We start from the raw sequence: 65,987 nt of genomic DNA, 5'->3' as shown, positions 1-65,987 counted from the left end.
ATTGTAAAAAACACGTAATACATTAGCCAATAAGAGTTTAAAGATCCATATGTAGCACTTATACGTCCATTTCAAAATAGAAATAGTGGTTATGACATGATTAATTTACCAGCAGAAATACAGAGCTCGCAAAAACTGTATGAATCTATTAGAGACGTGCAATATCATGTACCAACTAAATGCGGTAAACCGCAAATCTTTTTATTAGTGTATCATAAAAGACGCAGGCGTTTGAGGATATTAATACACCTATCTTATAAAGCATTTACGTTACGGAATAGTTAAGATCCTGTATTGTGGCTAATCAGATTGCTTTTATCTTCTAAAAATATGTTATTTGATTCATAACGATATATTATCGACACCATTTTAAGTATCTTGGAATTACATATTGACACATATGAAATGTTGTGGTCGTAATGCAAGTGGTTTGCACATCAAGTCTGTCGACGCCTTTAACAGAGTTCAATTGCATGGCAATGCTTCCGTTAAGCGTGCCTTATTTTTGTACATGGTTACTTTTTTCTGGATTTTTCTGCACAAAACTTATATGAAGTAAGTTATGCACAATAGCAAATATCTTACAAGTGTTGTTCATATAAGCACGTTGTTGTATTTCCCAGTTATTAATCTATTGACCAATTGGGTCTCAATAAGTTTTCAATTAAACCATTGTTTGTTACTTTTAATAGTTTTTGTTAGAGTATAAAATCAATCTAATGCAGAGTCAAACACATCGCTTAGCCCCCAAAGATGTTTAAATTGCCGGTAGAATATGTCTCTTCTAATAAGAAATGCATACACTTAAATTGTACTTGAAGACATTAAAATCTTATTAACAACACAAACGGCATACGGAAAACAATGCGTTTATTTGGCCAATGCTATTTTAAACAATTATTGTCTGCATTCTTATACTGCATTCGTGATCAATTTTAAAAATAATAATCCACGGCATTCATTTGTGTAGAATATTCATTTAATTTGAAAATAGTCATAAACAAGATATGTAATAGTGAATTTTACACGTTACACTACTACTTCTTCAAGATAAATTGGGCTTTGTAATGTGTACACTAGGCAGAAAGGTTATACAATATGTTAACAATAAGTTATTTAAATGATAATCGTATACATTTCATCGTGTTTCAAAAATTTGTAAACTTGTTTCTTCGATGAATATTTAAAAAAAACTACATAATTGACTCGAATTAATGCTATATCATATTGCTTTTTAATTGAATTTCACGTCTATTAGGTCAATTTAATCACACGTGTAGTATTGAATGTGATTGTTTCCGGGTTTGGTTTCTTGTTCGGAATGCTTTTCAACCGCTTCACGTCCCCCTCCATTTGTCATTATTGACCTATTCAATGTCATGGTGTGAGCGTTGACCATCTTGCATGATGTATTTTTGTGTGTTTTGTTTAAGTCATTAGTTACTTGTCTTTAAACTTTCTATTCATTCCTATACTAATATTTGCATCGCGATTTATAAAATTAAGACGGAATGAATACTCTAAACATTCAAATAGTGACGATTTCTTTGACACTGGACGTATTCAATTAATATGCTATGTTTTAACAATTACAATGGTTTAGCAAACAGTTATCAAAAATAAATATTGTATTGTTTTTGTAATGCGATAGGAATCCAGTTCTCATAATCCACGTGTCGAAAAGGAACCCAGAAATATATACGAGCGTCAAGACCACACGTTTGGCGCCAAATTGTGGCTGATTATCGTCTGCTGTTAACAGGCCATAAAACCTGCGGGCCATTTCATCCAGGCGTACAGCCATGAGTTACTGATGCGAAAGTACATGTTAAGGGTGGCGATAACGACGTTATAGAAGGAACAATGTCGTTAGAACCTAATGTGCCTGCAGCCCGACATGTGTAATTCATTCGCACAAATACATGTGTGTCTAATATTTTGCGTCAAAATGATGCGAGATGTAGGTTCTACTTTCATGTATATGCCGATGTATATTTTTAAAGTCATGTCGTCTTTATTGTGTTCAATATGTTTATTGTGCAAGGTTGCTAGCGAACAAATCCATCTCAAATTATTTACGGTATTTGTTGAAATAAAATCCCAGACGTGACATAAGTTGAGTACGGTATGAAGAGACAAAGATCCCGACTCTGATACTTTCGAATAATTGTCCCTTAAGATCCAAGCGCTGGTTTAGTTTTACAAAGGAAACGTTTCTTAAACAACCTTGAAAAAATAATGACCCTCGAAAATAACTTAACGAAGCATGCGTTTTTATTACGAAAACAACTGTTTTTGTGCTCACGAGGTATGCCCCTGTACCATATTGATACACACACTAGTACTTAAAACAACTTGCACACATGATTTTCTGTATATAAAGCTGCACTGATAAAAAAAAATGCCGAAATTCAAAGCACAAATCGTGCGTGCTAATGTTCGTTCATTCTGCTAAAGATTGAAAAGGACAATATATAACCATGTTGCGCTTAATATAACCTAATGCTAGTGTTAAACCCTGGATGACAAGTTTTATAATATTGAGTTTACACACTGGTCTTGTATTTTCATCCAGTTCATTGTATGCAGCCGCATGAACTTTATTTTCACAAATCTGTCCATATGTTCGGCATGTGATTTGAATTGAACATACAGGTACTTAAACGTTCTAGCACGTTCTTGTGTAAAAGAAAATCCAAAATGTGAAGGTCCTTTTTGTAAATGTATTCCTTAACACACTCACAGCGGTTGATAAACAAACTATTTTTAACTATGTATAGAACAATTAAGCACCAGTAGTGATTGTAAAATTTCTATCCTTTCGTTTTCAAGCATGTCAAAATATGATAAAGTCTTTTGCAAAACTTGAATAGCAATGGCACGTCATAAATTCATTGGACGGTGTGATACACTAACAGCGAATGTCTATTTCAAAATAGACCCATAAACTTTCAAAATAGACCCATAACTCTGGTTTGTATTTGTACAGAAGTATCAATTTGCTTTTGGTTAAAAACAAGTAAACCAACTAATGTACCTTAAACGTGTTTACTTCACTGTAAGGTGAATTGAAAAAGCACTTATTCATTCGTGCTTTTTTCCTTTTAAGAGTGTCTTTTATTTCTATAAGATTAAAACAAAACAAAAAAACACGTGTTTGTAATAATATTTTCGTCTAATTAGACAATACATAAAACCACAAAACTAATGCACTCTTTTACTTCAAAATTAATACGTGTATTAATTTTAATAATTGTCGTTCACTACTCGCTTGATTTCCACGAAATAGCATGGCTTATTAACACACTGAAGAGTGCGTTTCTTGTTTAAAACTTGATGTGTTTGAAGACGATATTGAGAACTTTCCCAAAGTGGGGATCGAACACCATGGCAACTACGGCACAGAGACCGAAGAATTTCGATGCAGAATTATAGATTAGAGGAAATATTGAGTTCAGTGTACAACAAATACGAAATTCGCCGATAAACATTTGTGGTTGACTGATGTCTCCACTTTGTACTTTGTTTCTTTTATCGAGTCGAGCGAGAAAAATTGCATGTTTTATGGAAATACATATCACAAACCAATACCTCAAATAAATAATTTTTATTACAGCGGATTTCACTTACGTTATATTTAGCAATTTTTTTCGATACATTATCACATATTATATGAAATTATCAAAGTTTATTCGGGGAATGGGAAGGGGCGGATAAACACATGTTCTTTTGCGATATCGTGTACCGCCTAGCCATAAACAATCCTGCTCGAATGTATACGTTTTTTACTTAAATATTGTTCTGTTGCTACGGCTATCCACAAGCTGCTGCAACTAAGCTTCTAAAATCTTGCTGAATTAATGCGTGTCTCGAGTTTTTAGAGAGTTTGTCTTCCTAAAACTAAAAGAGAGGCCATTATTTAGTTGCATATCTAGATAAGGTAGTAAAATATTAATATGTCTATAGCAAAACACACATTGAAGTCAAAGTCTTATATACAGTTTATCTAAGCTAATAACGCAATTGATAATCTTTCGCCAATAAATACATGCTAACCTTATGTAGATTATGCCCTTTTTTAAATCTAGTGAAAGCAATTCAGTGGGTATACATGTTTTAAAATATATTCAAAGAAACTACAAATTGTGTGTAAATAAATAAATAAAAATATTGATTGAAAATATTGAAAATAAGTGCAAGAATCAGCTTAGTGAAACGGTGCCATAGGCCTTATATGACCTTGAAAATTGTAACGAAGGGCGAGCCAACCTAACATAATGATACTCTTTCTACTTGGAATTCACAAGTCAGTGCGTAAACACTGTGGACGTATCCCTACGCCCCGACATTATACGCGCGTTAGAGTCTCTTTGACAGATGTTAGCATGCCCGTAATTATATCTCAAGGGCATTTAGACAGACTGGTTATCATACAAGACGTAAATATATTGAAAAGCCCGCGCTGTTAAAGAGCGCGGCACAAAGACGTGTCCCCGTTGCCAGTCACGATGCGATTCAGTGCAATCTATGGTTAAACAACGATACTAAGTTTAGGCTATATGTAAACGAAGCGGTATACAATTATTTATAGAAAGTTATGACTTGTAAAATAGATCCATTCCCAGTTTGTGTATTAGAATAGCGGTATTTATGTTTAAGGCATGCATAAGCCAGATAATATAGCTGAGGTTTAACATTCTATTGAACGGGATTTGGTTTGATAGTTTTGGAAGAAAACAGGAGGACAATCAATTCATCTGCCGAGCTTTCAAAATCTACCTTACAGTTGAACAAACAAAAACCGAAACAAGAAGTTTTCTTTAAAGAAAATGCATACTAGAACTCCTTAATCAAAATTTATTTTAATAGATTTACCAGTTAACTCAAATTCATAGCTTGTTGGGTGATACGCCTGTCGTCATATGTACAAAAATATTATTACAATTCCGCCAGAATCCACTGTGTTTCACATGAAGATGACCTCAAAACGGCCTTGCAATACGTGCGACACAAAATATTTCTAACGGATCTTGATTCCGTGCTGTAAGCCTATTTAAGTTTTCTTCGTTATCGGTGTTACACGTCGAAGTGCGTAACGATTCTTATCCATTGACATTAAACAGACACGCGAAGGACATTAGCATAAAAGTAGGAAGATTCAACAATAACGTCGCTGGTTATTCCAGGCGTCTGCTTTAGTTACGTACAAACAGGCCAATACCTTTCTTAGCTAATAGTTGTTTGCAAAGATAGATTTCCAATACAATATATAGAGTAAGTGTTCAAATGAACCAATGTGAAGAAATGTATGAATGCAGTTGCATAGCATGTTTTCAAAATGTTAACAAACTATTTGAAACAATATCCTAAACAAAACAATCAGACGACGAGTTATATTGACATCAGCAGGAAATCCGTCCATTGTAAACAAACGTTTCTGAATGCATACCTTCGGCGAGGGGATTACAAAGAGTATGCGCGCACACCTTATTACCTTAAATTCATGCACATGAGTCCATTTAACAAATTAACAAATTAATAAGTGTTTGATTAAACTATGAACCTCAAGCGTCCACTTTGCAAACATCGCGACCTTTTAAAATCAAGAATTCCTTCTATAGCTTGGAGCGTGAAAAGGGTCATGTTTATGAACACTTTTATGTAAACGGTAGTTATATTGTTAAAGTCGGATTTGAAAGCAATAGCTTACATTTAAATACGAATGCATGTAGTTATTGCAGTATTAGAAGAACTTAGTGGAACGTAATGAAATATAGCAATTGTGTGACTGTTATCATTAAAATTGATCATTCGCAATATTCATTACGCTAAGTAGAACACTTTGTGTTCACTCAGATTTTGTTAAAACATTCTATTGTAAAATTCAAACTAAAGAGACAGCCTTTAAACTATGCAGCATATATACACCGAAGCTGCACCACTTGTTAAACATTGCAATATAAACTTGCTTGATATTTGTATTCACTATATCCATATACCCCGTTTTGACGTTTAAACAAGCTGTATTTTATGTCCTATGTAAATAAGCGATCATTGCATGCAGTTAATCTCACAAAGTGCACACTGTGTGCAGATTGTATTTGCGCAGCAAAATCATGCATTGCGTAAGCATGAGAAGGCCAGCCCGGTTGCACTATGTATAGAATGAAGTTATTCAAATCGTTGCCTTTCAATTGATACATTTCGCTCGTGATGACAATATCTATGATTGGATTATAATACACGTTAATGTTTCGTACACTCGGAATATACAAATGTGTGGAATACATTCAATACCAGGATGGTAATATGTCTTACATGTGTTTTGTTTGCATCCATGCATTGGAAAACAAGTAGATCTAGTAATTTGAGGTCATTATGTTGAGTTCCGAGTTATATCATAAACCACAAGTACTGTAACATGTGCAGCTCCCTGTAGGTAATGAAAAGGCTAACGACATACATATTTGCCACAATTGAATATTGAAAATAAATACTGATGAGGTTGACTGTATATGGGTCAAACAAACCGAGACGTACATGGAAGTTTAAACGACACTTTTCATTTAGTACGACCGTCTTGGATACCAGTATGAAAAGCAGGCCAATATGCAGTATTTACTGAAAGTCAATAAAGTTGCGATTGGTTCACCAGTATATACTCCACAATATTGTTGGATCTTTTTTTTTCGGAATTAACCTACGGTTTCTTTCAAAACATATATCTGCCAAAAACGTGTGATGTAACTATTTGTTCTAAGATAACCATAAACGTCAGACTGATCTCAAATTTTTATTTGGTCGTAGACATAAACTATCTAAAGTGCCAGAATATGTTTTGAAGAAAAAAACTCACGTTATCAGAGCCTGTCTCAGTTCAGTATACTGTTACGTCATTCGAACTCAATAATTCTGTCTAGACAGACGAGGCCCTCGAAGGGGTAAAATATAAAGATATTCAAAAAGTAGTTCTTCTGTAGCAATAATCTACTTTTAATCAATTTGTATGGCACATTAGTAATTACTCGTTAATTTGTGTAATCGTTAAAATAATTGCCTCAATAATATAGTCGGCAGAGAAAATAACAGAGTCCATATGGCTGCAATTATAACTATTTTCATTAATATATATTCTCTATAGATTTTTCTAAAACTTCAGGAAACTTAAATGATAATTTTTACTAAGAATAGCAAATCTATTTAATATGATATAACACTTAAAGAAATGACTATTATTAAATGTTTTAACACATGATAATGAAACAGCAAAAGTCCTTGGAAGCAATATACAACATTTAAATTAAAAGTCTCAATTAAATATCAATATAAGCATTATTTGAACAATTATAAAAATAAAAAAGATGATACACGATTTAAATAGGTACACAATATACAATCATGTTATGTTTGACATAATTCATAATAAACAACACAGGTTATCAAATTTATATTTAAAAAATGAAACAACTTAAATTGGGGATTAAAAAAACTTAAATCTGTAAATATATTTTACAGCTATTTGGTAGTTGAAATATAAGGATGCGTGTATATCCAAAACCTTTCTGTATATTACTGTAATATCAAACTTTATATGTAAATGCTTTTAAATTATTTTCTTGAATGCTACAAATAATTAAAGATTTTCAAAAGCTTTTTGTGACAGAAATGTTTAAAAAATTATTTTGTCAATATGGATTTAGTAATTTTAATTACTTTTTTGTACAAATACTAAGTATTTTTCAGCTTTATATGTTTAATATTTATAAGTACAGATAATATAAACTTAATAATTTCATAATTGATCGCTAAGTTTCAAGTAAAAAATGTTTTACCGTTATTTTTTAAGCTTGGTGCTATGGTCTAACACACAGTTTTACTTTAGGTGACGTTTATTAATTACATTTGTATATTTTTACTTATAGGTGCTGCCATTAGTTTTCATTCTTATCACATAAAACTTGAAAGGGATTACAAGAGCAACTATATTACTGTTACTCTCAAGATTAATTTACTTTTGTAAACTACATATGCATATAAGCTTTAGCAAGCAGTGCTTAGGTCTATATAAAATCATTTAAAAAGACGCGCATTCATTAACAAGTCCACATAGGTTGAACATCGCTGTAGTTTCGTAAGTAAAGGGACACAACCAAGCAATATAACATTGCACAGTGTATTTCAGTCAAACACATACGATTTAATATATTATTAAGATCAAGTTTTTAAGATATTGTATGCTCTGTATGAATGAGTCAATCTGAATAGTAAGAAAACCTATAGAAATCTACTGTGTACGTTCGCTAGATCGCTATTTCGAATTTGCATCTTAGTATTAACGCGTAAACTATTTAAATACGTTGTATATGAATTTGTTTAAGTGATAGAATATCATAGATGACATTAACATAATATATTAAAATATATAAATGTAAGTATAGATGTTTACTTGTTTTTTGTTGGTGTTTTTTTTTCAAATAAATATCATGGTTAAAAAAATAAAATTAAGAAATTGATACAAAAATCGAAAGTAGAAATTAACATTTTAGAACATGATTATACAATGCTGTTATAATAATACTAATAATAATACTAATAATAATACTAATACTACTTATAATGATAATAATGATAATAATTATAATGATAACAAGAGCGACAATAATAATCATAATTAAAACAATAAAAATAATAATAATAATAATAATAATAATAATAATAATAATAATTATTATTATTATTATTATTATTTTAATAATAATAATAATTATGATAATAATAATAATTATAACAAGAGCAACAATAATAATAATAATTATAACAGTAAAAAATTGTTATTAATAATAATACTAATAATAATAATGATTATAACAAGAGCAAAAATTATAATTATACTTATACTAATACTAATACTAATACTATTACTACTACTACTAATAATAATAATAATAACAAGGCTCGTTACATTTGCTATTCTCATTTAACAAATTATGCATTACTTGCCCGGACGATCGAGAATCTGCAAACTTGGGACTATTATATTTGTATAAAAACAATTATTTTTTTTATCATAAGATATGAAGAATATTAAATCACTATTAGAGAATGAGAGTTCAAAACAAATACAATTAGCATTTTACGTAGTTAACATATCGACAAGGAAAAATACCTATATTTCTTTCGGTGTGGATTAAGTCATCAATATTTGTGTTTCAAATACTAAGGTGCATAAATATGCTTTAACTTATTAAATGATGATCCGTAACACTAGGATTATTAGATATATTTGTCAACTGGAAGTATAAAACATCTGTATTTGGACAGTATCTTTTAAGTTTGAAAAAAAAGAAATATTTTTATTTTGTTAATAACTGTCTCTTTCATACTTTTCGCAGTTCTATAAGTACTCTTTGTTGTTCTATTGGTGTGTGCTTTACTTAAAAAACACTTTTTTACATTGAATTACCATAGATAAACAAATCACGTGTAATTGTTTTGTTCAAGTTCTTCATTTTAAAGTTAGTGATTAATTATTTAAACTCTATCGATTTTAGCTGGATTGCATCGAAATTATACGGCTTAATGAAATGCTTACTCTCATTTTTAACGTGATGATGTATTCTGTTACAATACTGTAATTGTGCTATAATGTAATATTTCCTGGATAACTAAATTTATTAAACGCATGTATTTTAAAATTACATCGCATGCTTGTTATGCGACGAACAACAACAAACAAAAAACGCTATCTAATTAGAACACATTTATGCAATGAAAACTACAATGAAAACGAAACAATAAAACATAAGAACAACTTTTATATACTATTTTTTCTATTTTACTTACATATAAGTCTTGTAACATACAAACACATCTCGGTAATTGGATTATAAAACGCATACAATTCCAAACATTTTAACGTTCTTACTTTTTAGAACAGTCACCACTAACCTTGAAAAACCAAATTCCTACTAATTGTACCCAGATTGAAAAAAAATCGACTGCCATTGAGTTCAATGCGACAATTCTAGTGTATGAATATATGTGCAGCTTCTCTATTCACACGTTTAAAATTTCGTTTTAATAAATTACATAATAATTATATTGTTCTATGAACACTATTGGAGCATTCATTGGCACAATATCTCATCTCATTCCCTAATTTTTGTGTAGGTTTTATAACATGAAACCGTTGCCAATAAGGATTAACATCTAAGTATGCATTTTTATATATCTATGTTTGAAGACCTTTGTATCTCATTAAAGTTTGCTTTCGTGTAACCATTGACGTTATTCAAGAAATGTGCGATACAATCTGTTCTGGATTTTTAGGAAAGCAGAAAAAATAAGTCCCGTACCATGGGCGATTTGTTATCAAAATGTAGAACCAAAGCAAAGCTTTAATCAGTATGTAAAATGCAACGCCAAATTGATGATTATTACTTTAATATTGCACATAACAAACTTTCTTGACCCTAATAAAAACAATCACGTCTAAAATCACATATTGATTTGATTTTATTTGGTAAAAATATGAACATAACATAGTTACTACATAATGCAGACAACATGAAATATATTATCACAGCAATATACATAGTAAACCATGGAATGCACACACAATACCAAGGATAACACAAAAAAGAGAAAAATGATTTTCACATATTTCCATTGTGGTCCTTGAAAAAACATAATTTATCGGAATAAATGCATATATCCGCTCTTATTTCTTATCGACAACAAAGTCCTACGAACACACGCAAACTGCATACAAAAACATTCTAGTTTTCCGTCGCCGTATAGACAATACGTTGATATAAATTTGTTTAAGTAAATATCATCTGAAATCGATATATTCTTACTTACGTGTTTTCCGACATTATATTCAAATAAATAATATATTTTGCGTTGACACTTTGAAATTAATTGCAAGTGTAACGTTTCGCATTCCAAGACATTTAGGATTTCCAAGCATATATCTTATTATATTGTGTTTAATTATGTTCTGACAATTATTTCTAATATGAAAACGCTTCATTCATCTTAAATATTATTATGTATTACACAAAATTAATATCGAATAAACCTAAAACGAAAAATTAATAAAATCATTATATTAATAATATATATTTAACGATCATTTATTTCCGTATCTCTCATCAAATCATCAAGCAGTATTTAAATGTTTTAATTTCATTAGATGTATTTCTGTGTAAACTGCATAACCTTGTAAAATATATCAACTTACTTTCATTCCGAATTGTACCTTTCAAAACAGCACTGTTTTATAATTTTAACTGAATGTATGAAACAAACAATGAATTAATGTACGTATTCATATTGAAATATTTATTAAAATAATATAACAGTTTATTTAACACAGTTAGTGGAAACGGACTGTTTACTAACGTTCTGATATATTTATTAAATCAGTACTTGATTTATCTACAAGATGTATTATTGGTCATATAAAGATTGGTTGAGATTCGTAACGTACTTTAAATGTTTTCTCCCGTGATGTCGTTACTCTAAAATTTATTTAAGTAAAAATACATATTTACATACATATAAACCTATTTTTGTTTTGATAAGTAAGTATTCAATTAAAAAAATCAGCTAATACTACCTCTTTAAACCAAATGTATAAACGTGCAAAATTCTTTTTTGTTTACTTATAACTACATACCTTTCAGTTATGTTTGTCAAGCATAACATATTTAAACTAAATATTTATTTTTATTTTAAGATTGAATCCAAAATAATGATTATATGTGTGGTATATTTTGAACAATAATATATTACTCGCAAAAGATAGAGTAAAATAAATACGATTGACTAGTAATATAACAATCGATCTTAACTTTTAATAAAAGATAATTTATTTCATAGACTGATGAATACAATCATTTTAAACGCTTTAAAAAGTACTTTCATGCCTATTTTTAAACTGAATATATATCTAAAGACTTTCGTTACTGAAGTTCCGAATCTCTCTTGATAATGGCAATAAGGAATGCGTAAAATAGCTCCGCACTTACAAACTCTAATTAAAAATAATTATCTATCGACAATATATATTATGTCATAACATAACGTTCTAATTCTAACAATATTGGTTACAGCGTGTTTTTCAAAACAAAAGAAAAGGAGACATACCTTTCCAACCGCGAATTAAGGCATCACCAAAATTGCGTCGAATATAAAATGGCGGCGAACAAAATTCAACGTTTGAATACTACATATAAAGGGAAAGAACTCTAAGGATGCGACTGGTTTCTCGCGCCATAAATAACGATGAAATGTTATAATAATACATTCCGTTCAGAAAGTAAATTAAATATTATGTTAAAGAAGTCCTCTTTTAGTTTCATTAACAACCCTGATGTATGTATCTATACAACAACAACCACCACAACAACAACAACGGCGACGACATTTATTTCAGCAATAAATTTTACAATAAAGCTTCTAGCCTAAAATAGTGGATATATAAATACTTCTGGTTCAGATGGTTTAACTTATATTATTATACATAGTAAGATTTAGTGAAGTATGTTCTTTTAAAGCGATAGGAGATAGAAATATATTTTTATCAGTAGCTGAACAACGAATATCTGATATGTTTTTGCCAACCTGGTTAAGTCAAATGCAAAACACAATCAGAGGTAGAAGTTATAGCCATTACCGTAGCTTTAATTTCCAACCATATGTGAATGAAGTAAATGTTTCAAATTTAGAATTGCGTTAACTCGTTTAGAGTATATGCCCACAGTGGAAGAAGGGAGATGGCACAAGCCTGAAAAGATACCGTTTCAAAAAAGAAAATGCAAACACTGTAACGTTTTTGATGACGAATTTCATTTACTTGAATGCGCAATGTTTAGTTATTTTCGTAAGAAGAATATAAATAAATATTACTGGAAGAAATCATACATGATCAAGTGTATTGACCTCTTACAGACTGACAATGAAAAGATGCCCGAAATCTATCTAATTTTTTCAGCTTTAAAATTGAGACCTATTATCAATACTTTCTCTCCAAGTACTAACATTTATTTATCTATTTAATTTAAAAAATACAAAAACGATAACGTGTAAACAATTGTTTGTATTAAGACGTTCATCTAAGTTCAGGTTGTATACACATTTTTGTATTAAGACTTTTATCTAGGCTCTTTTAAAAATTATGTTAAAAATTATGTCCGTCATTGACCAACTGTGTATATACTTTGTTGTATTATGTTTGTACTCAAGGGTATGTTGAAATGATCTCTTTAATTCTTTAATTTGATAAAGGAGGAAGCAAAATATTAATCGTGTTGAAATGAAATCATAGTGTGAAATCTGAAGAATGAACGTGTTTATCTATTAGTTGTTTGAAGGTAAAACTTAAGAATTGATATATTTTCTAAAAGGAAAATCTGAAAAATGTAGATGTCAATTTATAAATTATAGAATGTAAAATGTTTACTATGGATATGTTTTTACATAAGGAAAACAAGCATATATTTTAAGCAATTATTTACACAATGTAATTAAACGTGTGATCAAGTTCCCATAGTACCGTTCAATACATGCGTTTAACAAATAATATACGTGTTCTTTTGAGTACACAATATATGTATAACATATACTTGTATAAAATACAAAAACTAGAAAATATCGAAAATTTAAATGTCATTTAAATTTCATGTTTATTGTTTATGATAGACAATTTGGGTACTATAGAAAGTATAATGTTCCATATGTTTGTTTTGAGTACAGTCTTTGATCTTTTTATGCAAAATTCCGAGTCAAATGGTATATAGTTGACCGTTGCACATGTGCTAAGTTCTGTCAGTGATGAAACTGTTGCACTCTTTAAACTTTACCACGACTGTACCATAATAACTCTGCGACTACGGACATTTTGGGTGCCACATGTTAAAGGATGCAGCATATTTCACATGCATTTGTTAACAATCATTCAACACATATATTAAATGGTTTATAAACATACTTGCTTGATAAACATTTTAAGATAAAGAAACATTAAATAATTATGCATGAACAGTGTTGTGACAGCTTTGCAAAGGTGTTTCCTCTGTTATAATGTCAGCTATGTTTATGTGTTTATTCAAGATAATATCAAAACTTCGTTTTAAAAAGAGTGCACTAATTTTTATTCTTGATACATTTAAAAGATATACTATGTTATTTGCGTATGTTAATATATTAATTGAATATTTCAGGGTGATAACGAATTATAAAAACGAACATCGCAAACATTCATTAAATTTTTAAATTTTTACAAAGACACGGTAACGGTAATAAAATCGACTATTCCATTAATTTCCTTTGCATGTGTAAGAACATTCAATAATCACCTTATTACCGAAGTGTTGGGCATTATAAAATATGTGTGCCTTAGAAAGACATAATTTCTAAATAAATTTATATTACATGATAATTTGTATGTAAAAAAACATTTACATCGGAAACAAAATAACTAAGCCCCTCATTAAATATATCGATTTGATCTAATAACTGATCTTACAGCATAATAGTGCTATCAATATTTAAAGAAATACATTCTCATAGTCAAACACACGTGTGCATTTGAAAATTGTTATTACTTGGTCATATTCGTACATCGGCCATAAGTCTATACATGAGCATGGTCTTTTCTGTTTAAAACGTACAATGTAAGAATATATACTACGTTACGAAAAAAAAACATTATTGTTTGGTGTTTAACCAGAAGTAAAATTTATTGTAAGCTTTATTGCTGAATAAATGTTGTTGTTGTTGTTGTTGTTGTTTTGTGTTTATATAAAATATCAATGAAATCATATGTAAGTATAATAACGTATTCAGAAAATACTTTTTAGATTCAACACATATATGTTGCTGTATACATTATTGTCATTTGATAAATAAAATATATACACGACTGAGTTTTTAGGATTGTGTTCCATTTAACAACTTGACTGAAATATTATATATGATATTTTGTACTGTAGATTTATTATATATCTTAAGTTCCCGGGGTACATGCAAATACATTGTTCAACATAAATTAGCGATTTAATGTATTCACAAAAATTCATTTTCTAAATCACACAAATTAATTGTCCAAAAAAATCAAGTTGAACAGGACTGTGTCTTTAGACTTCAAAAAAAAAGATATATAATGCTTATTTGCAGGAGTAAGAAATATAGTTTTGTCTTTGACATTTTTTGAAATACTAACGCTTTATGATTTATATATTATACCATTTACAGTACATTAGAAGTATACTCGGCAAATTTGTATTAAATAGCGATACTATACGAAAATGTAATATAAAATCTAGCAAAAATTTCTAAAAGCAACTTCGGTTTAAAATCGGACTGCTACTTTCATTATACTACAGGTTAATCGTATGGGCGAATAATACTAATAATTTTATGTATTTCCTGCGCTGTACAATCTACTCATACGATGATAAAATGACCATGCCGAAAATCCTAAATTAAACCTATGTTTTTATAATAACTCTTAGTGTACCAATATTAAACAATAAAATTAAAATCATAAGCAAATGTTTACTCTTCAATCAACTTTTTAATTTACGTGTTCAACGTTCTTAAATTCAAATCGATTACATCTAAAACCAATTCGGAATTATACAAATTGTTTAATGCTCAGAATTCAATTTTAATTCCTTTATTCAATACATATATAAAACGTCCTAAGACTTGTAATAACATGAAATTGCATATTTTGTGTACACGTTATCGATCATATGTTCAATCATATAAAAAAGATAAAACAAAATCATATTTAATATAAAACTGAATTTAACATTTCAAACAATATTGTATTTATATTTACCATTGTAGGCTGGAAGCTTTATTGCAAGCTTTATTGCTAAATAAATGTTGTTGTTGTTGCTGTTGTTGTTTATATAACAATTAATACGAGAACAAATCTGATAAAAAACGTGATAGTATGTGCAATTTAAATTATTCATTTTTAAGTGTACACATTTGGATATTCAAACATTTTATTCACATCGTAAATATCACAATAAAAGACGAATTTAAAATAATAATAGTTATATTATGTATTTATATCTCAGGCAAAGAATGACATTTGGATTTCAAGCCACTTTGTCCATAACTCAATTTTAAATGGTCATTGATGCCTGATTAGAATAATAACCGAAGTATATTGCAAGACATAAACGATTAAAATGATTAAACGAACAGCAAACTGTAACAAAACCTGGTTTAACGAAAGGAGAAAATGTATTTTCTCTTTAAAAAATACCAATAATGATAACGAAAGGGCCGTTGCAGTTTTAAATGTTTTAGATTTATTTTAAGTAATCACTTAAAATAATTATTATTTAATTCATTAATGGGAAGACACGATGGAACAAAACGCGCCGTTTTCTGGTATGATGTCATTTCAATTACCTAATGTCAAGTCTAATTTTCCGCCAATCGTCACAACGAGAGATGAAATGTGCCGTGCTTTATGAAAAGGGGGTTTAATGCATGTTTAATGCATGTGCTTAAAGTGTCCTCCCAGATTAGCCTGCGCAGGCTAATCAGGGACGCCACTTTCCGCTTTTATGATATTTTTCGAAGAGAGTCTCTTCTTAGCAAAAATCCAGTTTAGGCGGAAAGTGTCATCCCTGATTAGCCTGTGCTAATCTAGGACGACACTTTACGTACATGCATTAAAACACCTTTTCACAGAGCGAGGCTCAAATGTTTTCAGAGGCAAAACGTCTAGATAACAATAATCTGGCTATAACTGATCGCACTAAAATTAAGTTTGTAGCAATTTCGTATATATTTCTTATTTCACTATTAAACAATTTCGTGTACATTATCATGTCCAAGGTTTTGTATATTTTTTTCTTATAAATATTTGCAATCGAGTGACCTATATTCGTTTGTTGCTATCGTGTTTCTTTTATCCGTAGTCTCTACTTTTGCTGTGTTTTATGTCCCCGAGTCTATAGTGGGGGACATATTGTTTTTGCCCTGTCTGTTTGTCTGTTTGTTGGTTTGTCTGTTTGTTGGTTTGTTGGTTTGTTTGTTTGCGTCAAACTTTAACATTTGCTATACCTTTTGCAATATTGAAGATAGCAACTTGATATTTGGCATGCATGTGTATCTCATGGAGCTGCACATTTTGAGTGGTGAAATGTCAAGGTCAAGGTCATCCTTCAAGGTCAAAGGTCAAATATATGGGGGGACATAGTGTTTCACAAACACATCTTGTTTATAAATAGTTTCCAAACATAAAATACATATATCATATCACGTATACACAACGCACCATGACGGCATTTATTGAACGGTGATTCAGCATGATATAACAAACTTAAGTGTAGAATTGTGAAATAAAATGTATCGGCGGTCAAAGTCTACTGTCTCGCTAAAAATATACTGACTAAGGGACTTTTGTTACTTTAAAGCGACCTTTTCACAGATTTATTGAAGTTTGTCATAACATAATTTATATTGATAAATGTAATATTTGGATATAAAAGGCTCCGGTAAAAAAAAAAGAATAAAATTAAACAAAGAAAAACAGTAATCCTCAACTGGGATCGAACCACTTTATATAAGCAATCCTCGAAGTGTCACAAAATAAAACGAAAACAACAGAACCCTCCAAATTATTCAATCGTTTCGCATTACAATTCTTTATGTTTGCAGATTTTTAAATCGTCAAAAGATGCATATAATAGATATTTTAGAGCATGGAAAATGTTCAGTATAATTACTGTTTCCTCTCAAATATCATCTACAACGAACATTAACTTAGGTGAAACAATGTTTTTTTTTAATTCTGTCAATTTACCAAAACGTGAAAAGGTCCCTTTAAATATACGCACATAAAGCACATTTTTATAAGGAAAATCTATTAATAATTTCTAAATGGTCTGACAGAAAGACAAATAAGAATGTAAAAATCGCTTTTTATTTGGGAAATAGATTAACCCCGCTGTTTCCCGTCCAGTATATTGTCACTTCAATGGTTCGTATGGGAGATTAGCACAGGTGATATTTTAAGTTTTGTGACCTTACTAAACACTAATCATTTATTTATTTGATAATTTTCAGGTTTTTTTATTACAATACTATTTTTACGATGTTAAAAACTTTTTTTAACTTATTTAGTTTCGATTTAAAAAATTCAAAATAGAAAAGTGTATTGTTCTGTCAACAATATTGGGCCATTCTTTGGTACAGTATCTCCGTCACATCTCATTCCTTAATATGTTTGTATATTTTATTCCATAAAACGGTTGACAATAACGGTGGTTTCGCATCTTATTATGTATTTTTATTTATCTATGTAATAATTCGTTTATATTAAATGGACTGTTTGGTTTCGTGTTACAAATGACATTTTTAAATAAGTGTGCAATACAATCTTGTTTGATTTTCAGGAAAGCAGACAAAATGCTCATACTAAAAGCAATTTGTTATCGAAATGCAGAAACATTTCAAGGCTTAAAACAACATTTAACATATTACACCATTTTGGTATTGTTACTTTAATATTGCGCAAACCAAACTTGTTTACACTATTTAAAAATAGAACACGTCTAAAATTACACAGCGTACTATATGTATTTATCCGTTAATATTACTTTTCGACAATCAAGTTCGACGAAAACACGCATAATTATTTATGTTTAATTTGACAACAAAAAGTCAAGAAGAGCAATGTGTGAGGCCGTGTATGAGAACACTAACATTAAAATACACTAGTTGTAGCAAAACTGCTCGCAACTCAGCGACCTAGCAATATTTTCTCTCTGGTACTATATAGATACCATGGACGTTTGAAGTTTTCTGATTTCAGTTTTGCACTTTTTTATAACATGATAACTTCAACATTTTTATCCATTTACTTCTCTTTATGTATAAAAATAACTTGTTTATCTTTGTCTCGTTTGAATTCTTCAGTTCGGAACATAAAATAAATGTAGCACTGTATTCAGCATAATTTGATTAAAAAGTCCAGTAAGTAGAGTGGGCTAAAACTTTTTCCTCAAAATGTGGTTGACACAATCACATGCGCTTGAAATGTGGTTGACACAATCACATGCGCTTGAAATGTATTTCCATATAAAGTGTTATAATCTTCGAACACAGATTATTGAGAGTACAGTTAAAATATGTATAACCAAAAAGCGCAATTATCTGTATTAGTCGAGTATGTATAACCTACGTTAGCTGTATTCAAAGGGTAAAAAAGTAATTAATACTATTTTTATCATTAAGACGAGATAGCATGGCTAGTCTAGTATTCTGGTAACGGTTACTATGCAAAGTCACGTGTTCCCAGCCGCAATCTTCACAGCCTATAGCACTTGCTGTTTCATACAACCACACAATTTTTACATATTTGTTTTGGTAAACAATTTATTTTACATGTGGATTATACACTGATGTTATAGTTTATATTTTTTATTGATTCACAAGACGTTTTACTGTAATTAATTGAATTCGATGAAAACTTGACAGGCAGCTCTTTGAATTAATATCACCATCGACAAACGTAAACAGTCATATTCCAAACTGGACGATCAGACATTGGAAATATTTTAATATTTCAACTCATTTAATAAACTAGTAAAGTCATTCTGCAAATGTTAGTACCAACGCGCTTACGCAATATTATTGTTTAAAGTATTTTCTTTTTTAAAGCAGAAGGAACAAAACATATAATTCGTCCTCTTAGTCGCGTGTGCCAGATAGAAATAATGAATGACTTTGTTGTATAACCATTAAATGGCTGGTATACTTACATAAATGTTGAAACCCTTATGATAAAAGTGTTTAAGTAAATGGGATGATGCAGACGGTACTGCCGCCTAATTTAAAAGGGACGATCGAATATTGAGACGTAAAGACAAATAGGATCTTAAAATGTTCGTGTAAGGTAACTGGCAAGCATAAATGTGCTTTAAATAATACAATAGAAAATGGACCTCAAAATGAATTAAAGGGACTTTTCACATATTTTGGCATGTATTAAGGTTTGTCAAAAATGCTTTATATTGATAAATGTAAACTTGGCTCTTAAATGCTCCAGAAAAAAAAACAAGAATACAATTAAAGAAAGAAAAAAAGTAACCCTCAACTGTGCTCGAACCGCTGACCCCTGGAGTAAAAGTTATCACATAGACCTTTCGGACATCAGTGCTAATACAATGAACGATGTATTATATACTTTATATAAGCAGTCCTCGTAGTATCACAAAATAAAAAGACAACAACATAACTTTTCAAATTATTCAATCGTTACGTGTTGCAACGCTTTAAAAAAAAAATAGGTTTTTAAATCGTCAAAAGATAAATATAATGGATATTGTTCAGCATGATAAATGTCCAGTATTTCTGTTTCCCCACACATATTATAACTACAACGAAAATTTGCGAATCTGAAACATTTTATTTTTCATTTTGTTAATTTTTCAAAACATAAAAAGACCCCTTTAATGGGTTGCCTTAATAGATATGTTTTTATATAAATGAAATAGTCACGTGATATTCACAAACATGGCTTTGACATGGCTTCAATAAGTTCGCACGAAAGTAAATATTATTAATATATTAGTCATCATATTATTGATAGCCAAAATGCTATTTTAGTTTTTAAATATTATCATTCTGTTAAAGCACACATACCTTACTTAATTCTATTTTATTTATTTAATATCATGAAAGGATTTAACGTACGATGCACATCTCAAGGCTTCCCAATATGTAGGCAAACTGTGTGCCCTAATGACATAGCTTTAAACACACAGTTGATTATTATGCAGAGCCTTCTCCGGTTATACGGGTATCCGATGTTTATATTATAACACATGTACTAATAAAAAGAAAATAAGCAGGTTAAATGTATTGTCTAACATATTCGAACAATTTTACCGCACTTTTAGATCATATAAGATTAAACCTATCGTAAGGATTGCCCCACTTATATTTTCCCCTTATTTATACTTGATGTGAATTTGCGTGACATGAAACAATTTGTATAATTATACTTCTGTTCTTTTCAAAAAGAATTTGACTGATCTATGAAGTATATGTCTGTGATAAGTATTTGTCTTATGACTTTTTAATGTAATATGATGTTTAAAACGTGTTTGTTTATCCTAATTACGATGAATTGTTTGTGTACTTCAATGTATTCGGAAGAAAGTATGTTGACCAAATGAAGTTTCAGCTTAAAACTGTTATGCACCGTTCTACGAAGAAATCAGTATTAATTAGCAAAATATCACAAACAAAACGAGTATGAATACGTCCAAATATCACAAACAGAACGAGTATGAATACGTCCAAATATCACAAACAGAACGAGTATGAATACGTCCAAATATCACAAACAGAACGAGTATGAATACGTCCAAATATCACAAACAGAACGAGTATGAATACGTCCAAATATCACAAACAGAACGAGCATAAATACGTCCAAATATCACAAACAGAACGAGTATAAATACGTCCAAATTTATGTCACATCTAAAACGTTTAAATTGCTTAAATAACGTAATTTAGCCTTGAATTTTCTCACGAAGTGGGTGGTCATATTGAATGTGTTTAACGTTTTGAGGGTTTCATTATTCCTGTGTTGGGATAAACTTACTTTACACTCGTGGAAGAATATAAACAAAGTAAATGTTAGTTTAAAAAAGCTTGGTTGTTAATATTAATATAAATTATACTATTATAAAAACAATACTCTTTTTACCAGAGTTTTATCATATAATCTCTGAAATATTTTTCAGTATTGTATGAAACAAATATATTTAAATACAAAAAACAAGCATTATAACACGCAACCGCCATTATTGTTTAAAGTATACATTAGTGTGTGTTTTTTCTTGTTATGTATTTGAAAAATAAACTTTAATTATAGTTTCAACTAACAAGCAATCACAAGACAAGTAACACGTTGTCCAATTCGTTAAGTTACGTAATCAAGTTAATGTCTTCATACACATATCTATAAGCTTGTTCATATGCTAACCATTAAAGCAAATTGTGTCTGTTTAGGATTGTCAATTTTCATTTGTCTTAGCTAAAACCTTACAATCTTATTTCTCATGACTCTTTTTACCTCATGTATATACTCTTTATGTAAAATAGTATATACTGTTGCTTAGTTAATATATTACAATACACAAACATCTGTATTTTTGCCGGTAGGTAATTCATATGCTATCTGTAACATCCGTGTTTTGCTAATGCATTTGTTTTACAAAGTTGGTCATATACGTTTTCCAAAGTTGAGCGTTATATTTATTGACATAAAACTTGAATATGTGGGGCGTTTTTGGCTAATATGGTAGCAAAAACTCACTTTGCTACGACAATAGTTTTATTAGTGACATCAATGATGACGCTGAGAATTACATCTTCGACTTCATAGTTAAAATAATGAAATAATTCATACGTAATATTGTCGTCGCAACATAGAACTAAGTTACACCGCAGTATTCTTTTAACAAGTCTTTAATAAAGTGTGTTACATGTATACAATATTTATTTCTTAATACACAGTGTTGGTTATTAATTCAGGTAATTCCATGGAAAGACTGGTTTAATGATGAATAACCTTGAATTTTTCATACATTGAACATTATTTAGAAATCGTCTACACATTAACTTACCTTGTTATCGGTTAATCACTGTGGGCTCTTTTAATGAATATTTTAGCATCAAGTTAAGAATAAGCAACTTATTTAGAAATAGAATGAAGGTGGACATACTCAGAAGCATCCCAAACGAAAACAGACTATGATATGCATGTAACAAAACGAGGATGAATTTATTTTTTGTTCTAATGTATTTTAGACTATAGTTCAAGAAAAACAAAACTTAACAAAATGATACTTAGATATAGCAAATGTAACAACATTCAACGAACTTCTCCGGTGTAATAATATAACACATCATAGAACCTTACTACGTATGTAAATAGCTAGCGATCTTAGCGGTACATATCTACTTTGAAATATAACTTATTTACGTACATGTATTTAATATTAAAGTAATACTCATATACATTTGTACAAATATAGTTTGGAAAATAGCTGTTTTGAAGTAAAACATTCGTTAATTGGAACTTCGTAAAGCCATACAATTTATATACATATAAGCGACGTTTTAAAGAGAACCCGTCATTTTCTGCCATGAATGTATCTTTATCGAGTGACTAATGTATATATTTCTACCACAGTTTCCATACTCGAAGTGATTCGACGTGAAAGAATAGTTTAAACATATTTATTCAAACAAGAATGCATATACATATGTACGAAACATACAACATGAAGGAATGAAAACATAATCTATCCCAATTTTATTGAATAGTTATCTAAATGTAACATGACACATACATAAAAAGCCTTAACTGTATAAAATGTAGAACGCCAACAGTGCTTCAAATATGTTATTACGCTTGGCCTTCATGTGTCCTTGAAAAAGATACAGAGTGTATATATTACACTTGGCCTTCATGTGCCCTTGAAAAGATACAGAAAGTATACATTACCCTTGGCCTTCATGTGCCCTTGAAAAAGATACAGAGTGTATACACAGCAAAGCACTTATTTTCCTGAATGACGATTGTTTTATTAACAACAGCGTGTTCATTGTTAACCGCTACCGCTGTTAAAATCTCTACATTTGCATGAAATTAAATTAAAGCGAGATTTACATGTGTTTGCACTTGTGAAGTTTATGACGTACTCAATTTTGTCCCTTTCGCACCACTGGTAAAGAACGAAACACCGGAAAGTACTTTACACTGGACGCCATACAAATGTCTTTGCTGGATCAAGACCGATAACTGTTTGGTTCACATCGATTCACTTTATTGACTTTGCAGTATATCTAACATTTTACACAATAATGTTATAATGTAATAATTATCGTTCATGTAAATTTTAAATTTAATATACATATCAAGTTTAAATAAAAGCAGTAAATGAAACATACGTAAGAAATGTTAAATACGAATCCTAGGAAAGAGTCATACAAAAAATGTATCACGACGTCTTATGAACAATTTTGAAGTTTTTTTAACACATCAATCAATTAATTTGATATAATAGCCTTTTAATTATAATTTAACAAAAGCTTAGCATACCCCCCCCCCAAAAAAAAATAAAAAAAAATAAATAAATAAATAATAAGAATAATGCTCTTTTATATTTTATTTCACTTGTAATTTAACTTTTTAAACAGTATTATAATTGTAAATGATATGACATGAAATGTTACGAGACTGGTTACAATTACATTTTAAATCAATATGCTTTGCATTATTCGGTTTCGGATAAACATAAGGAATAACGTGTACGAGTGTTTGTTGTAATGTATTATATTTCCATTTAAAGCTCTTCAAGAACATATAATAACCTTAGCAACTTTTCAGCGCTATATGTATCAGATAACGAGGCCTGGGATTTTAGTTCAGACCTTATCCGAATTATATTTAAGTTAAGAATAAATAAAATTTTGATTCTTGGAAAGCAAAAGGGAATCACCACGACATTTTGATAACTAATAAAAGTAACAGAAACTTGATACCACACACTCAAATTATGACCAAATAGATTAGTTAAAGTGACTAAATAACAGATTGTCGAAATGACAAAAAAGCATGGAGCGAAATACCACTAATGACTTAGACTTACACCGAAAATACATCTTTATTATTTAATCAATTATCATCATTTGCAAGTGATACAATTATAAACGTTTCAACAGGGTAACGATTGAATAATGTGGAGCAATTCTGTGATCCTCCTGAATTTTTGTGACAACACGTGAACCACTTAGATCAATTATAAAAGGACCGTGAAGGGATATTAGTCCAGCGGTTTATACTATAGTCAGTTGATCCAAAGGACACCGGTTCGGGCCCATAAGTCGAACTATTTCGTCTGTGTTTTCGTTCTTAAATTCTATTCTTGTCATTTTCATGCAACTCCACCGTCCGTGGTCACACTCTATCATTTTACTAAAACACTTCAAACTTGGCCCAGATCTGTGAAAATATCTCTTTAAGCTTTGTCACAATAATTTCACAGAAAGCATATACTATAATCTCCCATTGACATGCTATAGTCACAGGGCATGTAATTGGTAAAATTCAAGGAATCACTTGTTTTGTTGTGCAATGTGAAAGATACTAACAAAATATAGTAAAAAGACTAACAGGAAAATACTCATATGCAGTTTTCACTGTTCATTTTTCAAATAAAATTTTTATTGAAAATGAGATGGGTTTTAAAATAAAATATTGATAAGGCTAAACATATTGTAAAACGTGTGTACGTTCTTTGATTATATTTGAAATCAAGTTGTTTAATCTGTGCTTTCAGGTGCAAGAACATGAGTTCGGTACAATATGAGGAATATACAGATGAAATTGGACCGCAGATTGACCAATCATATTGCATCTACGATACATGATGATTTCGCATGATAATCATGCTTGCGTCGTTACTTTCATCACCTAATGACTGAAGAGTTTGCCAAGTGGAGGCAGTCACGACTGAATCTGCCCCAATTAATATTTGAATGTGAGAAACATATTGTGGCGGCAACAGCTGGTGTTTTGCTTGAAATTAACGACTGTTGTCTGTAATATACGAATGTGCATTAATTGGATTTTACTGGACACAGTGACGAACTATCCATTGAGGCCATAAGCACAACCTCAGAGGTATTTTATAGTACGTCCCATATTGCTTCAAGTTGTACCTGTCAGAAGTTCAATGTTCGCGGCTACTGACATACATATACCTGTAATATTGACGTTTTCAATCAATTCGAATATTAACACAGATAATCAATGAGGATACCTGACAGTGCTTCGCATGCATGCCACTTACTGCTATCTACTTGCAGACTGTCCACAAATATGGCAAATGATTGCAAATTATTTGAGCATTGGAAATTTGAAATACGTACAAATGTAATGGTGTGCGTCTGTTTTACTCGAGAAATGTGCCATCTACTGATGATGTATTATTGAAATTTCACGATAATGGTAAAAATTAAATGATATTTTTACATATTTCTTTTTATTGATTTATATTCATACATACTGCTTATCGATACAATAGTCATATAACCGGTACAGAATGTTTACCATTTATATTTTTCGACAAAACTATTAATAATTAATTCGATGTCAAAATGTGTTTTGACATACCATTGGAATAGAATTTTAACATTCGCTACCGTTGATTTTAGACTGTTATCGATCAATTTTATTTCTGTCTAGCTCAGTTGGTTGAACTCTGGACTAAAAATCCGATACCCGACTCTCCACATAACTCGTCAACCTTCGCGCAGAGATCTGACTAGAACCAGCATAGCTCGATCAAATCCATGCCTTTATAACCAACCACGTGGCGATAGCTCAGCCACGTGATAAAAAATGTTTCAGTTGATATTTTTACACTTTTTAAAATTAAGATTATATCCTATTTTAAATTACGAGAAAATGATCTGGACGAATTTTCTTGAAATTACATGGATTGTATGTGAGAGAATGGAGCGACAACTCTGCGTGGAGATCGACAACTCGTGTGGTGATTGGTCATGACATTCTTTATAGGATCATTCGTCCCGTATCACTGAATTTAGGATAGTTTTCAGTTACTGGCATTAGTAAGTTCACTTAGTTCTGGTAAACCAGCTAACTCAGGTAAAGAGTGAATTGCTTAACTGAACGCCTTGACATATTCTTATAAATAAACACATGGCCCCAATATTTTGCATTGACCGTTAAGAAAGCCATAACTCCAAATTTACCAAATTCATTTTTAATATCGCAATCTACCTATTTCCCTGCGTTCAACTGTCTCTTTTTCAAACGCAACTCGGAAATTGTTATGGACTCTTTCTTATGTGGATCATGAGACAATGAACCAATAATAATTGTGTAATTGAGAAAACCAAAACCTTGCGATCAAAGGCGGATTTGAGTATGTTGCTAACATGATTTGTAGAAGTCTTATATAAATCTTAAATCTTTTCTATATTTGACTTAATGATTATACGAAAGAATAGCTACAGAATTTATGGATGTTCTGTACCTTAAGTGTTTTAAATACACAATTAGATTACAGTATATTGCAAATAATTGGTTTACGAGTTTGACTAGTTTATTAATGTTGCAGTTTATAGTTTTTTATGTTATACTATCATTTTATTAACAAAATCGAAATGTTTCCAATTATCAACCCCCATGTAAGCGTCGTGTGTCACAACATTTATCAAACATGGGAAAGATAGAGACGACACACATAAATACATATACATGTATTACTACAAACATTTTAAACAAAACATTAAAGCAGCACACGTTGCCTCTGACCTTGAAATGAAATACATGTTAATCAATACATATAGATGCAATCTGAAAGTGTGCAAAATTGCCATAGTAAGTAATTTATTATTTTTCAAACGCTAGCGCTTTTAAAAGTAGGATTTCTATACGTATACGTCCATTTCGACAAACGCGATTATTTTTAAGTTTTAAAACGCAAAAAGACGGATTTCTACCTTGTAACCACCAGATTTATTCTAATTGGCATACATAAAATTAAATCTATAGCCTAGTAAGCAAGTAATTTATTGTTTTTCAAACGGTACCGCTTTTAAAACCGAAATAAGGATTTCTAAACGTATACGTCCATTTCGACAAACGCGATTATTTTCAAGTTCAAAAGCGCAAAAAAAAACGAATTTCTACCTTGTAACCACCAGATATATTCTAATTGGCATATATAAAATATGTTTCTTATTTATAATTAAATTTACTATGCAAAATAAGTTATTTCCCATCTGCTTGAAATCTTTACATAAAGATGGATTATTGATATGATCAACAACATGTTCGCTAAATGACCGGGCTACCTAGCTAGAGCTGATAGTATTAATAAATTTAATTTGCTAAGATACTCTGATATTATAAAATACAAAGTGTTTTGGAGATAAACAAAAATGCATAACCCCACTGAAAGAAACACGATGTTTCATACGGTATATTGCAGTTTCAGAGAGATCACTCACAATGATGAATCAAACAACATTATTTTTGTATAAACAATTAAATGTAAGTTCATCCTGCATACACTGAATATATAACATGCAAGAGGTAAAATTACTGAGATACCTTACACAACTTCCCCTGACTCGCTATGTTTGGTACAATTTTAGGTCTTCCTCATGTTCGCCTTACCAGTTTGAAAATTCCGGTATACAACGTGTTTACAGTAAAAGTTATGCGTAATAAAATGTCAAATGAAACTTAAGAAACGTGATATAATTGCATGTTACCATGTGATATATATTTTTACATGACTATACATACAAAACAACACATTATGTAGCAATGAATACTGCTCGGGTCATCGCCGTTGAGCGGTGGATACACAGCATTATCAGAGGGGGTAATCACGTGATAGTCAAGATGGCGACGTCCATGCCGAGACAGTCATTTTTCGCCGTTTTATACCCTTAATTTCTTCTGTTTATTTTTCAAATGACGCTCACTTTCCAGCCATATCAGTAAAACGGTGATTAGCGTTTATTTCGTATTTAAATTCGCTTTATATCTCGACTTTACTCGGTGCAAATTTTCTTATTGGAGCCCAAATTAGGTCATCCCGCTAAGAAATTTGGCACCGAGTAAAGTCAAGATATAGAGCGAGTATTACTATGAAATAAAAGCCAGAAACTTTCTTCCAAATATGGCTGGAAAGTGAGCGGAATAAGAAAACATAATACAAGTAATAAAGGATATAAATCGACGAAAAATACCTGCCTCGGCATGGACGTCGCCATATTGTTTGTCACGTGATTACCCCCTCTGATTATGGGTCAGCAAAACGTCATATCAAGCCCAGAATTGATCATCAGAATTAACCAAAAACCATATTAAATGTTCAAATGCAGACCGAAAACGAAAACAAGTCTAAACTTTCAACTTGAATCATAATGGTTTATTCTTTATCAGTGTTATTGTTACTTAAGACATACAAACTTGAATAGTGTCATTGTGTCTTATAACACAATTAAACTATTAAAACACGTTATTGGACATATTTTAAATATATTATTCTTGAAATTCACTTTTTCCAAATTATAAAAGAGCGTTTTTTATAATTAAACATTGTTCCTTTAAATAAATGCTTAAAATAATATGCTTTATTAAAAAAAGGTTTCAGAATAGTATACCCGTATTATTTGCATTTAATTGAGACAATTCTCATGACGACGACTTTCAAAAGTTATTACCTGCCTAAACTTTTGTATACATGTTACCATACACAGATTGTTTTACTCCAAGTATTTTATTAAAACATAACATTAAAAAAAGAAACAAGGTATATGATGGTCAAATCCTTGATGAACCCTACATGAAAGTTAATTTATGGAAATCTTTGTCAACGTAATATCCATTTTTCATCGTATTTATGGTGTCACGAATTCCAGTACAGCATTTTTTGTATGACTTAACATAGACATCAATTAACTTAAAGTTTCGCAATTTGTCCCTGATTCACCGCAAATCTCGTTTACTGGAATCTATCAATTTTCTTCGGGACACGTGATGTCTAAACTCTATCGATCATCAAGAAGAATGTCTGTCAAAGCTATATTAAGATCGCACATGGCGTGTCTCCCATAGAAACACACAGTGACCTAGTTCCGGAAAATAAGAACGTTTTGAGAGAAAATCGTGTGACAAACAAAAGCAGAGATGTCCACAAATTATAGCCTATGTTTAGGGACTTATTTTTCTGTTGCTATGTGAACTGTAAGATACAAATGAAGGTCGATTCGTGTGCGATATTTATAATTTCAATTCTGAATGAGAGCGTACATTTGAGCATTAAATTGAAATGTGGAAAACTATTGAAGCATTTACTCCAGGGATTCTGTGATAACCAAGAAAAGGAGAAACATATAAAAACTCATTTGAAACTATAGATTCTGCTCATGTTATTCATGTGCTGATGGCAAAGGCACAAAATTAAAATATCACATTTCGTTGGTTATCAGATGTGGGCGTAGCTGATTAAGGCAGGGGTATTGATCTCAGGTTTCTGTAGTGAGACTGTGACTAGTCTTGTCGACTTACGGCATTTGTTTCAACGCGTTTACATACTGCTCTGGCACAGTGACGTTAAGCTGTTTACATAATAAAAATGAGTTTAACTCAACAAGTGCAGCGTTTTTTTTTTATAGGAATAGATTCTTAGTTGCATTGTTTTTCCGTTTATAAAGTAAAGATCATACTGATTTATATGAGCAAATAACATAAGTTATAGACTATATTTCAAAGGAAAAAACACACAGATCACTCTAGTATTATGTTTGAACATACTTTGAAATAGCGATGTATGCTCCGCTTATATTTTTTTATAGGAAACGTAGCTTACAATATAAATGTGACAAATTGATGTGGAACGTGTACATGCCATTTTAAGGATACGTAAAGTCGCTTAACGTGTACTTAAATTATGTAAACATTATACTGTTACGTGTTTTTGCAATTAGTTTATGGAAATATTAAGTCATTTACATAATGAATTCTATGCTAAGTAGTGGGATAATACAAAATATCAATGTGATTAATTTTATATTTAAATGGTTTTTAAGTTCACAGTGAATTAACTGCCAACATAATCAAACTTAAAATAGTATGTGACTTCATTATTGTACTGTTGTTCTTTCCAAAATGGGGCTAAACAGAAAATAATTAAAAGCAAATTAGTCTGTTTTCCGTGTAATCAAGCATAGTGTGATGATCGGAATGGGAGACCGTTTACAAAACTAATTATAATGGTCTCTTTTTCCGTTGATGACTTAACGCGTTGTAAACTTGCATCAACAAAAAATTATATCAACAACACCAAAACCAAATATCATCAATTTTCGAAGCGCACTGACATTTACTAACGCACAGTTATATGCAGGATTTTAATGTTGAACGTATGTTACATCAATTGATTAGAAACACTAGACACGTCTATTTATATGCGTATGCATAATAAATGAATATTATATTTCAGTGTTATGTAGCATCACTAAATACAATCAATTCTGCAAACAGCCATCTGTATATCAATTAAGCACGGTGTACTCTTTGTACAGCCTGTGTAATATACACTTGCATATCGTATGAAGGAATATCAGCAAAGATATTGAGCTTAAGCTGTATTGACAGGTTCTGTCTGACCCATGTTAGCAAGTACAACATCGACTATAGGATAGGTATAAGTCAATATAAACATGTTATGTTTGCGATATAAAACGAAGAAACTATGGAAACATGCAAAACATAACGACCCTGGAACAGACATAATATACATAGTTATCTACACAACAGACATAATATACATAGTTATCTACACAACATTTTTTCTGATAAAAAGGATGCATTCAATAAAACTTGTCGCCGATACTCACTACTTTATGACCTAATGAAGTTGCGTTCGTTGGAAAAACTGTATGATATCGATAAGGCTTTCTAATGGAGTTCAATGGAAAATGTTTTGAAGTGTTGATAATCAAAAGCTTTAAATAAAAGATGTTAATGTCAGTAAAAATCATCCATATTGTTTTAAAGCTGTGTTTAAACATTTCCGTACACATGTGAACATTCAATGAAAATTAATCAGTAGTTAATACCGACATGAGCCATGGATCAAGAATTTTAATAATTTCATTATGTAGTAATTAGTGCACTTATTGTTATTTGCCAGCATTTCATTTTTATCAACATAGAGGTAAGTTTGATGATGTTAAAAATATAATTCGACCGACCCCGCTGTTCTCTCCGTTCCCCCATAACAGAACTATTGAATGGCGACCTGTCCAATGGAATGTCTTTCTAATGGTTCCTATGAGATGTCATGTGTTACGATCCACGTGTAACGATCCTCTAACAGCCTTAACTGCCACCCATATTGCAGTTACTTCCTGTGTTACGATAACGATTTTATTCCACATCATGATGTGTCTTTTTAATTGAACTGGATGTTTAGTTTCCATTTTATTCGAACATATTATGCTTTCAGTGTGTTCTTGCTCATTCAATGTCTCTCTTTTTTTTAAAGTATTTGCAACTTTTGTGACATAAGTCAATTTTCCGCACATAGTAGTGTAAGCTTAAAAATGCTTTAATTGACAGCCTGTGTTAATGTCTAATTTATTAAGGTGCACATACTATTTCTTTTGAGCTGCGAAAGGTACCTATGAAACTATCATTTTGAATGATTGTATCACCTTATTTGTTAAATAACATATGCATTTATATTAGTAAGTTTAATATCCTTAAATAAATAATCGCTTCGCTTATCTGAATCATTTTAATCAAAGATAAAAGAATCATAAGATATCAGAACATTTGGAACTATGATCCCGTTTAACCAATAAATTATTATTGAAAACAATATCTATTAAAATAAACGAAATCGATATAAAAATTTCAATTGGTGTTCAATAAGAATTAGTGCATTTAGAATAAGTCAGGAAATATGGTATGTGTACGCCCAATTTAAGGTAGTCTACAGTCACTGCCATGCATGCTGATAATAATTCGTGTCCAAATGTAGTCTTGCAAGCATTGGTTGTAACTTAAGTATTTCATGTGATAGAATTGTATGCAAACTTATAAAAGTTTTACAAAACTAAAATTATGTTAAACATTCATAAGTCACTTCTTATTATAAAAGCTTCAAAATCTATAATGCAGCAAATCATAATTAGGAAAATATGTAATTACATTGCATAATGTGTAATATTGCTTTATAAGAAAACCTGGAGTCTGCAAAAATCAGTGTTTGTCAGTAAATAAGCTTAATCATGTACACTAAGTCATACTAAACGTATCCGTATTAGTTTACATGCAATTTAAGATATGTTCGGGCGTTCTTATTACCGCCGCTTAGTTATTCATTATGATAATAAAATATGTATATGGTTAGTCATCGGCTTGGACGTTATATGCTGTGATAAGCTAAATGCTATTTTAATTATACGTCTTTCTGGGGATGTTTTTGAAAATCAATTACTGAGCTCGTGATGATAAATACAAACACGTTCTTGTGAGCACTGACTGTTTTACATGAACAAAGTTATTTCTATCGGAATATGGTAAACACGTTTCATTCTTAGACTCATTGTGTTAGAAAGTTTTTGCAAGGCATTATCCGGTTGTTAATTATTCTAAAATAATATTCATTGATCTTCATATAGACAAATTGCAACTTATATTTGCACAATAATCAGAAATGCGTCGCGAATCTGCAATGAGCATAGTACAATATTTGTGAAATCCTTATACGATTGGCAATAGTTTTCACGTTATAATATTTAACATTTTATGTTTCGGTAAAAAAGAGCTCTTTTTTGTTCTTATGTCAGCATGGTTTAATTTCTGCGCATCAGAACCCCAATTCGTTGTTTATAGGCCAATAAAGTTCGATAAATAAAAAAAATCAAAATTATATTTGGATGTTTCCTTTAATTATTAAAAAAAATCACGCTGTTCAATTAAATGCATTTATAGTCATTAGAGCTTGTGCCTTTAATATAATACATAATTATGTTCATTGACTGAAATTTGCCTTCGGTTATTTTACGTTTTAGAAATTGTTTAATAGTGGTTTTTTATCAATTGAATATGCGATTATTTGCTTCGAAATACAAATAATGATTGAACGGATAGGGTTCATCGGTCCAATGTGAACATATGCTTCCATATTATTTTATGAAACAACTTTTGCGATTAGTTTTCAAAAAATATTAATTCAAAGTCGCACCCATGTGTTTGGTAATACATTTTTTTTAATAAATAGAACCGGATCCATAAAACAACCCTCTGATCATTACGTTTGGAATTAATTGATCAAGTAATATAAGTTTTGTTTATTATTGAAGTCAAAATAATAGTAAAGTTAAATATAAATGTTGTAAAATATCGTCTTCTTAAACTTTCAAACAACAGGTAATACAGGGTTAATGTTAGTTGTGTCTGTTTAGTTAATTATGAATCTTTTTTAAATTAAATCTGCGGAATTACTAAAATATATATGGTGGTTGTATACTAATTTATAAACCTTTCAATCGTATGCTTAATTTACTGGTTTGGTCAATACATTTTCTTTTGTGAATGACCAGTATTGCTAGTATTTATGCTACGGGTACTATCGTCTGTTATAAGTTTTCATGGGGTATTATCGACGACATTGTCATATCAGTCTTACCACAATTCGCGTTCGTGAAAACCAATATAAACTACATATATAAAAATGACTATATAGGAGGATTGTTTTTGTTATTTTTCATTGAATAAATCTCGTATTGTTTTTAAGTTCCCTGTTATGTGTCGGATGTAGTGAATCATTAAAAAAAACGCGTGTTAACGGTGTGCTTGTACTTGTATTTTGTAACTATTTGTATTCAATATTTTACCTGCAAGCTATGTTAATACAATGACGCCAAAATGTAATGATAACTGAATATTAAAGGAAAGAATACAAATTGAAATGATTGGGTTTATAATCCTTGTTCGCTCATTGATTCATGTACGTGCATGTGAAATATTTTTAGTCATGTTGCATTTCTTCATTTGCGTTACTTGAATACAGTATTTGCAACGCTTGGTATGCTGGATCCACCAAGTGCGTTCATCCGTTTGTTGGTCACAAACTTGACCGAAGGCAAAATACTTGTTCATCATATAACAGTTAAATTTGCAGGCATTGTTTAATATAACATGAAATTGTTCGTGGGCGAGTGTTATCAGCCTACATTAAATATTCCTAAAGGTATGCTCCTTTTTTCTGCTTAGACATTCTATGACATCGTGATGATTAATTTAGGCAATGATAAGAAAAATTTTATATCAGCAACCACAAAGCCCAAAGTATTAGGTTTTGTTTTTAATATCGTAAGATCATCCCAAACAAAGTTTTTTCACATAATGGAGAACAAACTGACCACACACTAGGTGGAGAACAAACTGACCACACACTAGGTGGAGAACAAACTGACCACACACTAGTTGGAGAACAAACTGACCACACACTAGACGGAGAACAAACTGACCGCACACTAGGTGGAGAACAAACTGACCACACACTAGGTGGAGAACAAACTGACCACACACCAGGTGGAGAACAAACTGACCACACACTAGGTGGAAAACAAACTGACCACACACTAGGTGGAGAACAAACTGACCACACACTAGGTGGATAACAAACTGACCACACACTAGGTGGAGAACAAACTGACCACACTCTAGGTGGAGAACAAACTGACCACACACTAGGTGGAGAACAAACTGACCACACACTAGGTGGAGAACAAACTGACCACACACTAGGTGGAGAACAAACTGACCACCCACTAGGTGGAGAACAAACTGACCACACACTAGGTGGAGAACAAACTGACCACACACTGGGTGGAGAAAAAACTGACCACACACTAGGTGGAAAACAAACTGATCACACACTAGGTGGAGAACAAACTGACCACACACTAGGTGGAGAACAAACTGACCACACACTAGGTGGAGAACAAACTGCTACACACTAGGTTGAGAATAAACTGCTACACACAAGGTGGAGAACAAACTGACCACACACTAGGTGGAGAACAAACTGACGACACACTAGGTGGAGAACAAACTGACCACACACTAGGTGGAGAACAAACTGACCACACACTGGGCTCAAGAAAACCAAAAAGCGTAGAGATAGCATATGAGCCGTGCTCTGTGAAAAATGGGATTAATTCATATACGTAAAGTGTCGTCCTAAATAAGCCATTTAATGACATTTTCAACTTTAATGATATTTTCTGTTTAAAGAAAGTCTATTCTTAGCAAAAATCCAGTATCGTCACTGATAAGCCTGTGCGGACGTCGGACTGAATAGGCTAAGCTGGGACGACAATTAACGCACATGCAATAAACTCTCTTTTTAGAGCGCACGGCTCATATATGTGTCCTCTACAAAATTCGTTAACACACTGCACGAAGGGTCAAATCTTGCAACACATAATGGGGCCCGTGTTTTATTTAGATTGTATACCAGGATAACTTTATGCAATCTTTTTCTCTAAAATATAATTATTATATATAATGTATAATAATAATATATAATAATATATAATTCTCCACGATATAATTATTGGTGTGAAGTGGTCATCTATTAATTGTTTTAAATCAATGTCCATTTGGTAAAAAAAACTGGCGATGCTGAGGTTAATCTTCGTTACTATTGTGACAAGCTCTCTTAGTATATACAAAAAAGTGGGTCCAACAAATCAAATATCGGATCATCTTTGTCGTTTTATTCGTTTATTTTTGGCATACTATGTTAATAACAATTGTGAAACCGATTGTCTACCATCATATTAGAGTAACGCATTGAAAGTAGAAATACTAATAAAACGTGAATGTTCAGTCTTCCGAAGGGTTAACATACACATTATTTCCACTTTAAAAGAGATATTATATGATAGAGATTTTCAAGTTTTTTTTCCATAATTATTTTATTTTATGTTTAAATAAATAATGAGCAAATATTAGCGAATACAGAAAAAATAATCTCGATTTCCACCTTGAGAACCAAAACCGTTGAGGGTCAGGAAAACAAATCGATGGTCAGTCGGATTGAAACCAAACTAAACAACTTTTTTCTATTGTTTTACTTTTTTAAGTTTAGCATAAAATTAATAATAAACGATAAAGGTAAAAAAATATTATTGTTTAGGCAATAATGCAGTAACCCTTCGGTAAAAACAACAGCTATTGTTAAAACATCTATATACATTAGTTGATCGTTACTATTACGATCTCGTCGTATTCAAAAATATATCATTCTACTTATATCACTAATGATTTTCGCTGAGCCATTGACCTTGAGCGTAGCCTTTTATTGTTGTAGAACTTTACTAACATAGATCGAACACAAAATACCAATCGGTTAGTTAGACTGTTTAAAAAGGACCTTTTCATACTTTGGTAAATTGACACAGTTACAAAAATGTTTCAGATTCGCAAATTTTCGTTTTAGTTATGATATTTGTGAGGAAACAGTAATACTGAACATTTACCATGCTCTAAAATATCCAGTAATTATGCATCTTTTGACGATTTAAGAACCTGAAAATTATAAAGCTTTGCAACGCGAAACGATTGAATAATTTGGAGAGTTCTGTTGTTGTCGTTATTGTTGTTGTCACTATGATGATTGCTTATATAAAGTATACAAGACATCACTAATTATATGAGCACGGATGACCGAGTGGTCTAAGCGTTTGACTTTTACTCCAGAGGACAGTGGTTCGAGCCCAGTTAAGGGTTACTTGTTTTCTTTCTTTAATTGTATTCTTGTTTTTTACTCGAGCTTTTTAGATCCAATGTTTACATTTATAAATATACAGCATTTAATGACAAATTTCAATAAATACCAAAAATGTATTTTACTTTGCGTCGTAAGTTGACAAAACGTCTCTCGATGAAATCAAATCATTTAGTCTATTAACATTATTGAGAACGTGCACAGAAAAAAAAATCCATAAATAAAATGAATTTAATAATAAATTATACCAAGACATTAATTTCGACAGACATACGCATTTTCATAATAAAGAAACAAGTGAATGTTTAATTTTATCACTACGGCTCTTTTGAAATATTATTTTTATGAAACAAAATCATAATTTATATTATTTATTTAGCACATTTTGTGAAATAACATATTTTAAGCATTCGTGTATGACTTTTATGGCGTGTTTATAATTGCGTTACCGTAATACATATCCTATATAATGCGTTGTTCTTTTATTCTCTCTCACATATATAATCAAACAAAAATCGTTAACCATATGTAAATTCGGATTGATTTAAACCAACAGTTTTTAAACTACCTCATTTCTTAGTCGATTTAGCATGTTTAATCCATATACACACATTTTAGGATTCTAAAACACTGCACACATACGAAGTGTTTATTTTTATTTAAAGTATAACATTCTTTAAAAAATGATATGACCTCATTAAAATTATAACTAAGTGATCAGAATGTGTTGTGTTTAAGTGTTTGATCCGATTTGTTTTAGGTATGTCACGTTTATTTGTTGACTACAATACTAAGGCAACCATAAGACCATGCACTTGCAATATCAAGTGTTATAATAACTTTAAGTTAAATAATAAGTGTAAACTAATTCACTTCCTCTTAGATACATTGCGACGAACATTTGAACGATTACAACTTCAAATTTTCTAAATATAATATATATAAAAAAATAATTACCATAAATTTTAAAGCAAACCTGTGATTTATTTTCATTGCTGAATTTGAAAGTTTGAACTCGAAAGCTGAGCATTGCGTATTGTTTTCATATAATGGCGCAATAATGCAAATCAGAAAGGTTGCATATAATTGTATATATAAGACACTGGTTATCCATGACTGTATATCAGCATTTGCACTGAAATACACATTCACTTGATTAAATGCGTGTTATTACATAAAAAGTAAATTTCTTACAAAACGTCCCTGCAAACAAATAAATGTATGTGTCTATACAAATTATCATTTGAATTCGTACGATCGACTGGGAAACGATCATTAATATATTTTTTCAATACGACATATAACTCGTACACAGGTTTGAATCTAGTTAAATTAAAAACTAGTATGCTTTGTGAGCTCATTTTCGTTAATTTCCCTAAATAAAAAAATACTAATCAAACCCCAACAAAAATAATAGCAATCCGCTTACTAAGACCCGTATATTTGGGGGCCTGGAAACGTGAACTATAATCAGCAACAGAAAAAATGGCAATATAAAAATAAATTTTGTCATGTTCTTTTTTTACAAAACAAGCACAATACTTACTTACCGGCTTACAGGATTGGTCACTTATTTTACGGGAACTGCAAAATAAAATAAGTAGTAAGTGGGGAGTATGTGTTCATGGGTGATTCTTATATAAAACATGGGCCCAACTTGTACCAAACAAAAAGATGCATACTTACAGCAATTAAACAGAATTGATCAGCCTGAATGGAAATTAAGACAATTTATATACAGCTAATAAATGTGCTTGTGGTTGTTGCTCAACCAGCATCACTTAGACGAAAAGTTGGTTGATAACGTAAAGCCAGGTGACAACTTCGGTCTGACAGAGGAACGTGGTGTAACTTGGTGCAATATGTTGAATTAAGATTCTTAATTGTATTTAGACGAGAGACTAAACGCGCTGTTGCCCATATGTTTGTCCTGCCACGTATGCTTTATGATGACAGGCCGGCTAATGTTCCGCCAGCATCACCCTTGGGACTGCGGGTCAGTAGCCGTGCTGTCCAGCGTGCAGCTTATTCAGGCAGTCAGTGCGCGCAGCTCAAAGTGCCTACACGTCTCTCTTCCGGCTATGGATTTTTGTGTTTAGGACATTTTGTGTAGCTTTTATATGATTGCATACCTGCGTGTAATTAATTGAAATCATCATGGAAGAAGAGGTCGTTAGAGACAATAGTGACTTTCAGTTCGATAACTGGGCGGTAGACTTAAAACTGCCACGTAAAGTTATTCAGCAACTCCGGCAAGAGGAACTCGTTACCAAAGAGGCGCTGCTTCTTGTCGAGGAAAGCGATTTGAAAGCTCTCGGTTTGCCATTAGGATGCACTAAACTTATCACCCAAGAAATTCGGAAATGGAAGGGCAGCATATCTCCTGCGTCTGGGAACCAGATGAGCCCGGATGCAGCTTCACTCGACGGAGCTGGTAAGTTACTAGATGACCTACTTAGCAGCAGCAATGGAGTACTAACCGGTGGCGACGAAACACCCACATCTACTTTCATGGACCCTCGGTCCCTATTGACAATGAAGTCAACTTCAAAGAAAGCTGTCCATATTACACAGTTCCTGTCAGAAGTGACGAAACGCCGACGACAAAGCAGGAGGAAAGATTTCGTATTACGTTCTTTGGGCACAGAGACAATCGTACTAAAAACAGAAGAGGATCATCCATACCTTGGTGTTCTCCTTGAGGAATGGGGTGCCGCAAATATGAGACTCTTGAATTATTTGCTAGAGACAAAAGAACTCAAAAGAGAGGATACTGAATACTATCTGGCCTACACAGCCCGAATCTTCGAATTTGCGGAGAAGTATGAGTGGAATAGTGTCCTTCACTACGATTTCCGATACAGAGAGCTCCAAGCTGAACACCAGTTCAAGTGGGGCACATTTTCCCCGTATATGGAACTCCAAATACTAACGCCTAGAGTCCAAAAGACCTCATACCAGCTTGGCACAGGACCAACAAGCAAACAGGAAGACTGCAAGATATTCAAGGTCAGAGGGGAATGTCCATTCGGCAACAGATGCCGGTATCGCCATAACAGAGCGACCACCTCTGACTCCCAAGAAGCAAACAAACCAAAAAACCACTAAGCCGACCTACGTCTTTAAATTTTGAAGCATGGAACCGCTATCTACCGACCAATTACGAAGAAAGAGAATTTTTATTATCAGGAATAAAGTGTGGATTTAATATCGTGGATACAGATCTCATATCGGACAGTGTCGCAGTTGAAAATTATTCATCGGCCACAAATCTTAAAATGCGCGCGCTTTGTGAAGCCCAAATTATTACGGAATTAGAAAATGGGCATTACAAAATCGTCGATGATAAACCCCTGATCACCTCGGCACTAGGAGCTATCCCCAAGGGACTTAACTCCTCAAAAGTAAGACTCATCCATGATTGCAGCCAACCGACGGGACAAGCCGTTAACGATTTCGCAAAAACTAATCATTTTAAGTACCAGTCAATAAAGGACGCAGTCAGAATGATAAGTCCCAATTGTTTTTTGGCTAAGATGGACCTGCAAAACGCGTATCGCAGTGTTAAAATTCACCCATCGAATTACCAAGCTACGGGAATAAAATGGCGATTCCACGGCTCTTCAAAATTCACGTACATGGTTGACACTAGACTCCCATTTGGCGCTGCTCGATCCCCGGAGATATTCAACAAACTTACGCAAGCCGTGCGAGTGATAATGAAAATGCAGGGACATAATTCTATTGTTGTGTATCTGGACGATTTCTTAGTCATTGATAAAACCTATGAAGGATGTCAACGTTCACTTTATGCACTAATGAGACTAGTACGTGAGCTTGGGTTTCAAATAAATTACAGCAAACTTGACGGCCCTTCCCAGGAAATCACCTTTCTCGGCCTAGTTTTAAACTCCGTTGAAAGGACTATAAGAGTACCGGAAAACAAACTACATGACATCCATTGTCTTTTGCACAAAACGCTTAACGCTCATAAGGTTACGAAACAGCATATACAGCAAATTGTTGGAAAACTTAACTGGATAACTCAATGCATCTATGGTGGTCGTTTTCATATGCGCCGTTTAATAGACCGTGCAAATACTCTACGCGCTAGTGGACACAGAACCCGTGTCACAACAGACATGAAACTGGATATATTGTGGTGGCTGGAATTTATGAAAATATTTAACGGAACCATGCCGATGATTGACGATAGGTCGGCAATTTCTGTCAGTATTGACGCTTGCAAAACTGCTTGTGGCGCCTTCTACGAAGGAGACTTTATTTACATGCCATGGACACAAACTACTTCTCAACTGCCTATTAATTATTTAGAAGTCTTATCACTGGAAATTGCTGCAAGACGTTGGTCACATATATGGTCTAATCAGATGGTTTATGTTCACTGCGATAACATTGCAGCCTGTGCCATTATTAACAAGGGTTCGAGCAGACACCCAATCGTAATGGACTCGTTACGCCGTGTTTTCTGGTTAAGCGCAGTGTTCAACTTCCGTATGCGCGCTGTTTACTACCCAGGTCGTTTTAATACACTAGCTGACAATGTATCCAGGCTTCATGAGCCAAACGGCATAAGGCGACTTGTGGAAACAATGTCTCAGGTCGGTTTTTCTACTTACAGGTAATCAAACTGAACGAGAGAGGGAGTTAGATCGTGAAGTAGCATTCTATTACAGCAACGCTTTCTCCGACAATACGAAGAGGACATACACAACACACAGAAATTCTTATATTAAATTTTGTGAGCATTTCGGCTACGCTGCCGTTCCGGCGTCGTCGAATACTATATGCCGTTATGCTGCTTTTCTTGCCAAATCCCTCAAATTTAACTCCGTCAAACAGTATCTGAATATAATCCGCCTTTTGCATGCCGAGTGGAATCTTCCGAACCCGCTTTCAAATGACTTCCGCCTTACCACAATGCTGCAAGGCATACGCCGACACCTTGGTGATAATGTGGTGCGCAAAAGACCGATTACCCCTGCTATGCTCCTCGCTATCAAATCAGCCTTGGATTTTACAAACTCGCTTGATTCAACCGTATGGGCAGTCGCACTTACGATGTTTTATGGACTTTTACGGAAAAGCAATGTTTTACCGAGTCTTGCCAAGGCCTTCCATCCTGATAAACAATTACGACTGTGTGACATAACGTATCATAATTGGGGTATTCGGTTGCACGTTCGATGGAGTAAGACTAACCAGTTCCAGTCTAAATCATTGGACATTCCTTTACCACGCCTTCAACATCATCGTCTATGCCCGGTGCAGGCAATTTTTCACGCTGCCCGACAGACTGCCGGAGCTGACCCCTTTGGCCCCGCCTTCCTGTGTGTTATCGGGGGTAACGCAAAACCATTAACTAGCGAACAATTCATAGTGCGAATACGTCAGTGCTTGGAGGCGGCCGGTATTCCTTCTTCCAACATCGCAAGCCACTCATTCCGACGCGGCGGTGCAACATTTGGTTACAGCATCGGCCTTTCTCCCGACGCTATCAAACTGTTAGGGGACTGGCGCTCCAACTGCTACCAACAATACATATCAGACGATTTTCGGCAGCGTTTCCGAACAATTCAATTAATGCAACGCGCAATCAAAGACAGCTTGTAATTATACCTCGTTACATTACGTCTACTCCTACTAACCAACACCTACACTTGGGTTTGGGAAGGTCAATAGTCAAACAGTGTTTGTTAATACAGTGCTTTTATCTCATTGTTGAATTATGTTATGTGGAACATTACGAGCTTGATATAATTGTATTTTTAGTATCATTCAATGTGCGTACCTTCGCTTTGTCATAGATCATTACTTGAATTCACATGTATCACTCAGCGCTACCAATTGGATGTTATAGATGTAACTTTCACATGGTATTTGTTGACGCATACTAGTATTTGATTTATGCTCTTTTGAGCGCGCATTTTTAACTGTTGTATATTAGGTACGGTCAGCGCGCGCTTTTTACTTTGATATTATATGTTTGCGCGCGCATTTTTGTACTTTGAGCTGTAGTTAGTATGTAGGAATAAAAGCTCTCTTTCCCCCCTTTATACTTTGTTTGGTCTTAAGTTTAAGTTGAATTAAGATTCTTAATTGTATTTAGACGAGAGACTAAACGCGCTGTTGCCCATATGTTTGTCCTGCCACGTATGCTTTATGATGACAGGCCGGCTAATGTTCCGCCAGCATCACCCTTGGGACTGCGGGTCAGTAGCCGTGCTGTCCAGCGTGCAGCTTATTCAGGCAGTCAGTGCGCGCAGCTCAAAGTGCCTACACGTCTCTCCCTCCCACCCACCCTAGTTTAATTATGATGGACTCGAGCAATTCTGCTATGGGGAATTATAGTCAAACGATGTATGTGTATGGGGAAGGGAAGGTCAATAGTCAAACAGTGTTTGTTAATACAGTGCTTTTATCTCATTGTTGAATTATGTTATGTGGAACATTACGAGCTTGATATAATTGTATTTTTAGTATCATTCAATGTGCGTACCTTCGCTTTGTCATAGATCATTACTTGAATTCACATGTATCACTCAGCGCTACCAATTGGATGTTATAGATGTAACTTTCACATGGTATTTGTTGACGCATACTAGTATTTGATTTATGCTCTTTTGAGCGCGCATTTTTAACTGTTGTATATTAGGTACGGTCAGCGCGCGCTTTTTACTTTGATATTATATGTTTGCGCGCGCATTTTTGTACTTTGAGCTGTAGTTAGTATGTAGGAATAAAAGCTCTCTTTCCCCCCTTTATACTTTGTTTGGTCTTAAGTTTAAAGCAATGCCTTCTGTTTCTTCCACTGGGTGGGCTAATACAAGTTGCAATCTATAGCGCGTATTTTACAATTTATAATTGATAATTAATCACACTGCATGATATAGTGCGTGGCTCAGACACTTGACATTTAGCTCTGTCAGCAGATAAGTTTTGCGTGGATGGCAAAATTTCAGAATGTAGATCAGTGATATGATTTAATCTCTACGTGTGAGACAAAGCGATAGCGCTCACAAGTACAAAGCATCCATGTGCACCCATTCAGACGACAACGATTACCCTGCGCTATGCGAAATAAATATTTATGTCATGTTTCATTCTTTATTCTCATTTATATACATACATAACATTATTTATAACAGTAACACATATTCACATTAAAACATTATGTATATAATCGCTCATTGTGTTGAGCTATATGAGATATTGCAAAAGTTTGCATAGCATTACATATGATATCATTCTATTATGGTCACTATTTACAATACTAAACGATGGAAAATAAGTGCTACTCTTTCTTTAAAAAAACTGCGATAAAATAATCAAGGTTAAGACACTGATTGCTGTTAATTGGAGCGCTAACGCGCTAATAAATACATTTAAAAAGCGAATATCATTCCTGATCAAATCAGAGATGAACTGATTAGCACTGATTTTCTTCATAAACATAAAATTACTTTTTATACTACACTAAAACATACATGACATTATTTACAAAGTAATAAGTGTCGTCAGGTTTTGGCACATTGTCTAATCAAGTCTCTATATGAGAAAAGCATAATAAATTGATCTATTTTTGATAAGTTTGGAAACACAGAATTGCATTAAATGGCCTTCGAGAGTAAAATATCGCTTAAGTCATTATATATTTGACATTCAAGTATAACATGAAGTTTATTTTCTACATTTTACATGAACAAAATGGGCATGTTTTATTATCTTCTATAAACCCTTCATAACGATACGTTTCAATACGAATGGGTGCAACACCAAGTCTAAATTTACTAAACGCAGAATGTCATGTAGTAATCATATTGTTATTTTATGAACACGTTGTACTCCGTTAGTATTTGCTTACAAAATTATGAACACTTCTGACTTACTACATTATATTTCATTAAACCAGTTTGAAATGAAATTTAACTTTTACATGTAATACGTTAAATTAAATAAACGAAAACATTAAGCATGCCCGCCCATGCACACATTTTGTGTGAAATGTTATATATTTGGATGTTAATAATCTAGTGTCATCCTTAGTCATCAACGCAAAGGTAATATTTAAAAAGGTACATTAAAATGTCTTTTACAGTAGCATTGAATACCGCTAGTAATACGACACACTTAAGTGTAAATGCTTGAAAGTATAAAACATGAAACTAATTAAATTTCAATACTTGGATGAATGTGATTTGTGTGACCAAGAGCCGTATATTTATATCGATTTTCCGGTAAAGAAACGTAGGTAGAACTAAAAGAGACCGTTGAATTTTATTTTTGAAATAATGGCGAAACTCAAGTAATTAAAAGATTGCAATATTGAAATAAATAATTTTGATTACCCATTAAAAGGTCTTACACTTATGATCAATATTCCATACTATAAAACACAATGAAGCATTTAGTCCACAATCGAAAACATAATTTTCTTTGGAAATGTATTAAGATTAATTTTGGCGCAATCTGCTCTGTTTGTTATACAAATGTTTACTTTTCAAATTGAATAATGTTGCCTAAAGTTTAAAATATTGAAGTAAAATTGACATTTAAGGCCCTTTAACAACTTTAATGTTTCTTTTAATCTTAGTAATTAAGCTATTTAACTACTTTCATTCAACAATAAATCATAATCGCAAAAAATACATTCCACAATAAACCATAATAGCAAAATTGACGAAAATAAACTTCTTTGCAAAAACAAATAATTTCCTAACACGTTTTGTTCATTATAGATGTGAATTCTTGATTTTGCAATACAGGGGAAGCAACTCTTTATTAGACCGTTATTTTAAAATTTAATATTTTAAAACAGAATAGGCAATTACATGCAGACGAACGCTTTCAATTCATGCAACATTACACCGACGTGCAAAATGGCATTCGCATCTCAATACTAATTAAAATGAATATATTTGATTTATTTATGGCACATCAAGCAAACAAAATCTCAAAGACTACTCGACAGCCATTAAATTAATGATGTCTGGAATATTCCTATTAACCAATGAAAATCTTGTATTTCTACACAGCGTCTGAGATTATTTTACTCATTTGGATATCGGAAACGAAAGTAGTCCCGTCTGCATAATGTAAACTAGGGCTGGACGAAAACGCCTTGTGTTTGTTATCGCAAATTTAATTTATGACACTGCCAGATAACGCATGTGGGTTTCCAAACATGGCCCTAGGTCAGACATTGTACATTGCAGTCTATATTTATCCAAGTTTATAAGTATTTTAATGCATGCATAAGTGTATCAAGTGATCACATTCTTAAAAGGATGACGCAAAAACAATAATTATTGTATGTTCATATTGTCTGAACTAGTTTAGATCTGGTGTGTTTAGTCTGGGAGAGGGTCGTAACGTATGATCTAGTTTTTAGACTTTCGTGTCAGACACAGACGATGTGAGATATATTGACGATCAAATCGTGTTGTAGACAGTTTTCTCGGTCTATATGTTTTAGCAATCGAAGGGAGAGAAATAGCTGGTCAATCAAGATAAGATACAAAAAATCGCAAGAGATATCTTGATATTCAATAGTTTTTGTATGAAACAAAACAAAATATCCATAAGATAATTATCATTTGTAACTGCTATCAAAATATTTTAAAACAAAAAACGAATATCTTACAATTGGAATGAAAATATTTTACGTTTCATCTTTATCTCAAATAAGTATTCAATTCATATGGAATCTAACCACCTTTTCACAAAAAAATAGTAGGCATGTTCGCCGCAAGCACCCTTTAAAAGTCCTTGGATTTTTTTATATAAAATATGATATAAATGACAACTTGTGTATGATACTATATCGCAAGCTTGTAAATAAAAACGTTTCTACTTTGATCTGAACATGTCATTAAAGTTGTATAATTGTGTACACAATAACGCAATCTGATTTACCATTTAAAAAATATTTTACCGATTGACATATATATTTGTTGAAAATCTCGGCGATCATGGTTTAGAATGTTATACAATATATTTGGAATAAGTTCAAGAAAATGAAGGTATTGGCATAATAATACTGTTTGAGATATAAACATTATTATATAAACATGTAAATGAACAAGTTTTCTGTGTACCAACATCACAATTATCGATACGTCCGACATTGATACAGAAACAACTAATTGGACTGTATTACAAACGTTGGAATGCTGATGCTTTTATTTGTAAATGTGACTTACGCGTTCAGTTTCATCTTGACTAACGATGCATGCTATGGCGGTCCATATTGTATAGATAATTTAAATGCAATTTAAATTCGTTTCTCAAGAAAATAATAATAAACCGATACATAAAAATGGCGTTTTAGTTTATGAATACTTTTTTATTTTACATTAATATAACATTTTGAACGCATTACTGATTTCCCCATATCAAAGACTCTTACTCAATGATATATATTAAGATACAAATGCATAGTCCATGAGCATTCAGAATGCTACGGGGTTGATGTAAACGTTTACAATTTCCGAGATTACTGGTTTTGATTAAACGTTTTGATGTTTTTTATTGACAGGTAGACGTTCAAAGTAACACTCTTATATAAATAAAACAGCATCAACATTTAAAACAGACGTTGAAAGATATGTTCCATACAGCTGCTTGCTTATATTTTTCGGTTTTAAACCAGAAATAACTAAATTAGTTTTTGAACGCAAAACTTTAAATCGAAGTTGAAATTTATGTACAAAAATTTGCGATAAAGTATTGTTCAACATTCCATTAATCTTGAACTTGTCGACAATGAAAAGGTTTAACAATCAAAAGAGATGAAAAAATAAAAACATTATAATTTAAATACGATGTTTCTGTCTTTAAAATAATGCCAATTAGAAAATCTTATGGTGTTGTTAAATTAATTATCCCGTGTTTTACTTTTATTCATTTGTTAAATACCAGTGTCCCTGTACTTAAAGATAAATTTTGTTTTCGAAAATAAAAAGGCACTAAACACAGTATGATGTTGCCAATGCTTGGATGACAAACATGTTTATAAAGATGTATTTACAAAAAGCATTATGGATATACATAACATAATAAGCATAAGTATTAATGTACGAAACGAATTTAATAGTGTATGTTATCAATGTTACTCGTCCGTATACAGAGACTCATTAAAGATTGTTCCACAAATGTCTTCCAAATCAGTTTGCATCAAGCATTTGTGCATATGTCTGCTGACCATTAATTGTTTTTGATCTAACTTATATTATATTAATGATATCGGAACGAGCATTATTTCAATCATAACAAATTTGCAAACCAATCATAGCTAAATATTTAGTGAAACTTCAACTGCATCAGTTGGAAATAATTGTTAGATAACAAGATCTTTGCATGTGACACATTTCCAAACAGTATGCCACAACACAAACCTACTTAGCAGATCACAAGGAACGCAATATACAACACAGACACTTGAATATAACTGCATGCACCGCATTGTACATAGGGGTGACATTCAATTCTGAGTCCTCCTTTTGTTATCTTTTTTATTGCACTTTTCTTTATCTCGTTCTGGACAACGACATACTTACTCGAGGGAACGACTTACGAACTCGTGGGAACGAGTAAGCTTTGTCGTGGGAACTTACTAAGTCGAGGAAACGAAATTAAAAAAGAGGAGTGCACAACTAAATAAAATAGGAGTGCGATGAAAAATGAACGTTGCAGTAAATTAAAATACAAGAGGATGCATGAAACAAAAGAGGAAATCTATGAGGCTAGATATAATAAAAATTCATTTAAGGCAACATATGTGTGCGTTGATTTTGCACTGTTTGCTCTGTTTATGTAATTTGATATTTGACCCGAGAGCTCAAACATAAGCAAATATATATCTTAGGAAAACGCACTCATAGTACATACATTAACATAGTTAATTTGTAGATTTACAATATAAGTATTGGAAGTGCGAAGTCATATGCATATTAACAACAAATTAGATGTATATGCCAAATGCTTAAACACCTTAAGAAAATAGTTACTTTAATTATACCCAACGTCTTATTTTTACACAAGACAAAAATCAACGATGATATAAAAGCAATGTTTAAAGATAATTATTTGAATGACTATCCCACACCCAATAGTAGGGAAAGCTTAACTATCTGTAGCTTTCTTTATAAAGCAAATAATTGTTTATATGTCTAAACGAATTGTTGAATGTTGAGACTAACGAGCATTTTTTCACCCAACACACGTATAAGATTGCTTATATGGCGTTGCCAAACCTATAAGCAGCGGTAAGTTAGTTTTATGTAGAGGTCTGAATAAAGTCAATCGTTGTTAGTGTGTGTAAATGATTAGTTGAATGTTCAGACGAAGAACATTGTTAGTATAACATAGTATAAATATTTTTATATTTCATTATTTAAAAAATATATTGAATATATAAGTATGATGTATCTTTATTAATAATATGCTTCACACAACATACTATCATGAGGCGACATATAATTACATGTGTCGTAGATTGGAGCCAGAATAAATTTGCATTCGCAGGTCTTCTTTTATAATGTACCACGAACAAATGGTGTTTGACAACATTGTGATAAATGCGAGGTTGAATTTATATAAAACATTTATTAATCGAGCCATTTAGCCATAAGTGTATGTTTTTTTAAGTTGATATGCCTCAATATTCCCGGTGAAATGCGTTCTTCTACTACTACTACTACTACTACTACTACTACTACTACTACTACTACTACTACTACTTCTACTACTAATTACTATAATAATAATAATAATAATAATAATAAATAAATAATAATAATAATAATAATAATAACAATCATTATAACAATAATATTTTTTTTTAAGCAAATTCTCAACAATCGTAATCTTACAACCAGAGCAGCCGGTCTCGGGGGTAAGGGTAGATTTCCTATTTTTCTAATTTGCGAGGAAATAATATTGGTTTCAAATAATAGTGAAAAATATTTATTTTATGGCACAAATTTTAAGACCAGATTGGAGTTGTAACACTAAATTTCAAAAATGGCCTTAAATTTATTTGGATATGACTGACAATGTTTTATGATTCATTCAAACTGAGTCTCTATAGAACCCAGCGGCAGCGTGACTACTATGTCCAAACACTGTTCGTCACTATGAATGCTAAAAGTAATTAAGAAAATTATTTATATGTAAAACCGATTTCAATTAAGAAACAGAAACATATATAAATGATGTTGATCATGACAAGAATAGAGTCGCTTCCACTTTCACTAGGCTGCGTCTATTTTCCCGTCCTCTCGAGATTGAAACATGATGATTCAACTTAGTTGACTGTGTTGTTGAGTCAGAATTTCACTGCGTATCAAAATTGTGTACGTTCATGTAATATGTCATTTTTAGTAATATAAATACATAGTGTTTGTGTTAAATTTAATTTTTTAATTTATATTCATTTCTAAAAATAATTTACAAGGGAAACACTGTTTTACTTAAAATCAAACGTCCTTCATACGGTTGACACATAACACATATTTGGCTAAATAACCTCATTTCTTTTATACCTAATGATAAAATATGACATTTCTGCAGTGAAATAACAGCAAAGAAAATAACAAATTGTTATTTTCACCGATGAAAATAACACATGTTCGGAACTCCTTTTCTATTTTCAGATTATCATAAATAATTTTATATATATTTTCTATGATCACGAGTGAATTAAAATCAACATTCCACCGAATCCAACACATTTTCTTTTTATTTTATGCTTAAATTCACCGTTTATTTACATTGAAACAGAGTTTTAACTGGAAATTCCGCTGGTATAATGACGTCATTTCGTCATAATAATGACGTCATTTTGTGTTTTGAAATGTTTTGAGGCACGCCACGGGAGAAACTCCTAGAAAGGGTAACTTTTCAGCGAAAGGGAAACAGCTGTTAATTATTTTCTTGAAAAAGGGGCATAAAAGAAACAGAAAATTTGTTAATGTCAGTGTAAGATCGTTTGTTATTTCACGAGTGATCATAGAAATTATATTTTCACGAGTGGCGCAGCCTCTATCCTCTATCACTTTTATATTGAGTTGACTTTAACAATATGAAAACAAATGAATAATCCGAGGAAAAAAGATACACATTTTAATAAAAGCTCTTAATAATTCTAATAACTTTTAACTGAAGTAAATCATACATTATCAAGTAATCACAATGAACGCGCATTTATTCAATTGCTTAATTTTAAACACTGAATAATATAGCCAACAAATACTTGCATTTTTTGTTTTAATTGTTACATTGATATTCGAAGGTACAAAACACGCACTTGCATCTGGTATATTGAGGCACTGTCTTCATCTACTTTGTATTAACTTTTTTTTACAAATACTTTCAAACATATGAAAACAATATACAATTTGCTTCGAATCTTTTTTGAACAAAGGACTTACCAAGGCAAAAAAAGATGTGTCGTATTTTTTTCATCATTGATTATCTTAATATATTTTGCGTAGTTCTTCACTAGTAAATAGTTTCAAAATGTGAGAAAGGATAATCAGTGGTGACGATTTGTGTTTATGTACTCTATTTTTGTCTATTTTTTTATTTTTGACCACAAACTTTTTTCTTTGGTTTTCCAGGTTTCGTCTTTATCACTTTTGCTTAATTCACTTTAAAAAAGTGGGATGATTTTGCTACATCTGATTCGCAATAATAACTTTAAATTAAGTAAAATTACATAAAGCCACAATATTAAATAATGATTAAATAATGACTTCAAAGATGCGTGCATGTAATTTCAAATTCATATAAAATTGTGAATCTTTAAAAAAAAGTTAAGCTTAACTAGCTACACTACATTCTTTTGTGAAGTAACTGTAATCAATAGACTCTATAAGCCTCCTTCTACGGAAGCGTATATGTTACACCCCAATATTATGGTCATGTCGGATTAATTTATATCGACTTACTGTGAAATAACATGTCATGTCGACATAGTTTTGTAGCTTTTTTTCCACTTAATTTTACTCGCCATAATGACATTAAGTTAAAGTCTCGACGTAAATGTTTCCGGCTTTCCCGAAAAAATATTTTTTCGACATGATCTAAGTCGACAAAACAACATAATTTTTGGCGTCATGCTCTTGTGAAAATGACTTGCCATCATAGTTTTAGTCGACATGATTAGTTATTTTTACGCCACGACACCCTTTTCATATCATGCCGTCATAGAATATGGTACACCCCAATACTATGGTCATGCCGAATTAATTTATATCGACTTACTGTGAAATAACATGGTATGTCGACACAGTTTTGTAGCTTTTTTTCCACTTAATTTTACTCGCCATAACGACATTAAGTTAAAGTCTCGACGTAAATGTTTCCGGCTTTTCCCGAAAAAAATATTGGGTCGACATGATCTAAGTCGACAAAATAACATAATTTTTGGCGTCATGCTCTTGTGAAAATGACTTGCCATCATAGTTTTAGTCGACACGATTAGTTATTTTTACGCCATGACACCTTTTTCATATCATGCCGTCATAGAATAGGGTACACCCCAATAATATGGTCTTGCCGGATTAGTTTATATCGTCATACTGTGAAATAACATGGTATGTCGTCATAGTGTTGTAGGTTTTTCCCTCTTAATGGTACTGGCCATAACGACATTAAGTTAAAGTCTCGACGTAAATGTTTCCGGCTTTTACCGAAAAAATATTTGGTCTTCATGATCTAAGTCGACAAATTAATATAATTTTTGGCGTCATGCTCTTGTGAAAATGACTTGCCATCATAGTTTTATTCGACACGATAATCTATTTGTTACGCCATGATACCTTTTTCATATCATGCCATCATAGAATGTTGACATCATCACAGCATCAGGGTAAACCATATATGCTTCCATATCCTTCAGACAATTGCTAAATGGTTTTAAAAGGATTTAATATATTTAATAAGTGTTGTTTATGTCAACAGCCACTGGTAAGGTTGATAGCTTTACAATATGTTTAGTTGCTATTAAAGTAGCTAAATATGTTCATTTTGCTATTATGCATAAGCAAAATTCTATCAGAATAACATTTTTATAATTCTGTCAAAAGTACAAGATTAACAATCTTTATGGACGCCATAACACGTAATTTTGAACTTATCTAACGTTGAAATCGAACCAATCGATATGTTTCTTGATGTTAAATTAAGCATAAATACACACATAAACAAACTTTTGCTTAATCTTTGATTTTCGATTCTTATCAACATGACAAACACAAAATTAGAAATACGTTTTTGATTCGTTCGATGCTGTTTTTTAGGTTTAAATGTGAATAATGATTCTAATAAATGAAGTCAGAACTGTTGTCCCTTGGATCGAGAGAGTCTAGCTTAAACTATGTTTCGTCATAGAAAGTGTGTCGCACGAAATACCTTATAAATTGCGCTTTTAAATGAAAATAAATGTACGGAAAACTGGTTTAGAAATACATTTTAATGAAGGTACAAAATTGATTACATACAGCGGATCTTAGCCGGGCGTCTATGCTTGGCCCTTGCCGCATAATGGCCCTCGGGCCGTTATGTCGGCAACAAGTCAATTATAGACGTCTGGTCCAGCTCTGCCCTGTGTTATTGTCTAAATAGTTCTTGAGTTTATGAATAACATTGAATTGCTTGCATGTACGAAATAATAAAAGATGTATAGGTTCTGACAATTGACAATTTGTTTTAACAACTATATTAAGAACTTATTTTGCAATCATAGTTGTTGTCGTCAGAACTGTTCATGCTGAGATGAGATGACACACTGACGCAATGTATTCCAGACAAGGCGCAGTTGGTGGTTTTATGTTGTTATAATTAATAAACATAGTATGTGATTTAGATTTACTACGTTGACGAAGTGCGAATGAATATAAAAATGTCACATGTTGAATTTTGACTTCTTTTACTCTGTTAATCAGAACTTCAGGCTGTAATTATCACGATACAACTGCATGGTATAAACTAAGGTCTATTTCCAAAATGTTGGCACAAAGATGTCGCGCGCATTATAATGACGTACTTTCGTTTCTTTTCAAGAAGTCATTAGACGTTTCATTATATGTGCCTGCAATTTTCTTTGGTTTACAGAACATGATATGATAACGGGTCGCTTATGCTTTTTATTTCAGGTTTTCTAAGCTTCTGTAAATGAAACAATATTAATATTCAAAGCTCGGCAAGTATTATATTTTTTGGTTCATATAATATTACACTGTCTAGTGAAATATTTAAGAAAGACATGGGCATAATAAAATTAAGTTTATGATGCACAATTGTTCGCTACTTATCTAACTTTAGAGCAAAGATTTTGTTCTGTGTGTTAGTTCAGCATACAAAATTATGTGAGTGTTCAAGTTGTCTGTTTAGCTACAAATATTTCAAAAGACAAATCCGCGTCATTTAGTACAGTATCGGGTTTGAATATATGTTCAATTTTAAAAACAATTACCAATTATATATAAATAATATATGAAACATATAATATATAATGAGTACAATACTCGTTCAATATATTTCATGTGTGAGTTAAACGTAACGGTTGCAATGATTCAAAATTCATATGCGTCTTTGCAATAATTTATTGATTTTTATTTCTTTTTGGTATTACAATGTATGTTATTAACGCACGCTTAACTTTCCGATTGGTGATAATATAACTCTCAAAAGACCAGCTTAAAATTATGGCCACTACTCAAAATCTGCAATATTTTACTAAATTGTAATTTTAAAATTTGGAATTGTGTCTCTTATTTAAAACTACAAAACGAAAATTTAAAATAACAAATAAATACGATGGAAAACCCTATATGTCCTTACATTTGTTTTGGGGAAAGCATACTTCTTGCTCGAAAAATAAAATACTTATTATCAAATGGAAAAATACACACACTTATTTATACCACGAAAAGAAACCAGCACGTGAATGTATTGTAAACAAAGCAGTGTTTCTGAACAAACCTTTCTTTTTAAAAACAAAAAAATAAAGTACAATTTAAAATCATATGATTTGAATAATATCTGTGACATGAGTGACCATTCTGAAAAGACACTGATACTTTTCTTCTGATTAAAACCTGTGTTACCTTTTATTTGCTTTTTAAGAATTATCACTTGTAATGAAGAACCGTAACTTTATTAAAACGTCAAGAATGTCTCTAATACATGCCCTCTTGCGTTTGCATTTTGTAATATGAACCACCTCAATAATAGGTACCTATAAAATAAATAACTCTGACGGATATTTTGTGAAAATACAATCTCGCGAGCAATAGTTTTGCTTCAAAATATGGCAATCTTAGTATTGATCAATATTTGTAATTGTTTGAACAGAAGCAATGGTGTGTGGCTTAATTGGGAATACACTAATCGATTGACGCTTGAATATTCTTAAAAAATGAAGACATGTATGTGTTTAATTGTTGCACGATTATTTACAATCACATGTTGTGACTACCACAGATAAATGCCGTATAAAACATCTTTTAACATGAAAATACTAACCACATTATTGCTATACTTATGTTCTGTTAAAAACATTAATAAAAGATAATCTGGATTGAGTGTTAATAGGGAATCAGACGATAAATATTATTGGATACATGGTCTCCCGGAACATTGTGCGGCATACATGCGGTACACCGCGAATACCACAAAATTAATACTCTTCGAAACTAACGAATGCGCGTGCAAATACCGATGAATTATTTGGTAAGTAACAAAATATACGAAACCTTTTCTTCAAGCAAGCAAAAAAATACAAAGAGTTTCAACATTTGAAATATTAAGAAATTCACAAATGGTTGAAAATTTGGAACCTAGTAAAGCACTTTGCAAACTGCCTGATTTACTTGTTAAAGTATGTCCTTGTATCGTCAATACTCGGAATCCGCAACTCGGAATAAAACTGAACATTAACCATGCTCTAGTATATCCATTATATGCATCTTTTGACGATTTAAAAACCTGAAAATTATAAAGCGTTGCAACGCGAAACGATTGAATAATTTGGACAGTTCTGTTGTTGTCGTTTTATGTTGTGAAACTACGAAGATTGCTTATATAAAGTATACAATACATTTGTCATACATACTTGGCAGGATGGCCGAGCGATCTAATTGGCTTTTACTTCAGGAATCCAGGGGTCATTGGTTCGAGCCATGCTGAGGTTAACTTTTTTTCTTTTTTAAAATTTTATTCTTGATTTTTATACTGGAGCTTCTTAGATCCAATGTTTACATTTATCAATATAAAGCATTTAATTACAAACTTCAAAATATGCCAAAATTTGTGAAAAGGCCCCTTTAAGGGTCAATTCTTACGCCGTAATATAAGAAAGCATAGACCCCCGGAATTGTATGTAAAGACTAATTTAAAATGAAGATTCCTTAATCGTCAATTTCCTAACACGAAATTAAAAGTAAATAGTGTAAATTGCAAAATTTTATAAAATACTACATAATTTAATACGTTTATTTTGAAGAACGGTTAACAAAAAAACGTTTAGTGATTTTTTACTTAAGAGTGTATTGCATGATTAAACAACAATAATTAGGTTTACGACAATGTTTTTTTAGCAAGTACGCATGAATTGTATAATAAAAGTATATTACACATGTGTAAGATAAAAATATTCGTAATGATAATATAACATGGGAGACAGGGTATGGCATGTAATAAAATAAATTTCTTGAACTTATAATAACAAGATACGATAGATATGAATGAAATGGCATATTAAGATATATTGTGATCAAATGATTAAACAAATTGTCAACCATTAAACAAATAATGTTGTGTACTACAGACATGCAAGCTAGCATTACTTGAAATGTATAATATACCTTTTCTTTATTTGTTTTGATATTAAATGACTGCATTGCGGAAAAAAACGTTTGAAACATTTTTTTGTAATATGGTTACCTAAATTTTGGAATTAATATCGAACAATAAACGCATTTGACTGAATATTGACACTATTAAAAGAAGATGCATGTGTCTTACTTTTTATAATTTGCATATGAAATTACAGGATTTAAAAAAGAAATGTATTAATCTGTATTAAAATGATGATAATAATAATAATAATAATAATAATAATAAGAATAATAATAATAATAATAATAATAATAATAATAATAATAATGCAAACAAGAATAAGAAGAAGAATAAGAAGAAGAATAAGAGAAAGAATAAGATTAAGAATAATAGGAGGAATAAGAATATTGATAATAATATTAAAAATATTAATATTAATTATTATTTATTATTTATTATTATTATTATTAGGATTGTTATTATTATTATAATAATAATTATTATTATTATCATTATTAATATAATAATAATTATTATTATTATCATCATAATTATTATCATTTTAATAATAAAACTAATCATACTACTACTACTACTACTACTACTACTACTACTACTACTACTACTACTACTACTACTACTACTACTACTACTACTACTACTACCACTACTACTACTACTACTACCACTTCTACTACTGCAACTACTACTACTACCACAACTACTTTTATTATTATTATTATTATTATTGTTGTTGTTGCTGTTGTTATTATAACATATGACAGAACAACAACGATTATATGTATTTGTTAACATTGATTTACATATCTGTTTACTCTTAATAGCAAAATAAAAATGCAACTTATTTATCACATGAAATTTGATATAGCAATCTCATAAGCTGTAAATGAGAGGAAGTAACATGTTCACATTTTTAAAATAAGCATGAGTATATTTAAACCGTAAAACTTGAGTCTCGAAATCAGTAAAGTCAATAAAAAAGCTTAATAATAAAACAACAGGTACAAGCATAAATATATAAAATATATCATACATATATCAAATAGTAAAATTACTTACTTGTAAAAACAATCAGAATTTATAACCTTCCCTCCTTTTCTCTTTTACCTGCTTTCAGTTCCAGACGACAATGGTTGTCGACATTTTGATGACGTCAGCATTTTGACTTTGAAGTTCAACGCAGAAGGCGGAGCAGACTGAACAACACGTGACTTTACGGGATGTGAGTCATACGAAAATAAACACCGAAAAAGGCTAAAGGCGATTTCACCATTATAGTTGCGAATTGATCACCATTTTTGCCAGTGCCAGACAGTATGCAACCTAAAAATATTGTTTGTTATGTTTATGTGTCTTGTGCTTCCAATGGTTTTAACACTTTGCAGTACGATTAATTTCGCCATCAAAGACGTGATGATGTTTATCTTGCGTTCGATTAAAGTACGCATGTACCATTTAACTTCCATTGCATCAGTTTTGCATAGGCTACTTTAAGTTTATGTAACACCCAGTAGAAATATGTATTGGTTCACTAATGTAGGTGTATTTTAGGACAAACATTTTAATACCTTCAAATAGTTATTGCATCCACCATTTTAAAATGTTTTAAAGCAGTCCATTCAAATACACATTAATCAAGGGGTAGAACAAAATGATATATTTTGCAAGACCATGTGGTAATTCCACTGTCATATTTAATGTACTTCTTTTTATAAGTATAATACAATATTTCGTGATTTCTTTTCTTAATAATATACCGTCATAATAGTTAAATTGTTAAATATATTAACATTCAAATCAAGTAAATAATTGAACAAAAGTGACCTTTTTACAAGCCAAATAAACATGTATATACTGTAAACATGATTATACGTGACGAGTTGTCTACTGAACGAGTTGTCAACGAGTACTATGTTTTAAAAATATCAAACAACTCTTATGATCACTCAATAATGTAAGCTCGTCCAAACCCTCTTAAATAAACATAGTTATTCTCAATTTACAAAAACTTCAAAATAATTAAACAACATTTAAAAAATAAGCTATTGGCAGTAAAATATAAGTCATGATAGGGGCTCCAATGGAATGCGTATTCTGAAGCCTCGGTAAGGCTGCCTTGTCTTCCGTACTCTTAAACCTTGTGATATCAACTTGAAGTGAAACTATCATGCTCTCTGTCTCCTTTTACGACTCTATGCGCAGTTTGACGATGCGCCCCTTGGTTTTGCAGCTTACAAGGATAATGAGCTACAGACCAGCTCAACAATTAATATTCGTCCTTCCTTTTTTTCTGAAGGTACCTTTCCGGATTCATTTCAGCACCGGGATACATGGCTCTGAACCAGCTGACATTGAAGATGTATTACAGCTTCTAGTGAGTTGTTTTATGTACTGGATCATTTCATTGTTATCTGGGCCTGATTTTTACTTTTTATTTCCGTTATTTTATACACATTTTCATTTTTTTTTCTAGTTTGATTATTTGTGTCTTGGCTTCATGCACGTTGTTTTTTTTTCGCCGATCCTTTTCCTTTCCTTCTGACAAAAGGCTTTGACTTGTACCCTTTGTACTTATGTATTACTCTCGTTTCGCCCTTCCTTTCAATATAAGTTTAAGCGTGATCTTCTGATCCCTATGGCCTTTGTCATCTTCAGTTTCCATGACTTTGTGGTATCTCTCTTGTTTAGTGTTGATGTCTTTTCACTCAAGCATATCCGTATACTTTACATCTTGATCTATAAGTATCGAACCTTGCTTTCCTAAACCGTCCCATGGCTACATATGGCGAGAACAAAGGGCCACCAGATGGGAAGACTAAATTGACGCGAGGAGCCCGGTAATGCACCTGCCTAGTGGGACTTGACAAAGCGTTCGATAATCTCGTTGTCTTCTACTCAGTGTCATGTTTTGTTGATTTTCGTTTCACCATTAATTTTAGAGTTTGCTGATCCATCCTGGTACCTCAGTTGTAAGGGCTCGGGGTTCTATTAGGGTTTCCTCGACCCTAGCTCAGGGTCAAATTACCTCCCCATTTAGCGAATGTATTAATATTCCACAATACATAAACTCGAATTTTAGATGCAATAGCGCATCTCTTAAACGTATTGTGCTCTTCTCGTGGTTAGTAAGGCCTGCCTTATCTCTCACACCTTGCCCCAATATATAAAGACCAACCCCCTTCCTGTTCGACCCATGTGGACCAGCAAGGTTTAGGATGGTCGCCCCAGTATGTTAATACTAAGTAGCATATTTTAACTAAAGATTGAGCGAACTTCATCAGAATGTATATTTGAAATAAAACAGACTAACCATATTTAACATAAAAGATTCGTCTCAGCTATGGAAAATATCGCAAATTGTTAACTTAGCCCTAATATTATTCATTGCACTTATCCAATTTATATTGATAAAAACATTTGAGTTCACTCAATTTCAACGTAATGCCTTCTCTAAAGTGCATGTAACACATGTGTGGCTATTTTTAAACGGTATGTTACGTGTAGCCTAAGCTTGTGCGATTAGTTAATTTAAAGTCTTTATATCTGACCGCATGTCTGATCATGCATCACAGTGGCTGATTAAACCTTATCCAAGCCTCCTACGTAATATGAGATATAAAAATCAGAGAAATAAAATATGAATATCAACTAAACCAATGCGAGCTATATAAATAATTTAATAATAACACAAGACAATAGTGTTGGTGTACGCATTTAAAAAAAGAAAACATTAATACAACAGCAAATTTGTGAAGACAGAATAGTTAAATACAATAACTAACATGATAAAAACATTGCACAAAATATCATTTTGAAAATTAAATATTGATAATAGGCGCCAAGTGTGCAATTTAACATGTTGGTTAATACTTAAAATTGAATTGAACGGCATATGCAGCTCATGCTACTTTAATAGTTTTGTGTACCTTACATATTAATATTGTTTTACCATGGTTAACAACAACACCAGGAAAATCATTTATTCAATGAATATATTTGGTAATATTCAATATTTTATATCTTATTTGGCCTAAGGTTATACTGAAACGGTGAAGCCTTACAATTTCTATTGATCGAGTTTCAATTGACGCTTTGACATTTTCTTTTTGGAAGTAAAGTGTTATGGACTTTATTATTTGCATTCAAAATCGTGCATTTAAGTGTGTTGTTTATCTTTCCTTTACCGCTAATGATCGTTTCTTCGTGTCCGTTATAAATCTCATGATTTACCAATTAAGGCCAGCTGTTGTTTTGAACAAAACACGAATTTCCTATTTGAAGTCTTTAAACAAATGCAAAATAGCGTTAATTACTTAATGTAACAATCATAGCTTGTAAATATGTGCCTTTAACTGGATGGAATTGCTGATTTGGGTATGTTTCGATAAAAGGTAATATATACCATGGTCTGAAAACATGCGAACAGTAATAAAGACTAGCGTTATATGGAACGTGGGCAGGCTGTACAATAATTAATGTTTATGCTAATCTTACTTACTATTCTTGTCCGGGACTTTTTTCTCAGAAGAAAACCAATCCTATCCAATAGAAGTTGATGAAAGCGACAGTTTCCAAGAAGCAAGCAATACGTGTATAATTTCCGATTTTTTTATTTCATTCTGTGCACTTTTATTCGGCTCTATTCAGAACTATTGCGACAGATTTGTTATAAATAATAAGTGCGAAAACAAATAATCCGCTCGCGAATAGCGGTTTGCTTGCAAAAGGTTATGCGCAAAAAATGTAAGATCCTTAATGCCGGTCCGTAAGAAATATTGTTATTTGCCGTCAAGTAGAAACCACCATCGTTAGTTTTGATCCAATATCGGATTGCGGATATTTTTGGAAGTGTCAATTTTGTTATTATTACAAACCCACACAGCAAATATTTAATTTGTATTTGCAACCACAAAATTGAGAAAGGACAATTTTAGCTGGGTTGTATTTTTCATAGTTTTGCTGAATTGCACATCCTAGTGTGGCAATTTAAATATACTTTATATTATATTATTAATATTTTGTATTAACTAAATGGTTCATGATAGAAAATGTATATGTATAGTTTAAGTGTTATCCAATAAATTTGATTATTATTGTTAATGAATACTGTGCTTTGATGTTGTTGTTTTTGTTTGGGTAGTGTAAATAACCTGACGGTAAAAACTGTTTGTTGTTGGGTGTGTTGTTGGTTGGTTTGTTGTTATTTGATATCAGTCGGTTGCATTTCATAGAAGCAATACAAGTAGGTAAACGAAAAGTTATGTCAACATTAAAGTGTACAACATATAAATATTGTTGTAAAATAAAGTGTTCGATATCTTTTTAAGTTTCATGTATGTATAAGTTGGGGAAATCATATGCTGTGAGTGTTTTAAGAAATCTGCTTTGAAACACTAAGCTAGAAAGATAATGCAAATGAGAAAGTCCATGATGACCAGTCCTCCGTTGTCATATTTCGCAAAACAAAATACATGGCGATAAATGGGAAGGTGCCTCGCTCAAATACGAATCTAATCTGATTCCCTAGGGAAACACGAGTTTCTCGATCAAAACAATGAAAGGTCAGACGCGTGTTTGGTGCTGTAGCTGGTCTTTTACTTAACTCTACTGGAATACTCGTCATGTTAGCAAGTAAATACGTTATAAACAAATACTTAAACAATACTTGGCGTACGAGTACCTATCTTTTTTTAGCTTATAATTATTTTTTTCAGACGACGATTGTGCTAATGTATGATAACGTTTTTTCTGTTGTTTTTCAAATTTTATTTGATAGGATCGCTGAAATACGAATCACCTATACACACTTCAATAATCATAAAAAAGTTAATAATACTAAAGAAGTCAATATAGATATCGAAAATGTTGTATATATATAATTATTAATTTCTACCACCCAAATCATTACATTCAAATACAAAATGAGACACCACAGCATATTTCAAGACAAACAACCTTTTCTAATTATGTATTCGTTTATGTTATACTGTTTTATGTTGTACTAAAGAAACTTTGAACTAGATGTGTGGCTACAAAACATTCAATAAAAATAATCAATTAATTTGAAGTATTTATATCCGTCTATTGATGTATTAATAAGAGAAAAACACTGATAAGTGGGAGAACTTTTCTACATGATTGACTGTTATTTGCATTAGTCATATCCGTTATTGTGAGTATCAAACCGAGGTTGGTTTAAGACGCGGTATAGCAAAGCAATAATAAATTCCCGAAACGCAGAGTACCGGTAAGTGGTCAGTTTTTACTCGGAGAGTCTAGTTCATTTGGCATGCATTTCAATCCCGCTCTTTAAATGTATAACATTTGCTGGGTTCCTAAGGTTCCAAATTTACTATCGTCTAAAGTCGTTTAAATAATAAATTAAACAATTTACATAAGTTAATAAGAATGTAAGTATGTCAGTCAGAGTGACCGCCCATTTATCAGTATGTCCATTAGTGTGCAATCAGTAAGTAAACCCGAACAGGACAACGATGTCACGTGATCAGTGGTAAATACTGTTAAAACCAATACTAATTATAATTTGGCGAGCCAGTTTAGTTCTTAGCGCTAACAGGTAAGGCGGAGCTTGGGGAGATATTACAGGGTCAAATGTCGCATTTCTGTCTGCTTGCATGTCTGCTCTGACGTTAAGAATGCATTGCTGTGTTTTCATTGGGTGAATCAGCATTTTTAAACTATTCTGTTTAGTAATAGAATGTACAAAAAGAATAGACATAACAATATGAAATCATTGTACATTTTATTTACTTCATGATAATACATTAATAGGATCATTTTATAAGAATAATAACTGTAAACATATCACAGTTACATATTAAAGGGGCCTTTCCACGTTTGGGTAAATTGACAAAATTGAAAATTTCAGATTCGCAAATGTTCGTTTTAGTTTTGATATTTGTGAGGAAACAGTAATACTGAACATTTACCATGCTCTAAAATAGCCATTATATGCATCGTTTGACGATTTAAAAACCTGAAAATTATAAAGCGTTGCAACGCGAAACGAATTAATAATTTGAAGAGTTCTGTTGTTGTCGCTTTATTTTGTGAAACTACGAGAATTGCTTATATTAAGTATAAAATACATCTGTCATTGTATCATAAAGGATGGCCGAGTGTTCTAAGTTGTAGACTTTTTATTCTTGATTTATTACTGGACCTTTTTAGAACCAATGTTTACATTTATCAATACAAAGTTTTTATATATATATATATATATATTGAAAAAATAAATAAACGTCGCATGGGTATAAAAAAATTGTATTAATATATGCCGACCGGTTTTGCACAGCTCATCAGGGCTTATAAAATATACAACAATAACGTCAAATTGTCAAAGTTACAACGTCAAATGACGTTACTTATATTATGACGTCAAACGTCAAATTATAACAATGAATTTAACAGGGGCTTAAATAAATCAATCAAAAATTGTTCTTTTGCTAACCTAGCTGAAACAGAATCCGAATATAACTTATAAAATGGAAATATTTTAAATTTTGGTTCCATTTTAGAACATTCATCAAGATGTTTGCTTAACGTTTGACGTCATAATGTATATATATATAGGCCGCGACGCGACAAAACCTGCCTTAATGACATTGATGACATTGATGACATTATTGGGAAAACCCGCTTTAACCGACGTCATTATTTTACCCGGAAAAAAAAATACTTTTAGTGTTTGGTGTAAAAATAGTTATTTGCGTCATTGTTGCAATTTTCGGAATAACATGATGGATGATGAAATAGAGGTAAGTATTTGGTTGTTCATGATTGTAGTGTTTTGAGCGTTTTTGTTTAAAATTTGTAAATTTCTATTGGTTTAATAACATGAATCGTCTGAAGTGAAAGTAAAACAAAATGTTGCAGTTTTCCTCAATAGCGTTTAGAAATCTAGTAAACTTTGCATGAAATGAGTTTCAGTAAATGTATAGTTTGCAAGCCTGTATTTATGATAGATAGTTAAATAAATTGTATGATAAATAGTTAAATAAATAGACATTGCTTAAACGAGTAGCGAATGGATGTGTACGTTAATTGTTATGAGAACATATGATTATCATTAGAGTGCATGTATTTAAGATATATAAGATCAATAACTACTAACATTGCTTAAACGAGCAACGAATGGTTGTGTACGTTGTTATGAAGAAAATATGATCATACGAGTTTTGACATTTCAAAATGGTCGCTCCTTTGTTGTCATTTAATAATTATTGTTTGTATATCACCCTTATTTTCTTACTGTATCGACAGGTGTGCCTGTGGTGTAATGGATGCATTGAAGCGCTATGAAATTGATTGATAGTAGTTCAATTCCAGTCTCCGGAACGTGTGTATTAAGTTATTAACTCGTGTTATTTGTCACTTGCAGATAGTTACATGCAAATTATTTATTACTTAAATTATACTGAATTTTAATCACGTTACCTTACTTTAATGCGATTTAATAAAAAATTAAGCGCTTCAAAATCACCTATAAGCAAAGTGCAACATGTTAAATGATTGTTGTTTAAATGATTTTGTAAGTGACTTAATACCGTGCGGTGTCCATTTAAAGTTAGCTATTATGTACGCACTATAAATCAAACTGAAATTGATATTTCATTTTAATACAAGAGTTGGAGAGTGTTCTCTCGCAACATTTTG

The 65,987-nt window shown here is 31.8% G+C and overlaps 1 long non-coding RNA gene across 3 annotated transcripts; it reads left to right on the top strand.

Moving 5' to 3' along the window:
- Positions 1-5,964: 5,964 nt before the first annotated feature.
- Positions 5,965-62,632, top strand: LOC127832607 (uncharacterized). 3 transcript variants are annotated; one of them, XR_008026983.1, is made up of 3 exons: positions 6,010-6,304; positions 25,404-26,074; positions 58,429-62,632. It is a non-coding gene; the product is annotated as an uncharacterized LOC127832607 (long non-coding RNA). The 3 variants fall into 3 exon arrangements; XR_008026982.1 differs by lacking the exon at positions 58,429-62,632 and adding an exon at positions 26,312-27,175; XR_008026981.1 differs by lacking the exon at positions 58,429-62,632 and having other exon boundaries at positions 5,965-6,304; positions 25,404-26,101.
- The last annotated feature ends 3,355 nt before the right edge of the window (positions 62,633-65,987 follow it).

This window comes from Dreissena polymorpha, chromosome 5 (assembly GCF_020536995.1).
Source record: "Dreissena polymorpha isolate Duluth1 chromosome 5, UMN_Dpol_1.0, whole genome shotgun sequence".
Lineage (NCBI taxonomy): Eukaryota > Metazoa > Mollusca > Bivalvia > Myida > Dreissenidae > Dreissena > Dreissena polymorpha.
Note: the sequence above shows the minus strand (reverse complement) of the source record. Positions and strands in the feature narration are given on the sequence as shown.